Source organism: Myotis lucifugus, unplaced genomic scaffold, assembly GCF_000147115.1.
Source record: "Myotis lucifugus unplaced genomic scaffold, Myoluc2.0 scaffold_3, whole genome shotgun sequence".
Lineage (NCBI taxonomy): Eukaryota > Metazoa > Chordata > Mammalia > Chiroptera > Vespertilionidae > Myotis > Myotis lucifugus.
The window spans coordinates 20,682,153-20,745,572 of NW_005871051.1; the positions used below are offsets into that span (position 1 = coordinate 20,682,153).

Sequence of the window (63,420 nt, forward strand, 5' to 3'; positions counted from 1 at the left end):
GACTTTCCTTGCTTAATGAACTTCCTTTAGTACACTTTCCATCTTTACACCGGGAGGCGAACAGGAGTTAAATCAGAACAGCATGACAAGTCTTTTTGTCAATGCTGGAAAAGCAAATTGCTCCTTTCAATTACACAATTCCTTTCCCGCTGGGCCAATACACACAATCAAGTTAAAACTTACAGGAGACATAAATGTCATTCCTCCCTCCCCAGGGGGTATTCTGGCCAAGAACCCCGATTTCCCTTTGGGTTTGGTTTGGTATTGCTGCCATGACTGAAGTAATGAAGGCAACATTCATTGACGGTAATAATTGCCAGCCAGCATAGGCTGTGACGTTAAAACCAAGCAAAAGCCTTTTCAATCATAGCCCGTGCATTTCAATCCAAGCCCTGGTTGTAGAACACCGGAGAACAAGGTGTAAATCAGTTTAAGAACATAGTTCTGCATTCAAGGCATTGTGGTTTACGGCTCCCAAATGACCTCCATCTATCTTCCTTAGCTGTGGAGGTGTATAATCGAACTAAAGAGAGTCCTGAGTAATGAGGTGGAGAATGGCAGCTCCATTGCTGTGGCTTAATAACGTAACTGCTGCATGCGTTTTTATCCCTTAAAATGTAACAAAATAGTCTAGTAGCCCCAATTCTTCAGGGTGACACTTGCTGAGAGTCTATATTTTAAAGTATAAAGAGGTTTTTATAAGAAAAAAAAGCAAACAATAAATCTCATAAGCCATTCTCTGCTGGATCAGAAACTAATATGAATGCATGCACTAACCTGTATTTCCTTTTGTAGGGAAATAGTTTGTAAGCCTTTATTTTTCTTATGCAACAAGCTGCTGCTATTTTAGTCTCGGAAGGGACTAGGGAACGATAGCATTCTTACATTACTGCTGGGAGCTATAGCCAGAGGACTCATGTTATTTCAAGTTTTCTTTTCTTTTCTTTTACTTGGTTTGATCATTGAAACCCAGGAAATATTACTTTTAGAGAACTCCTTTTTTCAAAGGAGCAGTTCCCTTGCAAATGAGTGTTGTTTTTCCTTTTGAGGATATGTAGTTTACATGCATTTATCAGGCCTCAACCATGTGCAAATTGCTCTATGAGGATGTTAGCAGAGCATAAAAACTGAACAAAGACATAACTACCTCCTCATGGAATTATCTTGAAGGATAGTATTGGCTGAATATTAAGAATGAGCTTATTAACACAGTCATTTAGTATGAGTAATTAGGACTACATGAATGGTTTCAGGAGCCTGAATTCTCTATCTTTCCCAGCAACTACACCCCAAAAATAAAAACAAATAACCTGCTTGCTGACTGTGCCTGACATTCCATGATTGAAATTCAATCCTGTTGCACAAGAGATCCCTGGCTATAATGCAAATCTCTCTAAAAGGAGGAAATTATTAAATAATAGTAATAAAAACAACTAACATCGATAGCTTACAGGATTCAGGAGAGTTCTAAGTGCTTTATATTATTTATCTTGTTTAGTTTTCAAAACAACCTATTAATTGTTCCCATTTTACAAAGGCAAAACTGGAAGTAAGGACAAAGTGAATTTGCTCCAAGTTATAGTTAATGTAAGGTCAAGATTGTCTGACGTAGAGCCCTTAGTCTTTACCACTCTGTTAGTCGAAGAAGTTGATCACATCCATTAGTGGAAAGAGTGACGGAGAATTGGGAAGGCTGGGAGAGACAAACTTTGCACTATGCAAAGCCTCCCTTCAGAGCTCACAACTGAGCCTGGGACCAACAGTGGGGTGGTCTGTGGTTGCAGACCATGATGTCACCAAGTTCTCTCCTTAAAACCAATGCACATCACACATGCCATCAGTGTGTCACAAAAAGGAGTCAAGGTCAAAATTATTTTTATAATAATATATGGTATTTGCCATTTTTCACTGTCTTGACATTTGCAATAATGGCACAAAAGCAAGTGGTGGGTTAAATGGCTGGCAACTGAACATGAATTAAGGAAATGGCACCAAACATTGAATTCTTCTCTGACACACATTTTCATTCAAACATATTTCCGTTTCACTTAGGAATGACCTTGATAAAGCAATAAACATTATTGAATTTATAAAATATTGACACTAAATGCATGTGATTTTTAAATATTCTTTGTAATAAAATAGGGCAAAGCCCTTCTGCTGAATACCAAAGTACGATTGTTGCCTCAAGAAAAAAATCCTCATGCAGTTATTTAAGTTACAAGTAAAACTGGCCACAATTTTCATGGAATATTATTTTTTACTTGGAAGAATGATTGACAGATACATTATCTAAAATAAGGCCACATGTCCAAGGAAAGCAACTGTCAAGATTTGATGCAAATGATAAAACTACGTATTTCAAGAGAATATTAAAATGTTGGAAAACCTGTATTGGCCATTGTGAGCGTTTCGGCTTCCTGAAACTTGAAGACATTTCTGATGCGATCAGTAGTGGTATTAACAAATGTGACTTTTTACTAGTGTATAATAAAACATGCCAATGATGAGAAGATCCACATAACTCAGTGAACCAATTTTTCTGGGTAATCAATGTATGATGTTACATGAATGATGTTAGAGAATCATAAATGTTAGCACAGTATGAAAAGTTCTTTGATGTGATATCAGATTCCACATTGCAACAAACCTTTAAGAAATGGTCATATGTTGGGTTTGACTAATATGTTAGAAAAAGAAATCCACATATATCTGATAAAACTATTAAAATGCTCTTCCCTTTTCCAACTAAATTTCATCATGAGGCTAAATTTTCCTCATAGTTCAAAAAAAACAACCTATTATAGCATATCACACAAGCAGATAGGATAATCTAGCTATCATCTATTAAGCCAGACATTTAAGAGTTTTTTTTAAGATTGTTGACACCATTACAGATGTCCCTCACCCCCACTTTGGCCACCTCTACCCTGCCCCCACCTCCCCTCCTCTGGACTTCACCACTCTGTTGTCTGGGCCAGCCTCCCCACACTCCCCACACCCTTCCTGTCTGACCTCTGTCAGTCTGTTCCCTGGATCCATACATCTGGTTCAATGTAGAACAATTCTGTTTTTCTGTTTGGAGTAAAAATAGAGTTATAGATTTTATATTTTTTCTTATATTAACATGCAATGGGTTTATTATTGTTATATTTAAATGGTTAGTAAAGAAATATTTTAACTTCTTATTTTTATTTCAAACACAGTAAATATTAATAGGTGTAATGTATATAACAGTTATTTAAAGTCTTTAATATATTTTGAAGGGTGTAAAGGGTCTGGAGACCAAAAAGTTTGAGAACCACTGGAGTATCCTTTTGAATGAATTTGGCTTCTGATAATAGAAATTCTAGCTGACAGTGGCTTAATGGGTATAATATATTATTCTCTGTGAAGAGTTTTAGCCAACTCTCAGACTTAAAGGAAATAGTCTTGTATACGGTCTCCTCACTTCTGATATCAATTACAAGTTTGAGGGGTTCCCAAAACAACCCTTAGTTTTATTTATTTTTATTTTTTAAAATATATTTTTACTTATTTCAGAAAAGAAGGGAAAGAAAGAGAGAGATAGAAACATCAATGATGAGAGAGAATCATTGATTGGCTGCCTCCTGCATGCCTCCCACTGGGGATTGAGCCTGCAACCCTGGCATGTACCCTTGACTGGAATCAAACCTGGGACCCTTCAGTCTGCAGGCCGAGGGTCTATCCAATGAGCCAAACCAGCCAGGGCAACCCTTAGTTTTAATAATTCATTGGAAAAACTCACAGACCTTGCTGAAAGCTGCTACACTTGTTTTATTTCAGGAAAAGAATACAGATTCAAATCAGCCAAGGGCAGAGGATAGAGGGAGCCCAGATGTGGAGCTTCCAGGCATCCTCTCCCCATGGAGTGTTTTTATTGGGCTCTAGTCACATTCTGCCTGCATGGCTGGGCTGTGGTCTCCAATCCTTTCTGGGCTGTAGACTCCAATCCTTTCAGAGGCCAGGTTGATCCATTTAGTCTCCAGTCCACCCAGAGGCAGAACTGACACTAACACTGCCAACAAAAGCCCCCAGGCAAACAAAGACACTTTTATCAGGCATGATGTTCCAAGGACTGAGAAATCACTGCCTAGTAGTCAAGGCCAAAGGCTAGGCTGCTCTGGGGGTAAGATTAACTTTTCAATATATATTCTCTTAATAAACACACTTGTAGGTTATAGCAGGGTTGGCTCAACATGTCAGTGATATTTTCAAGGAGACCATATTCATTGTGCAGACTCTTTCTCATTCTTGCCATCTGGGTGCTAAATGGCAGCCCAAACTCATGGATTCTATCCTCGTACAGCATTTAAAGAGAAGAAGCAAGATGTGTAGGAAGAAACAGAGATGGGGGAGAGGAAAAACATTCCCAGAAGCCTCTCAACAATGGCCAGAATGATGTCACTCCAACTTCAGAATGTGGCTGAAAAAATGAAATAAACTTCTGGTGCTTCTGATGCTGTTTCTCAGGAAGGTTATGATTGGCCTAGTATAATCATGATTCATCTCCCAAGGCTGAACTCAAGGCACTCAGTGAAATCAGTAGTTCAAAGGGGGGATGAGAATGAGTGTTGAAAGAAGAGCACTTCTCATATGTTAATGTGCACACAAACCTTTGTTAAAATTCAGATTATAACTCAATAGCTTTGGACGGGACCTGAGTTTCCACATGTTTTAAAAGCTCCCATGTGATTCTGACAGGTGTCTGTGGATTAAAATTTGAGTATCAGGAAGTCAGGAAACAGTGTTTGCTACAGTGAGACAGAGGAAGTATATCTCCCATATGAATAAATTTGTTCCCTGTTCAAATACTATATGGATTAAGGGATACCATAATTATGCGATAGATTTTCAGATCAGATAATAATAATTGTTGTAGGTAGAATTTATTGAAAAGTTATTATGTTCCAGGACTTTACACTGTTTCATTTAATCTTCATAACAACTTCATAAAGTAGGTATTCTTTTTATCCCTATAGTACATATGAGAAAACAAAAACTGGAAAAGCTTAAGTAAATAGTCCTTGGTCAATAATTCTTGGTGGCAAAGCTTGAAGTCGAGTCTTTTGATCTCTAGAGACTAAACTAAAAATCACTAGAATATTGTCAATTTCTCTCATCACATCGATTTTTAAAAATGAACTTATTTTAGATTTCAGTTAGTAGCAAAACAGATATTACATAGCAGTTTGTGCCTGATCCCTATATCGTTCCCATATTCTCCTCATGCAAACAATTTATCAGCTTAATTCCCACTATTACACACAATAGGTTTCTAGTGGATTATATTTTGTTTGAAATAAGACATTTCTTCTCTAAATCAAGTGTCTTGTTAATTTGACTTATTGTTAAACCTTTCCATTATGTTTCTGATCCTGGCAAAAATATTATTTCTTTAAGGAAATTGTGTCTGAGGATACTGAACAAAAATAAATGCATGAGGAATGGGCTTTGGGATTTTTAGTGGATTCGTTTGCATTTCTCTTATTTATTTATGCATTCAACGAATATACATTGAACAGTTTCTATGTGCCAAACATTATTCAAGATGTAGATGATATGGATACAGTATTAAAAGTAGGTTTTTAAAAATAAGGGGATAAAATAATATTTTAAAATATATATTTTTATTGATTTCAGAAAGGAAGGGAGAGGGAGAGATAGAAACATCAATGATGAGAGTCATTGCTATGGATTGGCTGCCTCCTGCTTGCCCCTCACCCACCCACTGGGGATCGGGCCTATAACCTGGGCATGTGCCCTGACCAGGAATCAAGCTGTGACCTCCTGGTTCAATGCTCAACCTCTGTGCCATAATGTTCAGGCTAAAAATAATATTTTGTTGAAAAAAAATTGCCACTGTTCTAGGAATGGTTCCCCAGTTGTTTAACCACACAACCCTTGTGCAACCTTCAACCACATAATAACCTATGTATCTACACCAACTATACTTGAACAATCTCTTCCCACATGATGATCTCTACAACACTAGGCAAAATGAACAACAAAGAATAAGAACCAATCTTTCTCAAGAATGCAGCTATCCTGCAGCTGTTTATTACAGCACTAGTGACCCAGTGCACAAAATTCATGCACATTAAAAGGGAATTAATTAGAGGAAATATTTTAATATTGCTATTTGCCCTTTCTCTATAATAGAAGTGTCAGAGACAAAAGAAAATTAGTAAAATGTATATGAAAATCTTCCTCCTGTCAGAGTCGGGCATGCCACGGGAACCAGAGTCAAGTCCCTGCCCACCCATGTGCGCCTCGAAATATGCAAGACCCAGACCTGGCCGTCCCCACCCCCATTGGGCTAGATCCAGACCCGGTTGGCCCCACCCCTGTCAAGCCCTGCCAGGTCGGGGGCACGTCCTCAGGTCACCTGGCCCGGCGCCAGGGCGGGAGATGTGGCCTGCGGTCCCCGTCAAGCTCTGCCAGGTGGAGAACGCAGCCTCAGGTCTCCCAAACTGGGGTGGGTGCGCAGCCTGAGGTCCCCCGGCCCAGGCCGGGGTAGGGGGCACACCTTGAGGTCCCTGTCAGGCCCCACCAGACAGGGGGGCATGGCCTCAGTTCCCCCAGCCCTGGGCCAGGGTGGGGGGCACGCCTTGAGGTTTCTCATCAAGCCCTGCAGGTGGGGGGCATGGCCTGAGGTCCCCCATCAAGCCCTGCATGGTGGGGGGTGTGGCCTCAGGTCTCCTGGCCTGGCGCTGGGGCAGGGGGCATGGCCTCAGATCCTATGGCTCAGCACCAGGGCAGGGGGTGTGGCCTGAGGTCCCCTGTCAAGCCCCACCAGGCAGGGGGCGCAGCCTCAGGTCCCCTGCCCTGGCCCAGCGCCACACAGCCTCAGGTCCCAGCTGATTTCTCATTAAGATCGTTACAGGAACTCAGCCTCTGCTGTGGGCACAGCCATCTTGTGTTACAGAATCCCTGCCTCTGCTGTGGGTGTAGCCATCTTGACCATTATGGTGTTATGGTCAATTTGCATATTCCCTCTTTATTAGATAAGACTCTTTTCTAAAAGCAGGATATGTCAGAAATGACTAATAGCTTATAAATCTAACAGTAGAGAAATACTCAAGTAAATTATGGTGCATCGCCTTGATCAACTTATATACTGTAAATCAATCACAAATAATAACTATAACTTCTTACAACATTATGAAAAATATTTAGAATATCATGCAAATATGGCAAGTAGTTAAGAAGTATTAATATTAGGTGGTAAACAGTATATTATTTTCTATACTGCTAAATGTTTAATGTAGTTCAGAATAAAAAAGAGAAAATAATAGCTAATGAACTGAAAGTCAGATGCAGTCTTTTAAAGCTCTATCATCCTAGAGAATTCATCCTACAATTTTCATTCCCACTGTGACTGTCTTAATTCAGGCCTTCTATTTCTTGCCTAGATTACTGTAGCAGTCCCTTTATTCATACATATGTTCAACAATTGGTTAAACCCTGGAGATATAAAAATGAAAGACTTAAACCTGCCCCAAATTGCTTAGTCTAGGTTCTTCTAGTCATTGATTTTAATTAAGTCTCCTGGCTTCTGGCCTCTACACTGCTTCTAAGAGAGATCTTTCTAAATTATTACTTTGATCATGTTTAAAATCTTTCAGAGGTTAACTGTTGCCTTTGGGTAAAGTCTCAAGTCCTCAGTATAATATACAGCACCCTTTTTATATGACTCCTATTTGTTTTTCTATCCATCCCAATCTAAGTCCCACATCTGCTAAACTCAGGCCAATCAGTGAGTGGACACTGCCACCTTCTCACTTTTGCTTGTGCTGCTTATTTCCACCCAGAGTAGGCTTTCCAGCCCTTACTCACCTGGTCAACTACAGCTCAGGCTGAGTCTTACTGGAAGCCTCCCTCCTTCCTAGAATGGGTCAGGTGCCTCTCCATGCCGGTATTCTTGTCATTAGTAAACCAATGCTTAGCAATGTCATAGTGCTTATTTCTTTATACAGCATTTGCCTCCTATTCGGTGATCATCTTTGGGAAAGAGACAGTATCATTCATTTCAGACTGGTGACTATACACCAGGATTTTAGAGTCAACGAGCTTAGGTTTATATTCCAAATAAACCATTTGGTTATTTTGAAAAATAATTGAGTTACTATGTGTGGTTAAAGAAGATAATATAGCCCGGCTAGCATGGCTCAGTGGTTGAGTGTAGACCTATGAACCAGGAAGTCACAGTTCGATTCCTGATCAGGGCACATGGTTGGGTTGTGGGCTCAATCCCCAGTAGGGGACATGCAGCTGACCAATGATTATCTCTCATCATTGATGCTTCTATCTCTCTCTCCCTCTCCATTCCTCTCTGAAATCAATAAAACATTTTTAAAAAGATAATATAGCTATAGAAGTTTCCACATGGTGATCACTAAATACATTTGAGCTATTATTGTTTCTATCATTTTTAATCTCTTTATCCCCATTGTTTCTGCCAAGAGGCCAATGAACAACTGATGAATAAAAACATGAATGAAATAGATAGTAGCATCCTAATTTAGGCCTGATTGCTTTTGATATGGACTGTTCAGCTGACGCCTTTGTGCTTTAAAAAACACCTGGAATGGGCATCCCAGAGAGAAGGAGCAACTGAACAGGCAAAGGCCATAAGAAGAAAGAGTGGATGATCAAGGGAAATGGAAACTGGATGGAGATTTATAAGTTGGGGCAGGAAGGGGGAAAAAGAGGATAATTGGAAGTTAAATTAGACTCTTGAAAGTTGCTAATGATAGTGTTGCCATTTCCTATAATATGCAGTAGAAATCTGTGGAGTTATCTGTGCAGCACTGCCCCCAACCCCCTTTCTTTTTACAGGAAATGTCTTTCTCTATTCCTGATAAAGTTGAGTGGTTTGAGGTGGGTTCCTGACCCAAGCTGGGTCAATGCTCCCAAAGCTGTAGCATGTAAAACCCATGACTATGTGGATCACTGTATTCATAATGTCTGGAGAAGTATAAGGGCACCATTTGGGAAGGAAAGAGAGGAGAATAGTGATTACGATGTTCAGGATTGTTTCTCACAGTTTTTGAGGCTCAGATGTTTCCGTGCACTCACTTATATGGGCAATCTATGAAGTGAATAACATAGTATCCTTTCATTCACCTCTTTTTGCTTATACTAGTTTAATTTAGAGTTCTATCACACTCGAAAGAGTCATAACTAAACTTTATCTACTTGGCTCCATTTACTACTGTATGCTTCTATGCACTTTTTGTTTTACTCATCTAAACTACTCAATGTACCCTAAAAAAACTGTTTATGCATTTCCGCATGCCTTTTCCTTCTTCTAAGCTGCTCTTTTATTGCAATATTCTTTTTCTTTCTATCAAAACCCTTTTATTTCTCAAGCCTCCAGTTAAATACCACCTACTTAACGAAACCTTCCCTGCTTCACCCACCCAGTCACACATCTCCAGCATATCCTTGTCATGTCATGTATTTCTTTATTGCTTTTTTTAATAAATATATTTTATTGATTTTTTTTACAGAGAGTAAGGGAAAGGGATAGTTAGAAACATTGATGAGAGAGAAACATCGATCAGCTGCCTTCTGCACACTCCCTACTGGGGATGTGCCCGCAACCAAGGTATATGCCCTTGACCAGAATCGAACCCGGGACCCTTCAGTCCGCAGGCCAACGCTCTATCCACTGAGCCAAACCAGTCAGGGCTCTTTATTGCTTTTTTTACTCAGCCCTATACTATGGTTATTTTACCACCTGACTCTCTCAGTAGATATTATTTCCCTTTGAAAAGACCAACATCTCTGATGTTTAAGCTTTAGTACCTCAGTCACAGTACTTAGTTGGGCTCAATGAAGATGTGTGGAATGAGTGATTCAGGTGAGGTACTTTAAAAGAATTTGTCATTGGTGTCTCTCTAAAGCTGCAAAGTGAATATCTTCTTTCTTGAGATATTTGTTCTTATAATTGACAATGTTTACATGCTTGGTATTAATGTCCTATATTTTTTTTTCTGATTTGCCGTCACTCTTAACCTGCATTGATCAAAATTTCTTCATTATAAAAATATTTCATCTCAGAGCCAGATGCTCCATTTCCTAAAATAACACTTTATTTGGATAATGTGACGCTGCCCCCCCCCACATCTTTGTTTCTCTTGTTATTACCAGACCTACCATTTACATTATTCAAAGTGTTCCTGTTTAAAATATATATATATATATGTATATATATAATAAACACGTAATATGCTAATTAGACCAGATGTCCTTCCAGACAAAGCTGGGGCTGCAAGGGAATCCTGGGTCCTGGGTGCCAGAGGGAAGCCGGTGCCAGCAGCTGGGGGGAAGGAAGGCCTACTCTTGCATGAATTTCATGCATCAGGCCTCTAATACATACATATATATATATATATAAACTGATCATGAATCTTCATAACTAAATTTAGCCCCTAAAGCAAAGTCTTAAGTACCTGATATAGAATAAGTACCATAGGCAAATTTGACGACATAAAAAGTTACATTTAAATATTAAAAAGCCCCATCCTATATAATAAAAGGCTAATATGAAAATAGACCAAATGGTGGAATAGCCAAACAACCAGTCACTATGACATGTGCTGACCACCAGGGGGCACACAGAACATGACAGGCATCAGTGGCAGAACGGGGAACATGGTGGCCATTGGCCACTGCGGATGGTGGAGCAGATAAGTGGGGGCGCCAGACCAAGGCAGGGCACCAGTTGCTGTCATTGGGGTGAGCCTCTGGTGGTTACTGAAAATTCTTTGCTTCTGTGCACCACAGTCCCACCTGGTGCTCGCACCTGCTGCCGGCCCCCATCACCCCTCAGGGCTTCTCCACCCCCCCCCCCACTCCTGAGGGGTGATCGGGGCCAGCAGCCGCCTCTCACACCCACTGCCGGTGATGGCCCCGCTTGCACCCGCAGCCTGCTCCTGGCGCCAGTTTCAATTGCTTGGCGCCGTCAACAGGTGTGAGCGGTGGCTGCCAGCCCCGATCGTCCCTCAGGGCTTCTCCACCTCCCCCTGCTCCTGAGGGGCTATTGGGACATCAGTCACCACTCGCACCCACTAACAGCACCTACTCAGCTCACATCCGCTGCTGGCGCTGGCCCCAATCGGTCCGCACCATCAGCAGGTGTGAGCGAAGCGACACTGCTAACATGTGGGAGCAAGCGGGAGTGGGGCTGCTGGCAGACAGGACCAGGTGGAAGGGGAGCACGGCAGGGGCACAGAGGATGGGCTGAGACCTGCCCCTGCCCCTGTGCCCACCGCAGCCTCGGGGCCCACAGTTCCTTTCAAGGTGCACAAATTCATGTACTGGGCCTCTAGTTAATTAATAAATAAGGGAAATTTGAAATTTGTGTATGGTATCATATTTAGATATATATATATATATTTTACAACTGCATTAATATTTTAAAAAGATTAAGTAAATAAGAAAAAGATAAAATCTTAGATAGAAAAGCAAACAACACAAATAAACATTTTACAAAAATAAAAATGCAAATTATCAACAAACCTTTGGGGGGAAAATCTTCAATTCATTAAAAATAGAGGTATGTCAACGAAATATTTTATGATAATTAATTATAAAAGATAATAATATATTATATTGCCATAAATTAGAAATTAATAATATTAAATAAGGAGAGAATACACAATTTTACACATAGGGGGATAGTTACAACTTTTCTGGAGGTTAATTGAGCACAAAAGCCTTAAAAGTGTACATACTTTACACTTTTTTTTTTTTTAAATGGGAAAGCAGTTTTTTTTTCTTTTCTTTTTTTTTTTTTTAAATATATTTTATTGATTTTTTACAGAGAGGAAGGGAGAGAGATAGAGAGTTAGAAACATCGATGAGAGAGAAACATCGATCAGCTGCCTCTTGCACATCTCCTTCTGGGGATGTGCCCGCAACCCAGGTACATGCCCTTGACCGGAATCGAACCTGAGACCTTTCAGTCCGCAGGCCGACGCTCTATCCACTGAGCCAAACCGGTTTCGGCACTTTACACTTTTGATGTTGAAATTTTACTTCTATGGATTAATGCTAAAAAAAAATAGTTGAACAAGTGTACAACAATGAAGTGGGTTGTGTTTTTTTCAGTGTTGTTGTTTTTTTATGGCAGAAAATTAGAAACAGTTTAAACAACCAACCATAAGAAAAAGATAAAGATTAGAGATATTATTTAGCACATCTGTATAATAGAATACTGGTCAACCACTTAAAAAAGTGCTAAGAAGAATATTTATAAACATGAAAATATATTGGAGATGGGAAATTGTTTAGTAAAAAAGAAGCTATGAAATGTAGAATTGGAAAAAAACAACAACCATGCATAGATAGACTGATGTTCAGAACTTGGCCAATGGTTTTTCTCAGGGTGATGAGATAATGGGTGAGTAGAGGTTAAAACAAAATATTTGTCTTTTTAGTGTTTTCCAAATTTTCTGCATTACGCATTCATCCAGAAAATTAAGCACACCTCTGTGACCTGCCTTAAATCCTCTTTTATTCAAACTACTGGCGTGGCCTCAGCTGCCTGCAGGTGGAACCCTACCATGCCTGGCTCTTCTCTGAGAGCAGAGAATATAGAACCTTAGCACTCCAAGAGGGAACCCTTAACCAGTGGGGGTGGAGCCATTAGATAAATCCTCTAACCCGCTCTCCCTCAGGTGCACAAATGCCAACAGGAATTTTTAGGGCCCCTCAGCAAGTCCAAGTAACTGACCACTGCTGCCCACATTGGTGACCTGATCATGGCTGCACTTGGACACCAGCACAAGAATCAACTTTGGCATCAGCCTTTTCTCCTGTTTCACTCTCCCCAGTCCCTCTCTCCTTCTTCCAAATAAAGTTTCTTCTGCATGTTAATAAACTCATCTCAGTCTCAGACTTTGCCTTTGTGGGCACCCAAGCTAAGACATGCATATATTAATTTCATCACAGTAAAATGCAATAATACTAAAACCATTTGATACAATTGTCATACAAATAAAATTAAAGTCTCAAAGCTCTAAAGCACATAGATAACAATGGCACCGGCATCAGAGGTTTTTTAAGTGGGATTTTTTTTTATCGTGTAGACTTTTGAAGCCACAGGGAAACTTACACAACATTTTGCTCCTGAACTAGTTTCGAACTATTCCTTAGATTATGTAGAAACCAGGTCTGCACTGCTTCTTGAAATGGTGTGGAGATTGGTGAGCACATGAGACCTCTTCTCACCTCACAGAGGAGCCACTGCCTGTAGCCTTAGTCTCCAGATGTCTACCCACTGAATAGCTTGTAGATATTGGAGTGCTAATAAAGACACAGCTCACACAGGCACTGGATGGAACAACATTGTATTCACAGAGCAAAGGCACAGAGCAAGATTGGCTTCAGTAGGGTGCTGGTCTGCATGACCAGCAGGTCTCACCTCACAGCCAGTGCAGGGAGATGTTCCGCATACACCCCTCTTGTGCTACAGGCACAGGACCTCATTCCCGTCACACGGAGAATAGATATGAATGGGGTCAGCCAGCTGCCATATGACACACACACTTAAGCAGAACAAAGAAATGCATATCCAGCCCAGTACACACACAAATATTCCCAAAGGCATATGCTCAGCACAGGCTGTGGGGCTCTTTATCTCTATAATGAAATGTTCTGGGCATATTTGAATGCAACCATGCAGGGGCTGGAAAGACTGCATGCATGTGACTGCCCTTCCCAAAAAGGATTCTGTGGTTTAAGCCATGACATGAACAGGACGCAATCCCACAGCGGCCATGAAATAAAACTGGCCTTTAGGCTTTATATTCTGTCTAGGTGAACCTTTTTGTATAGGTCAGTGGAGTTATTTTTTCACAAGAGTACTACTTTATGGGATTAGAAAGTTCTATTCTTTTTCTAATGACCTCCTCCTTTCTGGCAAACCTTGATAACCTAATTCAGTAGTGCACAAAAGAGGCACAGGATTTACCATTAAAATTGATTAATGGCAGTCATTTCCCACGTCCTAGGGAAAATTAAATTTATAGATACCATCTTTTCCATTTTAAATATTTCTGCGACAACTTTGGCCTGAACCTCTGGCACCTGGTATCATCAGTCCCTACTAGAATATAGTATCTGTGGTATCTGATTTAATGCAACCAGATATTTATATTATAATATATACTGATTACCTTTTGATGTTCTTCAAAAATGTCATTTATTTGTGTGGGTATGCCACCTGAAATTATTTGAAACACTATCCTATTAGAGCATATTTTAGCCATTATTCATTCTATTTAGCTTCCTAAATATCTGTGTATTTTGCCCCAGTACTAATGGGAATAAAAATGGTGGGCTAGAATCTGGCCAAGATTTATCTTCAAGCCTTCTGACATAGAAACATCAATGATGGGAGAGAATCATTGATTGGCTATGTCCTGCATGCCTCACACTGGGAATTGAGCCTGCAACCAGGTTGTGTGCACTGACCAGGAATCGAAGCTCCTGGTTCATAGGTCGATGCTCAACCACTGAGCCACTGCAGCCAGGCAAGCCTTCTGACTTTGAATCCTATTGTGTTTCCTCTTGTTTCCTCTAGCACAGCGGTTCTCAACCCATGGGTCGCGACCCCTTTGGGGGTCAAATGACCCTTTCACAGGGGTCGCCTAAGACCATCGGAAAACACATATATAATTATATATTGTTTTGTGATGAATCACTATTCTTTAAGAAGCTTGAGGTTATGCAGAAATGATACATTACAGAACTCGAGAAATCTCGAGGCAGGAATTGTCCAACTGAATGAGCTATGTGGAATAGGTATTCTTCAAGAGAGCAAACCAACCAATCGTGTATCTAAGGGATTATGAAAACAAGTAAGGGGGCAAGTGGACTCTTATTCATAAATACTGCAAGCGCTTCAGTGATTTGTGCTCTGGAAGCATCCTGTAAATTTTTCATTACAGCCAGAGCCCTTTCTTCAAGTCAAATTCCAGAGGAAGATCCAGCCAGAGCCATTCTTTCTGAATTGAGAGTGTGGAAAACTGAAGCCCCTGTGATGGTTAATTTTATGTGTCAACTTGACCCATAGAGTGCTCAGAGATTTGATTAAACGTTATTTCTGGATGTGTCTGTAGAGCTGTTTCTATAGGAGAGTAACATTTGAATTGGTAGACTGAATAAAGCAAATTGTTCTCCCAGATGTGGGTGGGCCTCATCTAATCCACTGAAGGCCTGAACAGAACAAAAAGTGGAGTAAAGGAGTCTCTTTGTGTCAGACTGTCTTCAAACCAAAGACAAGCTGTCTTTTCCTGCCTTCAGTCTCAGACGCACATTAAAACTTGGACACTCAGCTCTGTTGGCTTTCAGCTCTTCAAACTCAGGCTGAAACGATATCATTGGCCTTCCTGAGTCTCCAGCTTGCTGACTAGAGATCTTTGGACTTCTCAGCCCCCATAACCATGTGAGCTAATTCCTTATAATAAATCATTATCATATTTGCTCTATTTTTTTCTGGAGAACTCAGACCAATACATCCCCTTAATCTCCCTCCCAATTTCCTCCCCATTTATCCTCTCCAGGAGCTAGTATGAGTGCATTTAGGCAGATTTCTGGATAGAAAATCTAGCCCAAAATGTGATAAATTCCTAGAATATATACCAGTCCTTCATGTCAGAGCAGCCTCTGGCATGAGGATTACACTAGGATTTACTGATCTTGGCTCATATATCTTCCTGGATTGTCTTTGACCACATGTCAACCCTGGAAATTATTTACATCCCCAGAGTTTAGACTAATCCCCAGTTTTCTTCCTTTCATTGCCACACTGCTTATTCACCTGTCAGATGGCAACTATATTTCTTTTAGCTCCAAGGAGTCTACTTGCTTTGAACCTCCTGTGTAGATTACAGGGTCTGAGAATCTTAATTTCTGGGAATTCCACAGACTCCTTTTAACCATTGGTGAAATCTAACCACAGCTTTTCAATATAGTCTGTCTTTTATGTTTCTTTAAATCTGAACTATCACTAAGTAAACATAAAGAGAGAGAAGATGAGTCCACAGCACAATTTCCCCAGTGTCAGTCTCCAAGGATAAACTCAGATTGTCCCTATAAAGTTCAGAACCCAGAGGTGTAGAGGAATAATTTCCTACTTTTATGGGTAATATTAGTGATTGGAAAGGGAGGGTTGGACCCTGTGTCAAACCAGAACCCTGGGCATCAATCTGACTCCTCCCTACCTCTTGTACCCTGCATGTAAGCCATCACAAGGTGCTGCCAGTTCCACCTCCTAAATATCTCCCCAATTCCCCTACTTTTATCTGTTTCCATTGTCACTGCAGGGAAGTCACACCTCACTTAGGGATTAGGTTCTAAACAGTTGAGGCTGATGTAAGTCATGTATAGTTATGGTTACCCTTGAGAATTTCTCAGGAAGGTGCCTCAGAGGAGACAGACCTACTGCTTCTTAGCAAATCCAAGAGTTAGTTTTCTCTCTAGTGTTGGAGCAGATTTCTGTTTCTTCAGTTGAGCACTAAGAGAAGACATTGATTTATATTTAGGGGTCATATTGGGTGTAAATATATACACATATGAAGGCTAGAATAACATTTAGCATGTTGAGATGCCTGATTTGGGGCTTTCTCTGGGACACACACTCCTTTTATGGATGGTGGAGTGGAATGGCTAGCATTACTTAAAGTGCTCTTTCTCTATGTCTTTTTCTTTCTCCATTAGCTCCTCTCACTTTGTCACTTAGAACACATAATTGAATTCCAATAAACATAACAAAACTCCTCTGTGTTTCGTTTAGGGTACCAACATCTTTTGTCTGAATCATAATGACAGTCTTCTAACTAGACTCTCATCCTCCAATATTATTCTTCTCTACTCCATTCACTACCTTCCTGAGGAATTCTGCTACATTGTAGTAGAATGGTAGCTCAAAAGCACAGATCTGATCATGACTCACCCTTATTTCCCTGTATAAAATTTTCCAACTGAACTGGTTGCACTCTCCAAAATGGCAATACTTTCCCTTGCCTTTGGGCCTTTGCACATGCCCTCTGTTTCCACCTTTGCCTGGCTAACTTATCTTTGTTCTTAATATAGCAACTTAGACATCATCTCCTCTGGGATCTTCCTTGTATATCTATAGCACTACCACTTCCCTGCTGGCTAAGCCTTTACATTTTTAAGCCACAGTTAGCAGTTCAAGGTCCCCAGTTAAAGCAATTATCCCAATTAAAGCAATTACTTTACATTTTCAACACTTTAAGGAAAGTGAGAGACTTAGAAGCAATTTTGTTACATGAGACCATGCTGTTAATATATTTTCCTATAATACCAGCTAATTTACAGGTCAACAATAACAATAATTATTATTATTGCAACATCAATAAGAACAAATATTGATGTTTATTATACATATATGCCAGGCATTCTTATAAGCTACTTATACTTACATATAATAAATATATTCATATATATTCTTTTGAATATGCACAGAATTGCTATTACATTCTCATATAACAAACGGAGAAACCTGGGTCGCAGTGAGACAAGTTAATCTGCTTTGCAAAGACAGAGAAACATGCATTCTGCAATTCAGTAAATCCAACACAGCCAGTCTTTCTTCCAGTGTTGGAACAAACTGGAGAAACCAGGATCCAAGCCTAAAAAGTCTGATTCAAGAACTTTCTAACTCATGTGCTTGCACTCAGCTCCTCTCACTTGGTTGGACTAACTTCTGGTACAGACTTCAGTTTGCCATTCTTTCCAGCTGACAGTTACCCACTCCATTTGCTAGCTGCTCAATGGAAATTCATGCTGCCTTGAACAGAAAAATATTTTTTAAAGCCTTACCCTTGAAAGACATTAAACAAGCATGAATCAATTGCTCCATATGCCCATCCCTATCATTACTGTTTATCATAACCAGGGACCCTTTACTACAACAGTCTCTCTTTAAAAAAAATTTTTGTTGAATTCCACCCACAAACCATGCTAAACATTACCCTGGTCTCCCCTGATCCAGGCATTATACTATTTGTATTCATTAAGACAGAATAAGGTTTGTTTTTTTCCATATTTATCACCAGTTTGACTTTCATAGCTGAGGCTTACTCTGCTATCAGCAAAATTCCTGGTCTCCTTTGGAAGTTTTCAAAGAGAAAATCCAAGAACACAAATGAATTCTGGCAGCCAGAAGTCCTTAATTTAGTGTGCAGGTTCCAGTGAGATGAGAGGAGCTGTATTTTAGGATAAAACAATTAGATAACCCTGAATTAAAACTGTGGTGCACTCATCACATTCTTTTCGTGGATTCATGTGCAATGTAAATGTAGTTGACATGATTCAATTAAATATTAAACTCCTGATGGCCAAAGCTAATCAAATAATAAAATATAATATGCCAGTCATATTTGCAAAAGTTGTGCAGAGCCATTGACCCTGAAAAGGACATCTTACCTCTAATTGTGCATTATGGGCAATGTGGCCCCTGCGAATCATAAAGAATAATCATTAAAATGCTAAAATAAGATTATGAGTTCAACAAAAGGTAGGGGCTCTTTATTCTGTTTTATGAGTAAAGACAAGGAGCATAAATGGGAACAAACTATAGCATCATTTTCTGGTCTGCTGTGTGGCTCCAACTTTTGGACCCTTACTTATGACCAAATATCTATCATTCCTTGCACATCTGAACAATCTCATTAAGGAGAAAGGTGTCATGCATTCCTCTCTGGATTTTTCTGTTGAAGTAAGTAGAAGTCTTTAGCTTAAGAAGAATATGATATGCATATTCATAATCTCTTCAATTTCACGCCCCTGCAAACTGCTCACATTGGTTGGAAACCACCAGTGTCAGCCAAAGTTTGAGATGTGCCTCCCAGGTGCAATGACACATGCTGCTATGTATAAGGATGTCTTATAGGCCATTTCTCTCCAGCACTCTGCCACAAACATGCCTCAAGGAAAAGAGAAATCTGGCAGCAAACAGTCACCTTCTGGAGTCTGCCTAATGCTATGCCTGGGTTTGTATACAAAGAAAGACTTTATAGCTTTTCTCAGAAGTGAGGTCTGCCTTTGGCTTATACTTCTTCATTGGAGGAGACTTTCTTTGGTTCCCTTGCATTCTTCCTATGATCTTAGATTCAAAAAGAATAAAGTTCTAAAATTTGGAACAATAAATCCTTCCCATCTTTCAGATTTGGCGGAAATCTCACCTCTCTATCCCCTAAGCTCCTGACTATTATAAACTCCCATTGACCTGCTGTTGTTTGTACTCTGTTAGATCCTTATTCATTTTTCATGTGTTTGTATCTTATCTTTTCAACTAGACCACAAGCTCCTTGAAGGAAAAACTGTCTTCTACAGTTAGGCATCCCCATAGTCTCTAAACTCAGCACCTTACACATCATAGGCACCTGGTTTTTACCTTTAATGCTTAATTTATCAGGAAGAGCCACTGTCTGACAATAAGTATAAGTTCCAAATTAGAGCCACGGTGCCTTAGATTAGTGCACACTTGAATGTGCACATCGCTCACCTGGGGAAGTTGTTAACATGTGGCTCTGGCACAGCTGATGCAGCTCAGTTGGTTGAGTGTTGTTCCATGCACCAGGTCACAGTAGATTCCTGGTCAGGGCACATGCCTGGGTTATGGGCTTGTTCCCCAGTAGGAGGTGTGCAAAGGCAGTCAATGGATGTTTCTCACTCATCAATATTTCTATCTCCCTCTCCCTTCCTCTCTCTGAAATCAATGAAAACATATTTTTTAAATGTGGCTTCTGATTCCTAGGACTGTGCATTTATAACTACCAGGGACTCTGGGACTCTGCATTTATAACTACCAGGGAATGCTAATGCCATCAGTTAGGAGATTTCACTGTGAGGAGCAAGATCTTAGACATGAAGAAAACTAGACATGAATAAGTCATTGGGGAATTATTTCTTAGCTTTTGCTGCTTTTGCTGAGGCAGATGTAGATCATATTTCTGGTTAATTTGATTCTACCCAGGTTAGAGACTTTCAGAAATGTTCAATAACCAATTAACAGTCGTCTAGACCATAATAATAGCTAGTGTGGCAGGGTAATTACTGAGGTACTAATTTGCATTTGTTCCCCTTTATTTCTCATTCATTTGTTCTGAGCAGGTAGTCGAGCCCATTCAAATTCTTTGTTTCAGAGATGCAAGGGCTGCTAAAGACAGGTGGGTTTTTTTGTTTGTTTTGTTTTGTTTTTCTGTCTCTTTTGAAATCTGAGTGATTGAAAAGATTATAGTAGGCATTCTTTGGGAGAGAAGAGGAAAAAAGGAAATGGGGGAAACTTGTCCCCAAGCCTGGGAAGGAGAGGGAGATTTGTGTATTTAATTAATTTAAGAGCTACTTGGAAGTGTGCAGTACACCTGCAAGGAGCAATGGGCAGGCTTGGTGCCCGGTGCTGGGCTCCCACGCTGCCATGTGCCTATGCTATGCGTGGCATGGAAGCCACAGATTTCCGGGAATATTTGGACCCCAGTAATGGGCATCTTAATAGCAGCCTGGGTGGACTGATGCTTGGAATGGTCTTTGTCACTATATAACTTCTCATACCCCCTACCATCACACAAATGCACCAAATTCATTAATCAATTAAAAATGTAAAAGAGAGCCCTAACCAGTTTGGCTCAGTGGATAGAGCGTCAGCCTGCAGACTGAAAGGTCCCAGGTTTGATTCCTGTCAAGGGCATGTACCTTGGTTGTGGGCACATCCCCAGTAGGAGGTGTGCAGGAGGCAGCTGATAGATGTTTCTCTCTCATCGATGTTTCTAACTCTCTATCCCTCTCCCTTCCTGTCTGTAAAAAAATCAATAAAATATATTTTTAAAAAATGTAAAAGAGAAAAAAGAGAAGAGGAATCACAATAGTGATTTGCAATAAATTTTTTTTCAACCTAGCAGATGGAGTTTGGAACTGGGTTTAATTTTACTTTAAAGAAATAAATCAAGAAGCTAGTTCTTGCTTAACCACGTGTGTGAAGATTCAAACTTGATGAAACATCTAGTAAGTGATAATTTAAAAGTGAAATTAAACCATGTCAACCCCTCACACACATACCTGCCCCAGCTCTCTACCCACCTATGGCTTCCTATCCCATTTAGAATAAAATCCAAATTCCTTTCCAATTCCTTTCCATAAAGTAAACACTCTGCAGTACATTATCACTGTCCAGGATGGTAGCCACTGGACACATGTGGCTACTGGGCACTTAAAATGTGGCTGGTCTGAATTGAGATATGCTGTAAAAAGAAGATGCCTGCCAGGTTTCAAAGATTTAATAGAAGAAGAAAGAAAGAAAGAAAGAAAGAAAGAAAGAAAGAAAGAAAGAAAGAAAGAAAGAAAGAAAGAAAGAAAGAAAGAAAGGAAGGAAGGAAGGAAGGAAGGAAGAAAGAAAGAAAGAAAGAAAGAAAGAAAGAAAGAAAGAAAGAAAGAAAGAAAGAAAGAAAGAAAGAAAGAAAGAAAGAAATATGTACATGTCTGGTTAATATCATTATAGGATTATGTGTTGAAATGATACGTTGGGCTAATTTCACATTTCTTTTTTCTTTTAAAAAATGTAGCTGCGAGACATTACAAATATAGCTCACATTTTACTTCTGTTGGACCACACTCTTCCCAAGGAACTGCCCTCACAAGACCTCACTTCCCTGCTCTCCCTCCACAGTATCCCAGCCTCACTGAGCCTTGGGGTCCCCCAGACTACAAAGAGCCTGGCCACAAAGGCCTGGTGCCTGCATCGTTGGCTCTGTCCAGAAGCTGTCCCCCTCTACCCTCATACTGCTTGGCTTTCTCTTTCAATTTCGTTTGGCTAAGACTGCTGAAATGTCAGTTCTTCAGGGAGGCATTTCCTTACTACCCTATCTATGCCACTTCATCCTTCTCTGTGCCCTCTAACCTGCTTTGCTTTTTTTACATGGCACCAGTTGACTCCTTTGTCCACTGCCTGTCTCTCCCCACTGGGATGTGAGTCCTTCCTCTGTTTCCTTCACTGACACACCCCCAGGTATCATATAAATATTTATCATATTTATTTATCATATAAATATTTATGATAAATATTTATTGAATGATTGAATAAGCAGTTACTTGAAGTGAGCACTTGCTATAGACTAGTGATTTTGCAGAAAGCATTGCATACTGTTTTTGTATTTGTCACAGTATGGGTATAAGTAAATACTATTATAATCCTAATTTTACACAAGCTAAAAATCACGTCTTAAAAGAGTTCATTTTAAAAGCTTAGTGTGTTCCCAGTTTACAGATACTTGTTTACTTAATCCTAAGAGGTGGGTACCGTTTTGTCTATTTTTACAAGAAAGGAAACTGAGGCACAGGAGTTTTAGTAACTTGCCTAAGGCCTTGCAGTAAGCCAGGGGCAGGAAATAGAGCCAGGAGAGTCTTGTCAGCAGACCTGGACTTTGGGAATAAAGCGTTAATTTTTCTTCCTGTTGTCACTCTTTCCTCTTTAAACACCTACTGATGAATGATGAAAATTCTAGAAATTAACACACTTCAATCTATTACTGTCTTTTTAAAAACTTTTGAATGTGCTCCATATTGTCTAAAAGGATCAAGTCCTTTTAAGTTCATCCTTTCAATGTCCTTTAATGTTATTCCCCATTAGGGATAACTTGTTTGTCAAGCCTTATCTCCCATCACCAACACATCTGACCTTTTCTGCAATCTGGCTGCTTTACTCACTGCAAGAAAAACATCATTTGTATGTTCCCACCTTTGCACTATTACTTTTGACATCCACTTCTTGATGTACATTTTACATTCTTTAACACACGTTAACTCATATCAAACTCATCTGTAAAGCTTTCTCAGTCTGAAATGTTATCATTCCCATAAGCACCTATACCAGTGGTCGGCAAACTGCGGCTCGTGAGCCACATGCGGCTCTTTGGCCCCTTGAGTGTGGCCACAAAGTTTCAACCGCACTGTATGTGCGCGACCACATGTGGTATTTTGTGGAAGAGCCACACTCAAGCGGCCGCAGTTTGCCAACCACTGACCTATACCAAGCAGAGTTTGTGTAACTCACTCATGAAATATCTCCTTAGATTCAACTGAGATTTCTTGCACTGGGTGGTAATTCCTGTTCCATTGCCAAGTATCTCTCCTGGAGCCACACACCAAATGAGGGTTCCAATAAACATAATTTGGGGATTACCTATATTAATAGATAGACCCCAATATCAGAAGAATTTCAGAATCAAAGGCCATATCTAAATTTAAGAAATTGGCATATTTTTACCTCACATGTACTTTTGTTTTGTTGGTAATTTATTCATGAAATGTTCCCCTTCTCCCCCCACTACTTTCTGTAACAAGATTGGAATCCCAGCAATCCTATTAAGGATTTGCTTTTCTTCTCTATTCTAACAGAACTGAAAATAATTGGTGGGTTTTCTATAGAATATTCTTCCTTTTGCCCTACCACCCTTTATACAAATGAAACAGTTGACAGTTCAATCTTACAAATTTGTTTACTTAAAGAAACTAAAGAGAATTTACAAATAAACCTGTTCAATGGCCTTTTTTTGTTTCACAGAAGAAAAAAAGTAGAGCTCAGGCTAGACAAAAAGCCAATGACAAAATCCAGAATTTGAACTCATATTTTCTGACTTCCAGAGCATATCAGATGCTACCTTACCAACTCTCATCTTGAGGAAAAAAAATAGTGCTCTACCAGCTGACGTTTGATGGAGCATCTAAATTTGGCATATCCTATATAATAAAAGACCAGCGACCATAACAGCATAACAACCAGAATGACCAATCAACCAGTCACTATGAGGTGCATTGACCACCTCTGGGTCCCTCCCCCATTACGCAGGCTCCAATCGCTGGAAGGCCAATGGGGAACCATGGGGGAACAGGGGTGGCAGTGGGGCAGGACTGGGGACTGGCAAGCAGGCAGAAGGCAGACCTCTTGGTCCCTCCCCCCGGCCCACAGGCTCCCATTGCTGGATGGCTAACGGGGAACCATAGGGAACCAGGGTGAGCAGTGGCGAGGTGGGACTGGGGACTGGCCAGCAGGCGGAAGATGGCACTGATTGTAGGCTAGGACTAGGGACCCTACCCATGCACGATTTCATGTGCTGGGCCTCTAATCTACACTAATAAAAGAGAAACATGGTAATTAGCGTACGACCGCTACCCTTTTCATTGGCTAATCAGTGAGTATATGCAAATTAACTGTCAGCTAAGATGGCGGCTGGCAGCCAGGCAGCTGGAAGCAAACATGAGGCTTGCTTGCTGCAGTGAAGGAGGACTCCAACGTTCCCCGCCTGCGCTGCCGGCCTCTGAGCTACAACTCTAAGAAACTATGTTGCAAACATAGAAGATAAACAAAACCCCAGAAACCAGCTTTCAGTCAGCCGGGCTTTAGCAACATTGTATCGATGTTTTCAGCAGCGAGGCCTCAGAGCTAAAGCTGGCCCAGAATAAAAAAAAAAAAAAAGAAAACAAGGAGCGGGTTGGGAAGCTTCAGTCACTCGCTTCCAGAAAACAGCCCTCAGCCCCTCACCCAGACTGGCCAGGCACCCCAGTGGGGACCCCCACCCTGATCCAGGACACCCTTCAGGGCAAACCAGCCGGCCCCTACCTGTGCACCAGGCCGCTATCCTATATAGTAAAAGGGTATATGCCTCCCAGCACCGGGATCAGCGTGACAGGGGCCAGCGCCCAAACCCCCTGATCGCCCTGCGGCTCTGTGAGTGACAGGGGGCGGGGCCACAACCTCCCTATCCGCCCTGCTCTGTTCATGACTGGGGAAGGCACCCCAACCCCCTGATCAGCCCTGCTTCTGGTGCCTGATAGGGGGGAGCTTCCCCAATCCCCTGATTGCCCACCAGCTCCTGTTTTTTGACAGGGTGCAGCGCCCCAACCCCCTGATCGGCCCTGCTCTGTGCATGACGGGGTGGCGCCACAACCTCCCCATCGACCCTGCCTTGAGTGTGACAGGGGGCGGTGCCCACCCCCCCAATCGGCCCTACCCTGAGCGTGACTGAGGGTGGCATCGCAACCTCCCGATCCCGCCCTGCTCTGTGCATGACGGGGCGGCGCCCCAACTCCCCAATCAGCCCTGCTCTGAGCCTGACCAGGGGCTGCACTTAGGAATTGGGCCTGCCCTCTGCCACCCGGAAGCAGGCCTAAGCCAGCAGGTTGTTATCTCCCGAGGGGTCCCAGACTGCGAGAGGACACAGGCCGGGCTGGGGGACCCCCCCCCCCCTCCGAGTGCACAAATTTTTGTGCACCGGGCCTCTAGTATAATTATATTCTGCTTGGACATTGGATTGTAACTCAGCAGCCTTAGTCATTTGCAGTCATTTTGCAGTTTATAGTTTATGACAAATTTCCACATATATTATCTAATGTAATGCTCACATAACATTGGGATGTTGGGGTCAGCAACTCTAAAGGCAGAAGTGAGGTGGAAGAATGTGGATTCATCAGACATGGCAGTCTAGGCATTCCCCGTCCTGACAAATGTATCTCTTTGTGAACCCTTGAACAACAAACACATCAGGTGCCTATTTTGTGGGGGCACATGGTACTACCCTCCAGTGTTTAAGATAAAATAGACATGCCATGTGACAGGTTATGCATATGAAATGTCAGATCATGGTTCTGCAGCTCAGCAGAAGTGAGAGCAAAGAGCTGGGTCTCACTGTCAGCTTCTGCACAGAGGGGAGATTTGAGCATTACCATGGAGCACAGCAGGATTTCCATAATAGTGATGTCCAAGTCAAACATGCATATTCATTTTTTAATATAAAATCTACATAGAGCATCTTATAGTCTTTTCCCCATTTAATCCCTTTCAGATCCTGACCCTTTAAGTAAACAGTTCTCTTGGGGTTCAGAGAGCCAATGTAATCTCTGAGTATTACCCATTCTAAAGAAAATTCATTTGAATGCTGGCTCCCTCTATTAAGGTGAAAATCAAATTCTCAAGAAGTAGGGCACAGGCAGGGGAAGGAGAAGGGACTGACATTGCTCAGTGTGGCCCAGAGTCCCTTGGCTCAACTTTGTCACTCTAATGAGGAAACCACCTTCTACAGTCAGTAGTTTTAATCAATGGAATGCAGCTTAATTGTGCTAATTGCATATTAAACTGGTGTTAGGTTATCAAAGTGCTGAGTCAACTATCAGAAATGGGTTTCTTCATCTTTTACCAGCATGATTTTTTTTTTATCATTGGATTGAAATGCTAGAATAAGACGACACTTTGCAAAGATGTCAATTCTATAAGTTGAGGTGTTGAACTTTCAAAAAGTTTATTGCAGAATAAGTATCTATATATATAAAAGGCAAAGATGCTAAGTGTCTGACCATCTGACTGATCACTATGATGCACACTGACCACCAGGGGGCAGATGCTCAATGCAGGAGCTGCCATGACGTGCACTGGCCATTTACAGAGGAACAGCGCCGCAGACCTGGCACCCACAAAGCAACACTCAGTTCCCCTAAGTGAGGCACAGGCCCCACCACCATCCCAGAGCGACAGCCCACCAAATGGCAGCCAATGCTGCTGAGACCCCCGTGGCGCAAAATGTGGCCCACAGCCCAGCCGTGGCTGTGGGCACCAGGTAATGACATCACGTAGCAACACCTGGCTTCCTCTCCCTAGTGACTAGCCTTCTTGGACTTTCTTCAGCCCAGGAACATGACTTGCTTTATAGCCAGGTGCAAACATTTTATACTTTAACCAGATATTTGTGAAGCATTTTCCTGTGCCTCATCTCATTTAATCCTCACAGAAGTCCTGGAGCTGGTAGATAGGAGACTCAGCGGAATCCTATTTTCTTTTCATTAGCCAGAAAAAGATTTAGAAAGTTTAGAAACTTGACCCAACTGAAAAGAAGAAATGGTGGACCTTGAAAATAACTTCAGGTTTTCTCACTGTGGAAAATATAGTCAAACACTGATGCAGTTAAACATTTTACCCTTTGTTCTCCCTGCATGATCTACAATAATGATCTGCTTTGTGTTGATATTTACTGCTGTGTGGCTGGCAATTACCTGAAAGATAAGTTGTGGAGCTTCACTAGGCTGGAAAAAGTTTAGCTAAATCAGAAAGCAGGTCTAATTAAGCAAATTTATTCTATATATATAAAAGGTTAAGTTGACTCATGCATGCACGATACATATAGAGCTCTCACTGGAGCCAGTCACACTGTGTGTTTCCATCTGTCATTGTCCATCATGAATTTGGTTGACACTTCTATTATAGAGAAAGGGCAAATAGCGATATTAAAATATTTCTTCTAATTAATTTCCTTTCAATGTGCACAGATTCGTGCACTGGGCAACTAGTCCTTTATAAAACTGGAGGAGTTTTATAGTAGTCTGGAATTGTTACATCCCACTTCTCACATTGATTCAAATGCTAGTTACAGATTTTAAAACTTCACAGCGGCAACAAAACATTAAAGGAAATAAGCATCAAACCCTTATTTTGTATTTTAATATTCCACATGGAACCACCACATAAAAATTCTATAATATATTTGACCTTTATTCTTCAATTTGACCCACAGGCTCTATGTACTCTCCTCCCCAGAAGTGGCTGCTCCTGTTGACATAGATATTAAATGGCTAGCATTAGGACTGGTTTCTATGGTTGCAGAATAAAAGATAGATTTTCTATTATATTTTCTAAGCAAGTGGAACAGCCAAACCTGTTGGAGAAAGTCCAAATGTTGAATCCAAATAATAGAGCCAGGAATTAAGATGGGTTGAGGAACAGAACCAAAAAGCTGGACCTGAATGAATATGGGATTAAAATGAGAATAGATCAGATGTATGGTGTGCAGGTGGCCTAAGCTGGCTTGTATGTCCTGGAGCAGAATAGTCAGCACAGGATCCAGCATGAAGAATAAGCTCAGGTAATTGCATTGGTGATGGTTGCCTTAGCCAGGCTCAGAAGTGTTGCCTTGGATGGAAAATAAGCACTTCTCTGTAGATTGATCCTTGAGAAATTGCCATGAAAAAGTTGGTTCTTGGTCATAGGAGGGATGAGTGAGATAACAGATAGGTGAGTGAGATTCCATCACCCACTAAAATAGGTCACAATGGCCAATTTGTGGATTAAGAAAGACACTCTTACTACACTCTCACTATGGCATGGTTTCACTTTCAGCTCAGACCCACTACACAGGTGCAGTAGATTCAAACATGAAGGCCCATTTTGTTCAGAGAAACACCCACAATCTGGCCAATCTTCAGTTATTTTATGGCAAGATTTATGGACCAGTTAGTGGTATTTTCAACCCTAAATTAAGAATTTCGTTCCGATGGAAACTTTAAAAATCACACTACTCAGCGATGCATATATTCTTTCAAATTACTATTATAATAGGCAAGATATGGAGGCAACCCAAGTGTCTATCAATAGACAAGTGGATAAAAAAGTTGTGATATATATATATATATACACACACACACACAATGGAATATTACTTGGTCATAAAAGAAGAATAAAATCCTTCCACTTGTGATAGCATGTATGGGCCTAAGTGAATAAGAGAAAGATAAATGCCCTATGATTTCACTTTTCCTTGGGATCTAAAGAACACAATAAATGAACAAATGAAATGGAAACAGATTCATAGATACAGAGAAAAGACTGATGGTTGCCAGAGGGGAGGGAAGTTGGGAGACTGGGTAAAATAGTTGAAAGAACTAAGATGTACAAATTGATAGCTACAAAATAGTCATGGGGTTGTAAAATACAGCATAGGTAATAAAGTCAGTAATATTATAATATCTATGTATAGTGCCAGGTGGGTACTTGAAATGTGGGGGGGGGGGAGGAGTCACTTTGAAAGTATATAATTGTCTAACCACTATACTGTATACCTCATACTAATACAAAATAATATTGAATATAAACTATAATTGAAAAATAAAATTTAAAAAATCATACTACTTAGTACACAGGATCAGTGATTTACTAAATAGAATACCAGGGCTTTGCAACAGTTCATGAAGCTTCCCAAGAGCCTTGCTAATTACACTGGAGCAATGAGGCTGCCTGTCCTTTCTTACAAGTGTGATGTTGAGACTGTAATACAAGGACATTAAAACCCCAGTATAAAGTTCCCCCATTCCTCTGCCTGCCTTTGAATCTCTGACAAAACACAAGTTATGGTAGCTGATTCCTTTGTCATAGTAAGTTCTAACTAAATAGCCTTTGCTTGTTCTCATTTGAATGGTCTTTATTTATTCACACACACACTTTTCAAACCACAAAGCCAGACTGTAATAATCAAGGGGTAAGCTGACCCACTATCACCCCAATATCTAAAACAGTATCTGGTTCATACAGACATAATGAATGAATGAATGAATGAATGAATGCATGAAAACTGACAAAGCAAGGGCTTTTCTTATAAGAAGAGGTCATTTAGGTAAGAGAGTCTCAGTATGAGACTCTTCATGAGTTGACTATGCAATCTAGCTCCGGTCACTAAGTTCTGGGAGCAATGGTATGGAAAATGGGTATTACTTAGAGGTACTTAGTGGTTACATGGATTAGCTCATTGCTATTACCCTGCCCCATGCTCAACTTGGAAATGAGGACACATTGCTTTCTGGCTGTTGAATTTTAAGATCAACACATAACAGATCATATCACAGATATGCAAATTAAGAAGTTTAAAAAGGAGACTACAGAAAAATGAAAACACAAATTACAAATTGTGTAAATTTCTCTCAAGGAAAAGGTGCAGATTACTATGACAGCGCAATAAAGGACTAAATTTAGATTAATGTCAGGGAAGTTGCCTAATGAAATGACTTTAAAGCTGGAACCAGCAGAAGTAACTATAACCTGATTGAAAATATTAACATATATAACAAATGAGGATGGGTGTGCTCAGCCATGGAAGTAAAGAAATGAAGAGTAACAGAGAGATGTTGCAGTGTCCAGACTTTGGGTGTCAACAAAGCTATCACCAGCATGGCTGGTGGATGCAAATTTCCCCTGGCAAGATACTCATTATCATGAATAGCCAGCTCCCTTATCCTCTTCTATTAAACCTTAGCCTCCACCATTAAACTTTCAATTCATCGCCATTCTATTCTGAATCCATGCCACATTTTCTATTATAATTTGGATTCCCATGTGGGTCTGCATGGAGAAAGTACACATTGATCGTGTGAATGATGAGTGGTTTCTGATTTCTAATGGTGGTGTCTCTTGGCTAACTAATAAAGTAACTTCTGACTATAATTTGACTTTACATTAATATGACAATGGGGAGAGTGAGGCAAATATATATTTTGTTTCCTGTGCCTTTAAGTGTGTCACTGCAGATTAATAAATAAATTGGTGTTCTGGTTTCTGCCAGATACTCTGGAGCATTTAGGTTAGCTTCATTCAAACAGCATCTTGAGACCTCATTCTCATGAGATCCCTGCAGCCTCTTAGCAGTCAAGAAGTGTTTAAGGCAGGAGGATAGATCGTGGGACACAGTGATTTCTTGAGAAGTCCTATCTCTCATCAGGTGATGGCTACAATTTCCACCTTTCTCTCCAGCACATACTTCCTTGACTACCAGTAAAACAATGGGAGTGAAAACCACATTATATCTGTTTCAATAGTTATTTAGTTGACATTGTAGATGCTTAAGCAGAAATTATATAACCACTTATCACCTATCAAGAGGCTTTCCAGACTATTAGATGATGTATGATCTAACGTCACTCCAGCCTCTGAATGAATGAATGGTTGAATAAATGAATAATGATGTACTTGGACTCAGGATTATTCCTTCCTGCTGATGATTGAGACAAAATAGGTGCTGACTTTTTCATTCCTAAGGATGAATTCTTCATATAACTGAACATTCAGCCAGGACAAGTTTCCTCATAGTCTCTCAGAATATTCAGATACATCAAGATCCTATCAGGGAATACAGCTTGGAGCCGAACTAGCTTGCACACTACACAGGGATAAGACTAAATAGAGAAGGTGAAGACCTAAGCCTGGGAGGGAATAATACTATTTAAAGAGGAAGAGGCAAGGCTAGATAACAGAGACAAAGGAAATAAGACATTGAGAGGTTGGCTGAAGGCACATATAAGTGGTAAGAACAGAAAATTGCTCAATGGTCAGAGTTTAGTGTCTGTTAAAGGATCAAGAGTTAAGATGAGAAACCCCAGTTTCTTGTTGGAATGTTGGCATGGCGGATGATTCATGTGGCAGATGGTACAGACCGCTGAATTTCACTTTCCTAGAGTAAAATTCCTAGGGCTTGGCTGTGTTACACCACCTCCATCCCTGATTCAGTAAGTGGTAGCTTTTATTACTGAAAGTGCTCTGTCTTATAATGTGTAAGTGGTAAAACAGTAGACCTAATGCAAATAGATGGGTATAATTAATCTCATATGGCACATGAAGAGGAAAGAGATGCCAACACAAATCACCACCTCCTGGGGCCTTGATGTTTTGCTGCCCTTGGAATCAGTGACACAGATTTTGTTATAGGTGAAACTGCAAGATAATGAGGTCCTTCTGGTGGATGGTAACTAAGTCCTCTTGGAAGAGGTCCATTCAGACCACATGACACTGAATTCCACATGCTAAGTGGTCATCTGTGACTATGGTGTATTTTAATGGTGTTCATCAATTTAAAAAAATCCATTTAAGTGGGTAAATGTATGACTATACATTTGACTCTATTTCTTTTTCCAGTATATGCCCAAACTTGACATATTAAAACTTTAAACAACACTGGTAATCTTCCAATTTTTAGAGTCAAAGTTTATGTAGTTGAGATAAGTAATTGACTACAGGTTAATGCTGAAGTTATTTAGGTTGTAGTAATAATCATAATCATAATAATAACTTACATATTTGGAATGTTTATGATGTGGCAGGTGGCTTTCTAAATGCTCCAGGTGCATTATCTTTAATTCATTCTTGCAAAAACATCAAGTAGGTACTTCTTTTTCATATTAAGATAAAAAACTAAGCTCTCGCCAGTTTGGTTCAGTGGCTAGAGCATTGGCCTGCAGAGTAAATTTCAATTTTGGTCAAGGGCATGTACCTCGATTACATGCTTAATCCCCCACCCCAATTGGGGTGCGTGTGGGAGGCAACCAGTCAATGTGTGTCTCTCACATCGATGTTTCTCTCTCTCAGCCTCTCCCCCTCCTTCCACTGTTTCTAAAAATCAATAGAAAAATATCCTCGGATGAGGATTAATAGGAAAAAAAGATAAGAAACTAAATCTTCACTCTTCTAAGGATGTACAATGATTGAGTGTTGGAATTGGAATTTGATTCTAAGCCTATGAGACTCTAGCGCCCCATTCTTACTGCTACTCAATATTGCTCCTTTTTTTTAAATAACAAAACTAAAACAAATATCTCAAATCTGATTTGTTAGCTTTAGGTCCCATTACCGAGAAAAGGAAACAGAACAATTTACAATCTTCTAGGTTTAATGAACAGCTATTTCTTAAACATCTAGAAATTTTTTGACAAAGATAAAAAGCATAAGAGATGATCTCTGATCTCTGCCTTGAGAAGGTAATAATCTTGGAAGAAAAAAAGTACCCACATAAAATAATAACTAACAGGAAAAAAATGAAGAGAATTAATGGGGAAAATAAAAGTATAGGTACACATTCCAAATCCCTGAGATGATGGGATTGTAGGTGGATGAAGTGACCAGCAGATTTAGCATAGATGAGACTTGATCTCAGTCTGGGGAAAGTTGGCATCTCCATTATACCCTCTTTGTCTTAATAGAGATGCACTCTAGATTTGCATATACAAATGAATCACATATTTTAAAAATGTGAAATAAACATATAAACCTAAAAGGACAATACAAAACATAGATGTCTGTCTTGATGAATAAACTGAACACAATATAAAGAAATCACACATAACTAGTTCCCAGAATCTCCTCATGTGTTCTTCCCAATCTGAAACCCAATAAAGCACTTTTGATAAACTTTTTATATGAAAAAAAACTACCAATAAAGGCCCCAAAATTATATTCCTGGCAGCTTAGTGTTGTTCTGAATTAGAATTGGCTTCAGGCAGAGACAAAACAAAATTTGAATTGTGTCTTAAAAAAACAGAAAGCCTTGCCAATAATCAAGCTAGTCTCCACTTAACTAACCCTGCATGTACCTCCCAATGAATAACTGATCAACAAGGAGTTCTTAAGTAACTTTCCAGATGTCGCTGATTGAAACATCCCTCAGCTACCATGACAAATAGGGCAGAATGAAGTGAATGGTAGGCATGTGACACAAAGGTAGCCAAGCCCATCTTGGCAGGACCCTCCCATTCAGCAGCAGACCCCTGAGGCTGAATAATCCTAATGAACACAACTGAACAAAAGTTAAGCCCACTCCTGCTTGAGGCAACTCTAATCCTCCCCCAGCTGGGGCTCATTAGGTTTAAGGACTGGAACAGTCATATTTTCTGAAACACATAGTAACAAGAAAAGCCTAATTAGAGAGCAAAGGGTAGAAGTTTAGCAGCTCTAATAAATATGATGTGCCGAATGCATTATCTATTTGGCAGAAAACAAATTATGGAGTAATCTGCAGTATTCAGACAGTCTAATTTATGGCAGCTCTTTTAAGGAAATGCTTTAACCCAGCATTTCGAGAGTATAAAGCACATCTTAACAAGTACAAGCATGATTTTCTGGAATGTAAAGAGACCTTTAAAAAATGGGAATTTTCTGGAATATATTGAGACCAATGAAATGTGTTTTAAAGATTAATTAGTCCACAAATACTATTCTAGCAACTTGATATTACCAAATGATGGGGAAAATATCTCTTCATTTTTTTTTCTGAAGTAAATGGAAAACTGTTCATTGGACAATTGTTTTATGGGACTCTTTTGATCCTTGATCACTGCTGCTTAAAAGCCTTCAGTTGTCTCCTGTTGTGCTCAGAAACGCAGAATCCGGCCCTCGCATTCCATACCTGCCTCAACTCCCAGCTACTAATTAAGCTTCAGCCAGAGTGACTTAACTTTCTAATGCTCTGCCAGGCTCCTACTGGTCTTGGGATCTTAGTATTGGCTCCTTGCTTCTGCCTGAAAAGTTCTCCCACAAATCTTGTGTGACTGGTTTCTTAAGGTTCAGTTCCCGTGTCTCTTCTGCAGAGATGTCTTCTCTAACCACTCTCTATTCAAGGTTGTCCAGACTCTCTTATACCTTCATCTGATTTCCTTCATAGCACTTATCACCTACCTGAAATTAGCTCCGCTGATTACTTATTCCCTGTCTCTCTTATTAAAGTGTAATTCAATTGAGCAGTGATTTGTCTTGCTCTTTTCATCTTTGATCTCCACTGCCAAGAACAGGGCCTGGATGATAGGTGCCCACCATCCTATATAATAAAGAGGTAATATGCAAATTAACCCTCATACCCTCACAAGATGGCCGCCTACAACCAGGTCAGCAAGGGGGGTTAGTAAGGGACGACCAAACGACTGAACAGCAGGCTGAGTGGGGCGACCAGGCCGGCAGGGGGGTTAGTGAGGGACGACCAAATGACTGAACAGCAGACTGCGTGGGGCAAAAAGGCCGGCGGGGGGGCACTTGGGGGCAACCAGGCCAACAGGGGAGGCAGTTAGGGGTGACCAGGCTGGCAGAGGGGGCAGTAAGGGGTGACCAGGCCAGCGGGGGGGAGCAGTTAGGAGTGACCAGGCCGGCAGGGAGGGGGCAGTTGAGGGCGACCTGGCCAGCAGGGAGGGGGCAGTTAGGGATGATCAGGCCAGCACGCAGAGGCAGTGAGGGGCGATCAGGCCAGCAGGGGGCGGGCAGTTAGGGGCGACCAGGAAGGCAGGCAGGTGAGCGATTAGAAGCCAGCATTCACAGATTGTGAGAGGGATGTCCAACTGCCGATTTAGGCCCGATCCCTAAACCGGCAGTTGGACATCCCCCGAGGGGTCCCGGATTGGAGAGGGTGCAGGCTGCACTGAAGGGACCCCCCTGTGCACAAATTTTGTGCACCAGGCCTCTAGTATTAATATAAATATAAATAAGCTAATAAATAAATGGAGAGAAACAGGTAAGTTTCGGTTCCAGAACTATGACATACAATTCAATGTCACAACGTATATTTTAGAAATGAAATATTCTTAATTTACATAGAAAAAGTCGTACTGCAAGCAATATCATCGTTTGTATCATTGTAACAACTTTCCTATGATTGAAAAATGGACTGCAAGAACATACTATCTTTCTCTAGCCAGTGGGAATATTAAGGTTCAAATTGGCCTCTGTATTTGTTCAAGCCAGGACACATTCAAAGTAAAACCAAAGTTAGAATTCAATGATTTCTAAAACTCTGAATTTATCTCAACCCTGGATTGATCTTGCCACAATTTTTTTTTCTGACTGAAAATAAACAAAATAGATATAAATGAAGAAACCTTCACACAATATCACAGTGACTCTGTAATAAGAATAATTTGTAAATTTTATCTGAATTATTAGTTTTTTAAAGTACTTGTTTTTATTTTCTTAAAATCAAAGTGAGCATTCCCTTGCCATCTATTACAATATATGCAAATAAAAATTGAATTTCATTTCAACATTTTTTCTACTTACATTACCAAAATGACTTTCAATGATTGAAGGATAATCAATTGTCCAGATTAAAGTATAATTACTGTGCAGTTGGCTATTTACATGATTGCTATAAATTGAGACATTACACTAATAGTGTGCTTGATATGCAAACCACATTTGTCAAGTGTCTAAATATAATATTTTTCATCATTATATTATGCCATCTTAGTGATCTCAGGGAGAGCCAAATGATGAGCTACTTCTCAAATAACTAAAACCAACTCCAGGGGCTTATTCTAAATGTTACCACATTGGTGTCTTGTTTTGTTTTTTAAGCAGACCTCCCACAATATTTCAATCACAGAGGTGACCGGTGTCAAGCATTCTACCAATAGTTACAGGAAGGCTCTGGAGTATTTATCCCTCATTGTCTGTACATGGCCAAACAGACCAAAATAAGAGTTGGCATTTTTATTGCTTTCACAAGAGTTAATGAAAATCGTTACTTGTTTAAAGGGTTTAATCCCTTTAGAAATCCAATAATCCATATCCAATTTATTTTGTAAGTCTTTCCCCTTTGCCTCCTCAACTGGATCTGATACTGGATAATGTTACTATGGATACACCTACATGCTTCTAGTTATAGTCAAGGTCCATATCTCATCGTGCCTTGAGGGGAACATGTTTCTGCAGAAGGTTTAGCTTTTGCTCATTTTAGCACATCTCCTGGTTGGAGGTCATAGCTACCTGCAATTGATTTGACCATTTTAATTCTGTGAAGCCTCTAACAAGTTAGCATGACCAGTTAGCAATGGAACAATTTGTTATCTTATCAATAGTAATGATTTAAACACTTAAATCAATTAAGTGCATGTGGATGTAGCTGATGGCTTTGTCTACCTTAGTGATTCTTGGACTCCATCATATATTTCCTTAATTAAACAATATATCACATACTCTGGATTTCATGATGACAGTCTTGTTTAAAAAAATTATTGTAAGCAACATAGACAAAATAATTTTCACAATTAAGGAAAAGTATTGTTAACGTTTAGGTGTATATCTATGAATCTAAACAATTATATATGGTTTTACACAATGAGGTTACATTATAGATAATTAACTTGTACAGCTTTATTGTCAGTGAATGCATGACATTCTCGTATGTGTAGACTGTAAATTGTTTAAGCCTTCTTTTTTTTTGGGGGGGAGCATTTAGGTTGTTTCCATACTTTCTGTTGTTTGTATTTTGCTTTCATAAGCAATGCTGCAAGAAACTGAGACCTAAATACCCAGCAAATTGGGTGTTTGCATTTTAAAATGAAATTTCCCAGTGCCCTGTTGGTGCTTGAAAATGAAATGTCCCAATGCCATGAGGGAAATCAATCCCTGGCTGATGAAGCCAGTTTATCCACAGATTGTGCTGGCCAGGCCTCATGCTTTGTCTGCTGGAATTGTCCCTGCCTCTACATGCAGACTTGTTTTTTCTTTTAAAAAAATATTTTTATTGATCTGAGAGGGAAAGAGAAAGAGAGGGGGTGAAAGAGGAGGAGAGAGAGAAACATCGATTGGTTGCTTCCTATACATACCTGGACCAGGTATATGCCCTGACCAGGAATCGAATCGGCTACTTTTCAGTGCATGGAATGACACTCAACCAACCAAGCCTCACTGGTCAGGGCTTGCTTTTAACCTATCATATCATAATTTTGGGCAAGGTATATGGAACTTTGTGGCCTCACCTTTAGAAACCCAAATACCCAATCCTTTCCTGATAGGGTTGGATATTGGGAACATTTTCTGTATAACCCCCATTTCTAAAGGACTTATAGGGTGGGAACTCTGCCAAAGCTTAAGGACTTATTTCCACATTTGGTCTTTTCAGCCTTGGTTTTTAAAAATGTGGTCATTGAAATACTCATTCTCTATTCCTTTTCTTCTTTCCCATGACACATATTATATAATTATTGTACCTCCAAACCTGTGGGGTACTCACTCTTCAATAAATCAATATTAATAGTAAGTGTAATTGTATAAATAAAACTTTTTCTGTTATCTTCTACATTATGGGGTACCAAATGTCCCAAGATTCTAAAGAAAGGCTCTAAACACCTACCTGTGAGATTTGCTAAATTAGCAAATAAATAAATAAATAAATAAATAAATAAATAAATAAATACACACACACACACACACACACACACAAACACCTTAATTTGGGTGCTCATGTAACTTATCCCAATGAGGACAAATTTGAGAGTGAAAGGGGGACACTATTAATAATTACACTGGTCACATGCTGTAAACCAGAATACATAGCCATTTTACCCTTAAGCCAACATTCACCTCTAGCTAAAATGAGAGACAAGGACAGGAGTGCTGTTAGCCTCCTCAAGGGAAATTAGGGGCAATCCAAGAATAATCAGGACATTTATTTTTCTTGTCACCTGGTGACTGCTGAGAGAAAGGAGCTCTCTGGCTATAGGTGAATGGGTAGCCCTTTAAAAGGTATGTCTTTGTCCTACCCTTCCTCGGAACTGGTGAATGTGACCTTATTTGGAAAAAGGATATTTAAGGGTGTAACTCAGGTTCTTGAGATGAGATCATCCTAGATTACCAAGATAGGTCCTACACCCAAGGACAAGTGTCCTTATACATGATAGAGAGGAAAAGATACTAACAGAGAACTCCATATGAAGATGGAGGAAAATACGGGAGTTATGTAGTCTTAAGTCAATGAATGCCTGGAGCTACCAGAAGCTGAAAGAGAAAAGACTCCTAGAGTCTTTTGAGGGAACATGGTGCTACTGACACTTGATTTTAATATTCTGCCTCTAGAGCTGTAAGAAAATAAGTTTCTGTTGTTTAAGACATAAAGGTTGTGGAAATTTGTTGCAAAAGCTTTAGAAAACCCACCCCAAAATGGAAAACAGAGAATTCTTGGGAGATTATTGTTCCTTGAAATTTGGGGTTACAGAACATGGTCCCTGCCCCTTACAATGCCAAGTTGAAGGTGAAGTCTGCAGTCAGAGCCAGCTGCACTTTCAGAGGGCAGGGCAAGGATGCATGTGTGTTCTTTGGACTAAATGAACACTTCTGAAGAAACCAGGTTAGACTTGTACCTAAAGAACAGCTCCCCAAAATACTACTTTCAGCAATAAAGGAAAACCAGGCATGTACTGCTAGGGCCAGAGCTGAGGAAATGTTTTAGTTATCTACTGTTGTGTAACTAATTATCCTCAAACTTAGCAGCACAAAACAGCCAATATTTCATATCTCACAATTTCTAAGGGTCTTGAATCTGAGAGCAGCTTGGCTGGGGGTTCTGGCTCAGGGTTTCTTATAAGGTTGCATTCAAGCTGTCAACTGGGGCTACAGTCATCCAACCTCACTCACATGGCTGTTAGAAGGCAGCTTCAGTTGCTTCTTTATAGGTTTTGGGGTTTTTTTGTTTTTGTTTTGTTTTTGTTTTACATGGCAGCTGACTTTTCTTGGAGCAAGTAATGATAGTAAGGGAGAGATCAAGATGGAAGCCTTATAACCTAATCTCAGAAATGATATGTAATCATTTTTCTTCCATTCAATCCCAACCCTGGTACAATGTGGGAGGAGATTATACAAGGGAGAACACCAGGAGGTGGGGATCAGAGGGGCAGATATAGGAGGCCAGTTGGAGAGTGTTCCATAGTCAATCACTAAGAGAGAATTACAGGTAGCACCTGCCAAGTGAAAGTGCTTTCTCCTCTTTCTGTATCTTCTTGTCTTGTCCCAGAGGGAGTTAGGAGGAATAGAGGCAGTTGGAGAAAAGGTAGAACAAAGAAACGAACAAAGATTGATAAATGCCCTTTGTTTCATTGCTGGTCAGCAAAAACACAGAGGGGTGGGATAGTAGAAAAGTAGAACTTTGGAGTTTGATGAAAAAAATTAAAGTTTTTATTTTGTTTACTTTTTTTCCTCTTTTTTTATTAAGGTATTACATGTGTCTTTATCCCACCATAACCCCCCTCCCCCCGACCACCCCAACTTTATTATGCAAAAGTAGAGAGAAAGGTATAATGCAACCAGTTTCAGCAATTGTCAGCATTTAGCTTTCCTTCTCTTATTCATGAACCTGTTCTGTTTCCCTTGCCATTTTCATCTTTTCTTATTCCCTACAATTTCTTAACTTTTTCTAATAATGTAGGCTAGAGCCCTTCCTCTCTTCTGAATTTCTGGTAGGTTTCTGTAGAGACTGGAGCCCAAGCCCTAGGATCTCATGAAGAGGTGTATGCTGTTTTTTGGAGGATGTCATTTAATGTCATTATTGACTGTTCAGGCTCTAGGAAGGGACATGGAAGAGGGGAAAGAAAGGGCCAGACCAAAAGATGGACATGAAGAGGCAGAAGCAGCCTCTCTGGAATAAAGAGGGAAGGTTATGGGCAACTCATGCTGAGGGCAGTTCAATGCACAAAGCTGCTTAAGGCCTAGGAGAGATTTCATAGTCATGATGACAAGAGAGATCAAAATAGTCTGTACAGTGAAAAGAATGTAAAAGTCAAGAGTGGGTGTTCATCCCAGATCTACTCCTAATTTGCAATGTGACCTAGGTCAAATCATCTGTATGGTCTCCAGGGCCTTCCTTTGCAAAAATCAGCAGGAGAAATTGACAAGTTAATTACAAAGTTCATCTAGAACAGTGTCTTTCAATTTTTTAAATTATCAATGTTATTATATTAATATTATTACCATCCTGAGGAGACTTTTAAATTTCTAATTGCATCCCCCATGAAATATTAACACAGATGGAGAACATATTTGCTTAAGTACTATATGCTTATCTATTGACATTTATACATTAAAATGTAAGATATTTTTACCCCTCAAGAACAAGTTTTCTTGGGGGTGATACTCCCATCAAGAAGGCATAATCTAGAATTTAAAAGGTAGAAAATAATGTGAAAAAATACATGACAAACATGAAAAACTATGAAAGACCACCCTTCCAACCTAACATCAAAGCACACTAAAAATTACATTAACTAAAAGAGTGTGTTGTATAGCAATAGACAATGGAGAACAGCATCTTGAAATAAACTCACATATCTATGGAATATTTAGGAATTTATTATGATCTCTTTGGCATTTCAAAATTAATATTTGAAGTCTATTTTGCTGGAGATGAGTATTTCTACTCCAGCTTTTTTTCTTTTCCATTTGCATGGAAAATTTTTTCCCATGCCTTCACTCTCAGTTAATATTTGACAAAGGAGGCAAGAGCATACAATGGAGTCAAGACAGCCTCTTCAATAAATAGTGTTGGGAAAATTGGACAGATACGTGCAAAAAAATGAAACTAGACCACTAACTTACACCATACACAAGGATAATTCAAAATGGATAAAAGACTTAAATCTAAGTTGTGAAACCATAAAAATCCTAGAGGAAACCATAGGCAGCAAAATATCAAACACATCTTGTAGCAATATGTTTGCGGATACATCTCCTAGGGCAAAGGAAACTAAGAAGACAATAAACAAATGGGCTACATAAAAAGCTTCTGCACAGCAAAAGAAACCATCAACAAAATGAAAAGGGAGCCCACTGTATAGAACATATTTGCCGATGATACATCTGATAAAGGGTTAATATCCAAAATATACAAGGAACTCATACAACTTAACAAAAGGAAGACAAACAATCCAATTAAATAATGGGCAAAGGACCTAAATAGACACTTCTCCAAAGTGAAAATACACATGGCCAAAAGACATATAAAAAAATGCTCAAAGTCACTGATCATCAGAGAAATGCAAATTAAAATGACAAAGAGGTATCACCTCACACCTATCAGAATGGTTACTAACATCAACAAATCAACAAATGACAAGTGCTGGTGAGGATGTGGAGAAAAGGAAACCCTAGTACACTGCTGGTGGCAATGCAGACTCCTGCAGCCATTATGGAAAGCAGCATGGAGTTTCCTCAAAAAATTAAATATGGAACTGCCATTTGACCCAGTGATCCCACTTCTAGAAATATATCCTAAGAAACCTGAAACACCAATCAGAAAAAATGTATGCACCCTATGTTCGTAGCAGCACAATTTACAATAGCTAACGTCTGGAAATAGCCCAAGTGCCATCAGTAGATGAGTGGGTAAAAAAACTGTGGTACATTTATACCATGGAATACTATACAGCAATTAAAAGAAGAATCTCTTACCTTTTGAGACAGCATGGAGGGACCTGGAGCGTATCATGCTAAGTGAAATAAGTCAGTCAGAGAAAGACAAATATCACATGAGTCTCACTCATATGTGGAATCTAAGTAACAAAATAAGTTGATGAACAGAGTGGATCCAGAGACATGGAAGCATGGAACAGAGTGTGGAATCTCAGAGGGAAGGCTGGGGAGTATGGGTGGGAGGTAATCAACCAAGGATCTTCTATGCATATATGCATAACCCATGGACACAGACAATGGGGTGGTGAGGCCCTGGGACAGGGGGTGGAGCTGGCTGGAGAGCGGGTAAATGGGGGAAAAATGGGACATATGTAATACTTTCAACAATAAAGAATTATTAAAAAACAAATTAACAAACAAAAGCAAAAATAAACAAGTGGAACTACATCAGACAAAAGAACTTCTGCACAGCCAAGCAAACCATAAAAAAAGTGAAAAGTCATTTACGGAATGGGAGAAAATATTGGCAAATCACATATCTGACAAGGGGTAATATACAAAAAATGCATACAACTCAATGGCAAAAAAATCCCCAAACAATTTGATTTTAAAATGGGCATAGGATCTGAATAAATATTTTTTTCCAAAGAAGACATACAGATGGCCAATAGGCACATAAAAAGATACTCAACATTATTAATTATGAGGGAAAGGCAAATCAAACTCACAATGAGGTATCACCTCACACCTGTTAGAGTGGCTATTATCAAGAGTTGGTGAGGATGTGAAGAAAAGGAAATCCTTCTGCACTCTTGGTGGGAATGTAAATTGGTGCAAACCCTATGGGAAAAAATATGGTTGTTCCTCAAAAAATTAAAAACAGATAGTGCCCTTGGGGGTCCCAGATCTGTCTCTTGTTTCAACGGTGTTTGGACTGAACAGACCCAGAGACATCCCTTCTTCCAGCCTCCAGCCTTATCCAGTCACCACCTTCAGAACCACCTCTGAGACCAGCCAACACACAAAGGTTTTTTTCTACCTTAACTCCTTATTGCTAAACAACCATCAGCTCCCAAATTTGTCAGAATTTTCCACTGAGGTGGAGGCTGCCATCAACCTGCATTTCCGGGCCTCCCACACCTACCTCTCTCTGGGCTTCTATTTCCACTGAGGATATGGCTCTCGAGGGCGTGGGCTGCTTCTTCCTGGAGTTGGCAGAGAAGCACCAGGGCTGCGAATGTCTCTTTAAAGATGCAAAATCAGCGTGGTGGCCACATTCTCTTCCAGGACGTGCTGAAGCCTTCCCAAGGTGAGTGGGCAAAACTTAGGATGCCATGGAAGCTGCCCTGGCCTTGGAGAGCAACCTGATCCAGGCCCTTTTGGAGCTGCAGGCCCTGGGTTCTACCCACACAGACCCTCAGCTCCATGACTTCATGGAGAACCACTTCCGGGTGAGGAGGTGAAACTCATCAAGAAGATGGGTGACACCTGACCCATGTCTGCAGCCCTGGGCTGGGCTGGGCTGGGCAAGTATCTCACCCTCAAGCACAACTAGGAGCCTTTGGAGCCCAGAGGCCTTTGAGGGGCCCCTCTGCATTCCCCTGGTGTCTGACTTTTACCTGAGTCTCTCCCTGAAACTACTAGCCATTCTTTTAACCACCTGAAACCCTCTCCCATGCATTGGACCAAATGAAACAATAAAGCTTTTTTGCAGAAAAAAAAAGACTGTGAAACTATTAAGAAAGTGATGTTCCATTTTAACTGTTAAATGAAAGAAGCAAGTCATACAGCAACATGTACAATACAATCCTATTTATATAAAATACATTTTTTATTTTTTTAATCTTTAATTTCTTTATTTAAAATACATTTTTTAGAAACTAGGTTTCTACATACTTTCCTATCTCTATGTCTGTCCATCTATCTATCTAGTGAAGCATATTGTGTCATGAACCCGCTCTGTGACCTCAGGCAAATTGCTTAGCCTCTCTGTGCCTCAGGGTCTCCCCTCATCCCCACAAAGAGGATAATAATGGTAAATGCATTACAGGATTTTGTGCAGATTGTATGAGTTGATCTAGGTAGTGGTCTAGAATTATGTCTGGAATTTGTTAAGTGCTACTAGTATAAATTTTATTATTATTATCTCTTTATATTTAATAAATAGAAAAATGTCTGGAAAGATATTTACCAAACTGTTTGTGGCAATTATCTCAGGGTTAAAGAGGGTGATTGGGTAGAGGACTAAAGTTTCAATTTCATTTTTTACGCCTACCCCCAAAAATCTATTTAGAATTGGTAGAATATTTATGCAGAAAACATATTCATGTGATGCTTGTATAATTCTAAAACAAAAATAAAATGTTTGCTATAAAAGATAACCACATTTTCTTTCAATGAAAATCTTCTTATGAATCCTCCAACTCTTACTGGGCTTTTGTTTTGCCTCATATCATCCACTTTCTAATACTAACCCTTGTTCGTGTTCCTATACCATGAGTTATATTTTTTATGTGACAGTTTGTCTCCCACATAAACTTTCAGATGCGTAGTTGCCTCCATCATCTTGCACCTCTGTTTTGTAACCCCACCATAATGAATGCACTGTGGCAAGTGTGGGCAATGTCTAGGTTAACTTATCAGCCACCTCTTAAGTCCAGAGATGCAGAAGAGACCAGCTCTTTCACACTCAGTTCAGGCATTCAGTCCTCAGGCTTCCTTGACCATACTTGCCCCTTGAGTCACCAACAGACTCCCCATCACAAACAATCTAGCTGCTAGGTCTCATACCAACAGCAAAAGTTAACAGTTAATATCTAGAAAATTGCTGTATGTTCTAATTTAGTTATCAACTTTTTTGCTCTTCATTCCTCTTTACAGTCTTCCTTGAGGACACCAAAGGCAATATTAAAAGTGAAAGGTGAGAAAATGTCAAAATAGTTATTAATTTATTTAAAAGTAATGACTCAGATAAAATTATTATACACATGTTAACATATATTTTACATAAATATATGCATTTTCCAAAACAAAAACATTTACATTTCTGTAAATTTCTTTAATGTCTTACTTAGGAGGAGACATCTGGATTCTCCCATCTTCCTCTGCCTTTAATCTATTGAGATATCACACCTCTTGAAAAGTCTACTGTACATGCATGAAAGACTAACATAGAAAAGGCATATAACATCTTACTATTGTTACAAAATAAAAGTATTTCTTTATATTATTAGGGAAAGAGTGATCTTACAGAATTCCTGGCAAAATCTCAGGAACCCGTGGAGTCCCCAGACAGTACTTTGAAAAGATCCCACTTTGGGAACAGCTGTTCTAATTGAATTCTCAAAAAGAAGGTGTAAGGTGAACAATATTACTATTCTGCTTTCACAGATGTGGAAATTAATGCCTACAGTGGTCAGGGAAGTTGCCTCAAGTTATTACAGTTCATAAGTGGAAGAGTCAGGATTTAAGCTCAAATCCAAACCAATACTATGTTGTATTGCCTTTACACTAGCCTGTACTTCCCTCCAGATCTTGTTAGCCTGACCACACAGAGGTCGCTGATTGCCCTTGTCTATCTCACCTGCTTAACTATTTATTATCTATCTACCTACCCATCTACCTACAATAGAGTGACCATTTATAATTCATTTTGTATCTCTCTTAATGACAGTGTCTGGTAATGTACTTCGAATAAACAAATGAATAAAAACATAGGCATTTTTACATTAATTCAAGTAACATTTAGACTAAAAAATAACTTTCAATAGTTACTCCAACACCTACTATGGCCCTAACTATGTGAAACATGATTTCTCATCTTTAAGCTCAAAATAGATGTACCTAGCCTTTGCAATCGATTCTAGAGTGAGTGACATTGGAGATGTATTCAGAGAAAGTACAGATTTGAGGCTGTTTAAATACTGTCTGTGATTTAGAAGTACACCACTGTATTTGAAAGTCCACCTTTTTAGCAAAGCATCATTTGCCTCTTCAGTATTAAGTCCACGTAAGATGGCTCTATATTATTCATTGTCATATGCTTGGAAGGTCTGTTCCCAACCTTTCAATTCAAGCACATAAATATCCATAGGTCCTTTGTGCATTCAACTGTGAACATCAATTATTTAATAGACCTGGAACATGAGTAGTAGGAAAGAAAATCCTTGAGCTCATATATCTGAAAATATTTCATTATGGTCAACCTCATTCAAATGCTAACCTTAAGAAACAAACACTTGGTTTATAACTTTACCATGAGTTGACTATTGAAAGTGATACTTCGCAGTGTTCTGAATTGTGATGTTCTGATGTGACCCACAGGGGGGAAACATGGGGTTTTTCAAGCTGGAGTTTTAATCAGGAGAACCACAGTATAGTCAGGCCATTGCTTTACTCTAATGTTCTGAAAAAGAACACGTGAGTGTGTAAAACACAAAGACAGGATACGGAGGAAAAAGTGGAACATTTCTGTGCTTACTTTAAGTTAAGTAAACTTACTAATTCACTTTTCAGGTTATTCTCAAATAGTGTCCTATTTCTCTCCAGTCTTGTCCTCACTGCCAGTATCCTAGGTCATTTTTTTTCTCATGTAGATTTTTGACCTGCAGGTACTCTTGAGTCAGTGGGAGTTTTGCTGCTCTTCGACTTGTCTTTCGGACAAGGCAGGAGCAAAATGGACCATGGTCCAAGGTGAATAAACCTTGGGTAGAAAAAGTGGATCAGTCAACCTCAGAAGAGTTTATATGTACAAAAGTTGCCATACCTTACTCATTACAACCCTTCCAACCCATGCATTCTTACAGGATCTCAGGACAGAATAAAAGCCATTAAGGCAAATGCTTACCTGGCTGGTGTTGCTATATGGTTGAGCTTGACCTAGGAACCAGGAGGTTACCATTCGATTCCCGTTCAGGACATATACTGGGTTGTGGGCTCGATCCTTGGGGCGGTCGGGGGTGCAGGAGGCAGCCAACTAATGATTCTCTCTCATTATTGATGTTTCTCTCTCTCTCCCCCTTTCCCTTCTTCTCAGAAATCAATAAAAAATATATTTAAAAAAAAGAAAAAGGAACTGCCTCTCCCTTTCCTGGAGAAAATGCCTCTCTTGTCACAGCACATTGCCTTCATGGAGCCTAAAGCCAGATGACTCAGTTCCATTTACATCACCTTCATCACCTCCTGTTCTGCAAATTATAAAAGGATTGCCATAGTTCATTAAGGGTGAGCAGAAAAACCCTCTAAATGCCATTCATAAAAAAGATGGAGAGGAACCTAATGCAAGAGTGTGAAGAACTAAAACATGTTATTTGAAAGAAAAAGCTGGAAAAAGCATCATTTGTTGAGGATGTACTATTAAATGCTAAAAATTAATCAGAAAAAATAGGTAAATGATTTGTAACTATTCTATGATGGTAACTCACTCAAATTTAAATAATCTAAGGAGAGTTGAAAATAAGTGGATATTTTTCAAGGAAATATTCATATCACAGAAATGTAAATTATTTATATTAGTAGTTTTACCTTATTGCAGGGTGGTAGACACAGTAATATCTTTGAGAACAGTTTTGCTCTGAGCAATGTGTTTTGGAATGAAGATTGTATATGGTGAATAATGTGACCTTTAATACACTATTATCTGCCTCATTGAAGTTCAATTAAATATTTCCAACTAAAATACCAATTCTGGGAAAAATTACCATATTCATTATGAAACCTTCTCACTTTCTAATTTCAGTTGTCTGGAAAGGTCTGAGCATACTGTGTTTCTAGTGTGGCCCAGAGTTTTGAGCCATTCAATCTACTCCCTATGGCGAGCGAGATTTCAGTTGGCTGCTCATGGCCTTCTGCTTGAGCTGTATACCCAGACACAATCCACACACACATCTCAGCCTGACTTCTCATGATTTCAATATTACTTTGTGTTAGTTTCAGGTGTACTGCACAGTGGTTAGACAATTATATGCTTTACAAAGTGTTCCCCTGGTATTTTCAGTACCCACCCAGAATAGTACATCATTATTACAATACTAGAGGCCCAGTGCATGAAATTCATGCACTGGAGGGGAGGGGGTCCCTCAGCCAGGCCTGCCCCTTCTCACAGTCCGGGAGCCCTCAGGGGATGTCCTACTGACAGCTTAGGCCCACTGCCCGCAGTCTGGCCTCCCTCTGCCGGAGGTGACCAGCTGATCAGGGAAAGGCACCGGCCCCATCACCCCCTCGCTGCTGCTGACTCTGGACTCCCTCTGCAGGAGGCGACACAGCGATCAAGGGAAGGTGAGCCTCGGCCTTCGCAGCCACTGCAGCTTCCCTGAGCCTTACCCGGCCCTCATTGCCTGAGCCCCAGGCCAGCCCTAGGCAAGTGGCAGCTGCCATCGCTTCCCCAGTACTGCAAGTCCCCACCCCATCCTCAATGCTGCAAGTCCCCGCCTACCCGCGCCTGTTGCGCACACAGCCTGCTGATCAGTCATTACATGACGGCATCCTGATCAATTTGCATATTACTCTATTATTAGTATAGATTAATAATTATATTCCCTATGCTGTACTCTACCTCTCTTCTATTTTGAACCTTACCCCTCACATTAGACTTAAGGTTTATCACTGCTGTCCTAACCATGACCTTATTGCTATGTTGCTTCAGTGAGACAATCAAGATGCTTACGTATAAGCAACAGTAATGACTCTGGCTGATTTCAGTAGAAAAAAACAAACCATATTAAAGGTCAATAGACTAGCTCACAGAATTTCTGGGAAGTCTGAAGACTTTGAAATTATGCTATGAAGGCTAATATTTAAAAAGCATGGTGCAAAACTAGTCTGGTGACGTTGAATATGCTGCTCCCATTTGGTGGTGGGTGTCAATGCCTGTACCAGTAACATTGCTGGTACTGGGCACAGGAGGCTTCTGTTAGAGGTCTTTGTGACTGAGCCAAGGCATAACCTCCATCACTGCCACCAAAGCTATTCAGGAAGCATCAGGGTGGCTGGGCACAGAGGCTTCTGCATAACTTTGACCCTTAATTTCTGAATGTCCCCAAGGCCAACATGGCTGCTCCCTCTAAGTGCCCAACCTATCAATAGGAGAAGCCAATGCTGAGTCCCAGAATGTCACCATTCCTTAAGAGGGACAGTTAGACAGGACTAAGGTACAAAGAGTTAAACTAGTTTCTGGTCTATTATTCTCCCCAGTTTTTCTTTTCTCTCAATTTCTCTTTTCCTTTATTCTATTCCCTCCCTTTACTATAACAATTAATCACACTTCTGCTGGTAAGTGATGCAGCAGGCTTCAGCGCCCATAACTTAATCAAGACAGCAAACCAGCCAGTCCTTTCATTAGGATTTCATTTCAAGAGATATTCTCAGCATTATATAGCTCTTCTGCTGAAGCAACACTAATGAATTATAGTGTCGAACTCTTGTTTCTTCTTGGCAAAGCTTGAGTTTGAAGGTGATAAACCTCTATATTTTATTCCCCTAATCCCCATGGTGACAGCAAAACCTTGGAAGTGCTGGTTAAGAGAGATTTATGCATTTCCTGAATGAATGTATCAGTGTTCCAGAATGACAGTTTTCTCTAGAGAATTTTAAAGTATCAACATGCAGTTCATATATACATACAATGGATGAAGCAAGGAAACAGAAGCAATGACAGGGAAGAAGTGGATACTTCTAAATGAACTGTATTAGTCACGACTTTTTAATTGCAAGTGACAGAAACCCAACTCAAAACAAGTTAAGCAAAAACTGGAGTTTATTGATTTACATAAGGAAAGAGCAGGGGTGAAGAGGGACTCAAATGGTATTACTAGGTTGTCCTCTATCTCAGGACTTTCTTTGCTGCTCACTATCGCTTGCCTCAGGCCCTCATAATGGGTACTAGCTATGTGTTATGTGTATCTTGGGGGAAGCATGGCTACAGGCAGCCTTAGGTTTACATCATCTCCTCTTAGCAACCCCAGAAAATAAAAAGAGAAACTTAATTTTCCCAGCATTTGTCTAGAAAATCTTCAGGGAAGGACTGATTGGCTTAGCCTAGGTTCATCCTGGGCTTATCATTATGGTCCAGGGGAAAAGGTCATTTTGATTGGGCAAACCTGGGTTATATTCTTATATCCGTGACCAAGAAGTGAGGTAGTGCCCTAACCGGTTTGGCTCAGTGGATAGAGCGTTGGCCTGTGGACTCAAGGGTCCCAGGTTCGATTCCAGTCAAGGGCATGTACCTTGGTTGCGGGCACCTCCCCAGTAGGGAGTGTGCAGGAGGCAGCTGATCGATGTTTATAACTCTCTATCCCTCTCCCTTCCTCTCTGTAAAAAATCAGTAAAATATATTTTTAAAAAAACAACAAGAAGTTAGGTAGTGTAATTGGAAGCCTCACTAAAACTACTTAAAGGAGGGGGAGAGTGGCTGTTTAAAAGAAAGAGGATGCAGTTCCAGAAGATAGGGAGTAAGAGACACTGACTCAATGAAAAACAAGATGTCTGCTCAGGGGTGTGCTGGTAAAAATTTAACCTCCATTCTCCTCTCCCCCCACCCACACATAACATTCCTGACTTGTATGTAGCATTTGCCTATTTCTGTAGAGTGAATACCACTACCATGGCCAATATCAAGTTACCCATTTGACATCACTGAATATTGAGTTGGAAAGATAAGCACAGTAGCATCTCACTTAATAGGTGTTTTTTTTTAAAAAAAAAAACACCCTATACAGATACAAAACAAGTAAATGACCTCAAGGGCATAGATCCTAATAAAATGCAGTAAATTAATTAGCAGTCATGAATTGAATATTTACTACCTTTGTGTGGGAAACCGCTTATTGTCTTCACTAGCTGATAAGCATAGACAGAGAACCCCCCCCCAACCCCCGCCCCAAGGCTGGGTACCTTTGAAGCCCTAGCAGAGGTCAGAGCTAGGTGTCACCTCTGTTTGTCCAGACAGTGGTAACTGAAGCAACTTCCCCATTTATTATTATGTAAATCCTTGCTGATGGGCTAGTCTGCTGTTGCTGGGGGTCGCCTGCCTAGGGCTATGCTATGGGTGTATCCCAGATCAATAAAAGGCTGGCACAGCCTGAGCACCAGTGGAAGTCCTTCTCCTTGAGTGGGACTTGCCCGCCTGGTCCCCCAATATTCCCAAATTATCTCTTGTTTCTTCTCTTTCATTTGTGTGAGGCTCCTCTTCCAGGTCCTGAACCATGAACCACGCGGGATGTGGAGGGAAACACACTCAACACCTTTGTTTTTTTTTTATTTCTAATCTGTATGCCTTTTTATTTTATTTTATTTTATTTTATTTTATTTTATTTTATTTTATTTTATTGTTTAAAGTATTATAAATAGTAGTACATATGTCTCCTTCATTTCCCCATTGACCTTCCCCCACCCGCACACCCCCCCCCCCAGTGTTTTGCATCCATTGGTTATGCTTATATGCATGCATACAAGTCCTTTGGTTGATCTCTTACCTCCCTGCCCCAACCCTCCCCAGCCTTCATTCACACTGTAGTTCGACAGTCTGTTCGATGCTTCTTTGCCTCTGTATCTATTTTTGTTCATCTGTTTATAATGTTCTTTATATTCCACAAATGAGTGAGATCACGTGGTATTTTTCTTTCACTGACTGGCTTATTTCACTTAGCATAATGCTCTCCAGTTCCATCTAAGCTGTTGAAAATGGTAAGAATTCCTTCTTTTTTTACAGCAGTGTAGTATTCCATTGTGCAGATGTACCACAGTTTTCTAATCCACTCATCTGCTGATGGGCATTTAGGCTGTTTCCAAATCTTAGCTATTGTAAATTGCGCTGCTATGAACATAGGGGTGCATATATCCTTTATTTTTAATACAATTGCTTAATTGCAAATTTATCTATAACTTCATTTGTAATAATCACTGAGCTCAACAATTGGCTTACATATTTCCTGAAAATTTTACAAGTGGCCATACCAGCTGGCTCCAGCACACTACACAAAGATTAAAACAAAACTAGTCAAAGTATGATATAAAATTAATCAAAATGGTCACACACACAATGAGGCAGCCACAATGGGAGGAAGGAATTGGTACCTCTTTTCTAAGTGAGTTCAGGTAACTGCAGTCTCAGGGTGCATGGTGGCTCCTAGTTCCTGCCTGTGCCCACCTGGAAGGTCTGGATCTGCAACCTCATCTCTGCCCACTTTTGGCTCCACAGGACTGGGAGTGAAGATAGATATCAGAGTTATGCTGTGAGGGAGGAGAGGACCTGGATACAAATAAAATTTTCTTCTACTTCCTTCCCTTCATCAAATCACAGCCAGTCTCCTATTTACTCAGTTGAATGGTTTATTATATTTAATTTTAGTTAATATACATAAAAGGTACTCCACAACAGATAACCCTAAAGTTCACTCTTTCCTTCCATCCTCCCTTCTTCCCTTTCTTCCTTCTTTCCCCCCTTCCCTTTTTTCCTCCCTACTATGTATCTAGAACTCTATCAGGGACAGATTGTAGTGTATAAATATAAAATACCACCCTAACAGACCCAATGAACATATATACATATATTTCTCATACAATACATTTGAAAATGGTGCTATTATTAACAATATTATGTGTCCTATAATTGTCACCATCTGTAGGATATGTATTTCTTATCGCACAGATGGCTCATCTCAAATTAAACATAAATTTCATCTGAAGCAAGAAAAGCCAGTTTCTTATTTTGGGTGGTATGGCCTGATTTTTAAAATCCCACCCTCAGAAATTATTGCACATTGGGAAAGACATCTGGTCACTTACCTGGTAAATATAGGACTCCCCACAAAGTCCACCCTGACGCATGACCACATATGCCAGATTTGCCAAAATAGGTCCTATCAAGCCACAGACAGCTGCTGAGCTGCTCAAATCCTCCTACTTCCTTTATGTTCTAAGTTCCTCAATGTCTTCCTATTTATACAAAGTCACTTTCTTCTCTGGACTCAAAGCAGCCCAAGTCTATGCTTGCTTACTTCATTTATTTATAGGTAAGCATAGAGATTTTATTTTTTTGTTTCTTTTACATGCTATTCTCAAATGCTTTTCCAACTTCAAGTCTATTTCAATTCCTATAATCATTTTCTTGTCATCCGTTTTCCATTCCTGAGTTCTGAAAAGACCAGTGGCCAATGGAGGAGCAGTGGAGTCCCACTTCTGGCTTAAGCACTTGAGCCCAACATTCACCAATAAACACTTTAGCTCCAAAGAAAATTTATCAAAGACAAGCTTTGATTTTCAGGATGTGTTTTGTTCTAAGAACCTAAAGGTAAAACAAAGAAATAGTAAAGCCATCTCAAAAATTTTTTCCCCAATTTTCCCTATTATAGGTCTATAATTTTGTTACCTCAAGAACTAGTCGAGAATTCCCCTCTTTTACAGGGTAATCAGTAAAAAATGCCTAAACTTCTCAAGATCTAGGTGGCAAATTCTAAATGTCTCCACTAATGAAAGAGGTTTGGGCTCAGGCCACTGCTCCAGGGCAAAAGTCATACTTTTATAAGCGATACTACTTTTATTTTTGTACATGTTTTTATTTTTATGCTCCTCTTTACAAAAGTTTAGAAATAGAGGGGAACAAGTTTGATTGGGTAAAACTAAAAGGCACATTTGTTATCAAGGAATAATGGCTATCAAACTGAACCTCCAAGGCCCATCACACAATCAATATATCTCTACTTTATCTTCCTTTCATATTTTCAGTTTCTAGAAGCTATAAATATATTGGTGCAGGAAATGTACTAGAGTATAATGGCCAGCTGGCATTTCTGACCAGAAGCTGAACTGTGCAACCTCATCCCTTCCTCACTGTCATCAACTCAGATAATGTCTCAAGCCTCGGTTATTAGTCCCCAAATGACATTTAATTATAGTTCTAATTGGAAGTCTTATGCTATTCTTCTAAATCGAGGTATGCTCAGTCAAGTTTTTGCAAAATGACTCAAAATCCACTCAGCAGTTAAAGAATGCCGTAACCATGCTTTTGGTGTGTTTATCTCTGTGGTTAATAGAAGTTGCTCATGTTTCTTTTTCCTAAACCTTGTCCTACAAAATTAGGAAATAACTGAACTAGTTTCTTCACTACAGAACCCAAATTGTATCAGGAAAATATCATCTGCTGAAGGATATTTTCACAGAGATGGTCAAGTGTACACCCAGCATATGCATAACAAAATGTTTGTTGTGAATTCTGTTTTTGATACTAACAAGGCGCAAGAGTGAAGAGTCTGACATATGGCTATGTAACATGTCACAAGAATTGTTGGATATTATGTATTTACTATTGCTCATCATATTATAGTTTTGTTTTTTATTTTCTCATTAAATTTTTAAATAACTACTTCTTAAGGGTCATAGTGTCCATTCTTGTTTTTTCTCTCATTAAATTGTTCTTATCTAAATTTTTTATGTAATTCATATTTTGGGCTCTTTTAAATGAAAGTTGATGATATAAAAACAGACCGCCAGGGGCTTGTTTTTAATTTTACATTTCAGCTTTAAAAATACCAAATTATTTATATATAATAATACATTTCCTAATGTATTTTCTCTATTTTAAAAAAAGGGATGTTATTTTTCCACCAATGAACTTCTACCACCCAATAGAGGTCTGGCACTTAATAACTACTCAAATACATGCTGAATGACATTTGACAGAATGCATATGGGTTTGATATTTTATAACTATGTTGGTCTGTTATATAGTTGTTTATGGTGTCATACTAGTCAGAATAATTAGTGCCAGTTTTTAAATTATTTCTTACTTATACATTGTATTTGTTCTATTAAATATGGATCTTAAGATAAATGAAGGCTAATGTAGGAAATAAAATGCATCTACTAAAATATTGTGAAATAAAAAGAGGGTTCACTTGGTGGGGAACTTACACTTACACTTCAAAGGATGAGTCTTCACATTAAATAAGAAAATGTACACTGGAGGCTACCTCTTACCTTACTCTTTATAAAACATTCAAGAGCTTTTCTTACCACTGACTCTGATATTGGGGAGTCTCAGTTGGCTGAGTCTGTGAAATGGGGATAATAGTCCAACCTATTCCACTGGATTGTTGGAAAGATAAGTGCAGGCATCTATCTGCTTCTTTCTGCCTGGACTGGGCACATAGTAAGAACTCCTCACAAAGCAGCTATTATTTCACTCCCTGCCCAGCCTTGACTCACTTCTGTGATGTGGCATAATCAACAACTGTGGCCAACAGTCTCTCCCAGGGGCCAATGAAAGGGCTTCCCTTGCATCTCTGGTTGAAGATAAGAACAGCAGTTGCTCTGCTATAAAACAGAAAGCTAATGATCTCAAATCAGGACGGGAAGGTTTCATTTTTACCCACGGCAGTACCTGGGCCATTTCATGTGCCTTGAAAGTGCTCAGCTTCTAATGTTTTTTACTGTTATAAAAGAATGCGAAGGCTAATTAGCCCAGGGAATTCAGGAATATTGTAGGACATGGGTTGCTCTTGTTTGTGCTGGCCCCTGTGCCTGCCATGACACAGGCATGATTTGGGCTGCGTCCACCCAGAGAGATTGCAATACCCAGCTTCTCACTTTGACAGTTTTACAAAGCCAAGGAACCCAAAGTAGCAAAAAGGATAAGATTAGCCCTGACTGGTTTGGCTCAGTGGATAAAGTGTCGGCCTGCAGACTCAAGGGTCCCAGGTTCGATTCGCTCAGGGGCATGTACCTTGGTTGCAGGCACATATCCAGTGGGGAGTGTGCGGGAGGTGGCTGATCAATGTTTCTCTCTCATTGATGTTGATGTTTCTAACTCTCTATCCCTCTCCCTTCTTCTCTGTAAAAAATCAATAAAATATATTTTTTTAAAAAGGATAAGATTATTTGAAGTCTGCTTTTGTAATCAGTAGAGACTTCACAAGAGGGAGGAGGTCTTGTCCTTTCCCCAATCCCACATACACACACAATGGGGCAGGTACAAAAAGACAGGGGTGGATAATTGCCTCATGGCCTTGTCAGCTCCCTGTTGTCTTTGCTCCTGACAGCTTTGGTCGTTTAGTGTAAGAAAGATGAGGTTTAACACTCTTCCTATAAATCAGGAAAGCAACCAGTGTCCCTGAGGGGCCCAACAAAGGTGGAATTAAATTGTAACCCAGCTGTTGTATGGAATAAACTAAAAAGGGTAATTTACAATAGCAAGCATTTGCTTCCAGGAGGACTGTGCTTACCTGTCCTACAGAATGCTCATCGTGCTGCCCAAATAATAATCTACTCTTGTCAAATAAACAACTAGACCATCCAATGATTAATCTCCTCTGATTAATTTGAATTATGGAATGAACGATTTGCCATATCGTCATTTTTCTTCTCTAAATAAGTACCCACCTTGGAGATCTGGTTATAGTTAGACATTAGACATCAGAAGGTAGACTTTGACTCTCTCTTCTGTTTTCATTTTCCTTGGATAGAGGAGTAGGTGGAGGATAGTGCAAAGCTCTGGATTTGAGCTCACACATCAGGGTTTGAGATGCATATTTACTTATAAATGTGTGATTGTGGGTGTTACTTAAATTCACTGGGTCTCTGGCTCTTCATCTGCAAAGAGAGAGTGATGACTGTCTTTGCCACCGATATTCAAGACTGTTGTGACAATAAAAGTAGCTTAGAAAAACTAGATTTGAAAGAAGAAAGGCATTGGTCATTGTTGTTGTTATTAGCATTTAAGTAAAATGTAACATTCAAATTTCTATTTGAACTCATAGAAATAAGAGTATGAATTTAATCCCATAATTTACTAGCTGAATGATACTAGGAAGTGATCTTGGACTCTCTGGACCTCATCTGTAAAGGAGGGCAATAATAGTGACCGGGCAGGGCTGTGGGAGCTCAGGGGAAATACTGTACCAAGCATTTAGCCTAAAGCCAGTTCCCTTTGCCTGTTACCTAACTGGCACTGATGTGGGTACCTAGGATAATGGCAGTAAAACAAAGAACAGTCATCTTATAAACATGCAAGGAGCAGCAACGGTTCCCCCGACCCACCCTCTGAAATGTCATTTGCCTTCTTTCTGTTGCCCCTCCCTCAAAACCAAATGCTAAATTCTTATTCTGGGTAATACAACTGAACCAAAATTTAAACCATAAAGGTGCACAACAGAGGAAAGGCATGGCATTTTTAAAAAGTTTAATCTGCTTTCTAAATATGTATGAATAAAATCTATTGACCAGGCTGAGAAGCCCAGCTCTATCAGTAACTGTAGGACACAAGTAGACAGTTAAGCACTGTAAATGTGTTTGTTCAGTCCAGTAGATACTATTGACTCTTCATTGTAAGTTGCTGTGGGAACAAACTCAGTCTCTTTTATTTGGACACCATCCTCTATTCTGTTTTATGTATTAGCAGGCTTTGGAAAGAAAAATGACTTTTCATCTAGCTTTGCTCTCTGTCATGTTGATGCAAAGAATGCTCCAGCACTAGTCCCTAAATTCAATTTCTGAGTTCATTTACATTTACTCCTAATAAATTTAGCTTATTAGATTACGTGTGCAGTTTTTTAATGGCAGACTAAAGCAATTAACTTAATTCTAAATTTGATTATTTTTATTTTTATTTGGAAGCAAATTTGTAAAAAAACTTATCACATCAGAGCTTCTGGGGGTTAACCATTAATGATATTAAATCAATTGGCTTTTAGATACTTTTCCTACTGGTATGCAATAAATTAGGCCCTTTTGGCACAGGGAGGTTTGGCCTCGTGAATGGGGACTATAATATGTGACTGTGTTCCTGAAATTTAATTTTCTGCTGATCTTGAGTGCTCTTAGAAAATCTTGTTAGCATTTATAAAGCATTTTGAACAAGATATCTCTCTCCTTCTCTCCTTCTCCTCTCTCTCTCTCTCTTTCTCTCTCTCTCTCTCTCTCTCTCTCTCTCTCTCTCTCTCTCTCTCTCTCTCTCCCTGCCCCTAACTCTCATTTGCTGATACACCCTATGCAATAAAGTTTACGTTTGAGTTCAGCTGTGATTACCAAAGAGAAGTTATTTAATTCTGGGGGAAGGGACAGATGGAAAATGGAATTTCTATCAGAATTCCAACAATTTGAAATGGTTGAAAGGGTAGTTCATAGAAACTCCCAAATTTCTAGGTTATCTCAAGTGAGATGGAAAGGTGGAAGCTGTGTTGGCCTCGATGTTGACTGCACTTTTTACCTCCTTTGAAGACCACAGCAGTGTTTGGGACTTTTTAATGTGGCATTTTCTAAGGTATAAAAAACTACCAGGATAGGAAATAAAGGAGAGCCCCCAACTGCAAGTGTTCTGATTATTTTTCTATCTTAAAACATCTTAAGAGTAATGGTATATGGGTTTAAATTGTTCAAATAGCTCCGTTAATGGTGTGCATGTGTGTGGTTCAGTTTAATAGTCAAGGTCTGTGACCTTAATGGCCAATTTTTAGTGCTCTTTCTGTAATTCATTAGAACCTGATGGCATGATGACAGTGAAGATAAGGATGACCACCAAAGCATACATGGATGCGTGTTTTCTTTTACCTATACTTTCATCTATAAAAGAAGCTATGTCTTTACTGTTCCCAGAGCTTTTGTTTTTCTATGATTTTGTGTTGACAGTAAAATGTCACTCAGGATACAAATTCTCCCTGAGAAAGGAACCATGGGTAGGCATTGGCATCTGAGGTAGAAGACAATAATGATACCACAGTCGTACTGGAAATAATTGTGATAGTGGTCAACACAGGGCACTCACTACATCTGTGCCCACTGCTTTTAGACTTGGTCACATTCCATCCTTATAATGCCCCTAAGAGGTAAGCACTGCAGCTGCATCTAAAATCCTAAAATCCAAAGAGTTCTGAACTACAAACAGGTTTTACTAGGTCTGTGGCAAACTCACTTAACAGAAAAATCTGACCTGAATTGATGTGAAACCTATCTATGATCTTTATGCCAGTTGGCGTGAACATCTAAACATTTTACTGCAGACATAGTGTAATTATAGGGTATGTGCCCAAACCTCAGTGATGTATCTACATACATATAAGAACACAAGAGTTATCTAACATCTGAAAGCTCTGAAATCTGAAATACTTCTGGACTAAAGATTTAAATGAAGGGATTGTGGACTAATTAAAAGATGAAAAAATTGAGACTTTATGAAGTTTATAAAACTTTTCAAGGTCAAACAGCTTTTACCAATAGAGTCACTTACTCCACATACCTTATGTAGACTAAATTATTATTGGTGGGATTTGGGGGCAATTAGTTAGAGCCACAATCATGTGTCAACAAAGTTAGAGAATTACTTTTGTTTTCCAAACCTTGACCACTACTCTGACCATAACCAAAGATTATAAATGGGACAAAACAAACAAGCAACTCTAATGGCATGCTTTGTGATAGCAAGGGGGCCATTATAGAGCCCACTTGAACACAGTACAATGACAGTACATTCTGGGTATGGACAGTTTCAATTGTTAAATGAGATCCATTTCCTTGTAATTTATACCATTTGTCTTGTTTTTAGCATCTGGAGGATAGAGAGAAGAAAAGAGGAGGTATTGGGTTATTGGGTTTCTTTAGGATTTTTTATTTCAAGGAATAGAAAACCTACTCAAAATAGCTTACACAAAGAATGGGGCAAGCAGGGGTTATTAAAAGGGTACAGGGTCACCTTGCTAACCAAATTCTGGACTTCAGATTCTGGAATGTCATCAGTTACTTTTCTCCATCACTTTCCCTGGCCTTTCAAAGTCTCTTATATCTTCTTCTTCCTGAACATCTGCTTCTTTATAATTTTTATAGACTGGATTCATCTGGCAGGCTCCAGTAACACTGACTCGCCATTATGCTAGCTCTGATCTTGTACCCAGTTCCACTTTTCCCAGGCTTCTGACTGTAATTTATTTCCTTGGGTTTCTGGGAAAGGGAATCTAAGACATGTGACCCCTAGCACAGTTAGTTGGAACCAACAGAGCAGGATCATTTCATACAAACATGATCTCCAAGTGACCATGATTCAGCAGGTGTGTCTCTGGTCATTTATAAAACAGGAGCTTGCAGTGCCCTAAAAATTTTCAGTACTTGTGCCAGAAATTTTTCTGGGGACTTTACTTTCCTTAGCACATTTACTTCTTTTTTTTGGAACAACACAAAATAAATTCACCTCTTTCATCTTACAAATCTTCAACTATCATAGGTGTTCTGAGATCTAAGAATTTCAAATCTTTCACACAACACATTCTCTACTAGTTACACACCAATTTGCCAATGTTGCAGAAACAATAATATAACTTTACAAATATACCTTTAACCATAAATGGAGCATCTGTGGTTATGACAAAACAAATATAACTATGTTTTCTGATCATGAAATGCTTCAGATTCTGCAAGTAGTTTCTGGATAGACATTGGCTGTGGTTGTAGACATTTATAGATGATCTTTACAAAATTTTGCATCTGTCTTTGTTTTTTAAATAATAAATGTCTCTGATTAATTATGACAAAAATATAAATGAACACTTTCATGATCAAAAAAGTCTTCCAAGTCTACTTGATTCTCTCTTGCTTAGACCACTTCTGTATAACCACACAACAATCACAAGAGGAAGACTAAGGATGTGCAGTTTACTTTAACTTGTTCAGATGGGCTACAGGTAGCTGCCTGCTATTTCTGAGGCTATGTTTTGCTACCTCTGGACCATGTAGAGAAGCTTATGTGAAATATTAAAAAAGTGTATTGTTTTGGTGTCATCTTACTCTGGCTCAGTCTAGAGATGAATGAACTCTTCAGAACAGGAAAAAAAATTAAATCGCTTAAATGGCCTTGAAAGCCTATCTCAAAGAGCTTGCAATTTGTTTCCAGGCATCCCCTTGGCTCTGTTGGGAAAAGCTTTTCTTTTACTCACTTGTTTATTCGCCCAAAGCTGAGTTTGTCATTTAAATCAAAATGATTTAGATGAAGAACTTGATTGGTGAGAATAAATTTACAGGTTTTGTCCTGCACAGAATTATTTTTTAAGGTGATGAACTTAAAAATATGTTCAGTTCAATACTTGTGCTTCTCATTTCTCTTTTTAAATGATGGTGCAATGTTATGTCATTTGCTGGTAAATCACTGCAGCATTTCATTCCAGAAGTGACACGATTTTTAACGATCCAGAAAATGACACCACATATATCAATCTAAACACATCTCACCTGCACACAGGTACAAGGCAGTATGGACTCTTACTGGTTTATCTCCCTTTTTCCCTAACAAATTGGGAAGAAACTCTATTGTTTTAGGCTTCTGTCTTGTTTTGTTTCATTTTGTTTTGTTTTTTGCTTCAGACCTGTTGGATTGTTTCAAGGCATAAAGAGAGATAAAAGGTCAAAATTACAATAAGTATAATTACTTATGCATGTGTGAGACTTGGCAGATTAGCCTCACTGTGGGGTAGTAGGAATTACATAGTAATAATGATTGTAGTATTGAATTAATGTATATTGAAGTAAACCTGTAGCATAAAAGACCAGAACAAAGTGTTTCTCATAAATTTAACATACTCAGTTTAATTTCCAAAGAGCCTTAGGGCTAACATGAGCACATGTCAGGGTAGCTGGATGGGGGAAGTTGGTTCAGGAGGATTGCTGCTCCTGTGTGTTGAACAACCAAAGCATGCATCAAGTTGAAAGTATTGAAATGTGATGTTATGTTTGCCAGATAAACATCAGGGATCAGCCCAGTGTAAGTGTCCTTTATATAGTGAATATTCTTTGAGGAAAAATATTCCATAAGAGATATCTATGTTCTGTGTGGAGACATAATTAACAAAACATGAAAAAGTTAGAGAAGTTTGTGGGAGATTCTACTTTGAAACACAGTTCCTATAATATAAATGTTTCTTGCCCAAGCAATTCCACATCCACAAATTTCATGAATGTGTAAAAATGCTTTCTTGCATGGATGTTCACTTGAATGAAAAAAAAAGAGAAAACAACAGATATGTTCAACAGTAGGGGATGAAAAAAGAAGCTCTGGTACATCTATAAAATGGGATCATATGTAGTCACAAAATTCATGATGATAATGTAAAAAATATTTAATGACAATTTATAAAGTGACAAAAGTAAGTTTGTAGAGTAGTGCATATCATATTTTAACATATTGGTAGATACATAATATGTATTCTATAATATTCATACATGAGTATATGCATAGGTACAATTGTGAAGGGATATTTCCTAAAAGATTAACAGTGGAAATCTCTGGATGGTGAGTTTATAAGTGATTTACCATCTCCACTCCTTCTTAATTTTTCTGTGTATTTATATTTTCTAAAATGAGGATGACTTATTGTTTGTGTAATTTATAAATTTAAAATAAGGAACAAAACAATAAATACATTATGGTCAAATCAGGAAAGTCTCAAGCTAAAATGCCAACAATGTGCTATCCTCAGGGAGTGTACAGTGAATGCTTTGCTTTTATTTTCTCCTCTCACTTGGGTATGTTATCAAAGTTTTCTATAATGTATAAGAGTTTAGAAAAAAATAGTAAAGGTATAGATAGTCTGCATGCCTCTACTTTAAGTGATCTAAGCTTAGCAACTGCTGATAATTAAAGAAATAATGAGTATTAATTGTAAGATCTAAGAAGGACTATGCTTAGAAGGTATCAATGAGCATATGAAGAAACCTTTGACCACTTGTGTTAGAGCTAAGCCTTCCTCTCAGTCTCAAATTACAAAAGATATTTTTTATGTGACTTTAACTTCTTAAGCAATGGCTCACATACCCATGACTCATTCATTATGTTGGGAGAAGGAGGGATATGAGGTGTGTGAGGTGAGAACAAAAAAGAGAACAAGAAAAAGCTCTTGACCTTGAAGAGGTTACAATATGTGAGGCAAGATTTGACTACAATAATGATTAGGGATTTATGTGTGGTTTATAGAAATTGGTTATATCAGAAGGGCATAATTAGATAGCATTTCAAAGTAAAGACTAAACAAGGGCATACAAATACAGTACAGACAAGTGTTGGGAAGAGAGGGGGATCATAAACGCCTTAAAGAAGCTTACTGTGATACTAAATCTATTGTAAAAGGATCAACTGGCTTCAGCTGACTTCACCTATCATCCCGGAGAATAGGAGGTGGGACAACATTAGGGTCAGAGTCATAGACAATATGCTCAGATCCACACTAATCCTATATAATAAAAGAGAAACATGGTAATTAGCGTACGACCGCTACCCTTTTCATTGGCTAATCAGTGAGTATATGCAAATTAACTGACAACCAAGATGGCGGCCGGCAGCCATGCACTGAAGCGAGCAGGGAGGCTTGCTTGCTTCAGTGACTGCGGACTCCAATGTTCCCCGCCTCACTTGCCGGCCTCTCAGCTGCAACTCTAAGCAACTATGTACTATGTTGCAAATAAGAAGCTAAACAAAACCCCAGAAACCAGCCGGACTGAAAGCCAGCCAGACCGCAACACTGTATCAATGTTTTCAGCAGCGAGGCCTCAGAGCTAAAGCTGGCCCAGAATAAAAAAAAGAGAAAAGAAAACAAGGAGCGGTTGGGAGCTTCAGTCACTCGCTTCTGGAAAACAGCCCTCAGCCCCCTCACCCAGAC

General features: G+C 39.6%; 1 pseudogene; it reads left to right on the forward strand.

Moving 5' to 3' along the window:
• Window positions 1–38,615: 38,615 nt before the first annotated feature.
• Window positions 38,616–43,383, forward strand: LOC111827289 (annotated as a pseudogene).
• The last annotated feature ends 20,037 nt before the right edge of the window (window positions 43,384–63,420 follow it).